This window comes from Amblyomma americanum, chromosome 11 (assembly GCF_052857255.1).
Source record: "Amblyomma americanum isolate KBUSLIRL-KWMA chromosome 11, ASM5285725v1, whole genome shotgun sequence".
Classification (NCBI taxonomy): Eukaryota; Metazoa; Arthropoda; class Arachnida; order Ixodida; family Ixodidae; genus Amblyomma; species Amblyomma americanum.
Genome location: NC_135507.1, coordinates 34,171,235 through 34,243,166, shown reverse-complemented (window position 1 = coordinate 34,243,166; position 71,932 = coordinate 34,171,235). Strand labels below are relative to the sequence as shown.

Genomic DNA, 71,932 nt, shown 5'->3' with positions numbered 1-71,932 from the left:
GGTGTTGTGTTGTGTTGGGTTTAATGGCGCATAAGCAGCTAAGGCTATCATGCACCAAGCTCAAGGTATAGGAAATGTTTTCGCCAGAATTTACGTATAAGAAAAAAAAGCGGTGTAGAAAGTTTCAAAAGTTATTTCCTTGTACCTAGTATAGAGAGCGAAGACAAGATTGATAAATGGCTGCTATTAAAAGCTTCAAAGGAGGTCGGGTAACCTCAGCAGCCGTCCTTAAGGGGCCAAGGATCTGGAGGCTACCAACCAATAAAATAGACACCTTGGCCTTCTTCTCAGGGGAGAGAAAGTGGGCGAGGTGCGTCAATTCACAGTTTATCAAGGAAACGCGCTTCTCTTAAAAAGTTAACAACAGAAGACATATCAACAATTCCATAATCACTTAAGAGCAGCGCAGGGTGAAATGGGATGCACTGGTTGTAAAACTGAGTAAAATACTTTTTTAGTTTTTCGAGTTTTGGGCACGATAATAAAATATGGTGTATTGTGAGCTCGTCTCCACATCTTTCACAAAGAGGCTTGTCCTGATTGGTTTGGCTTGTCCTGATTTTGCAGTTAGCATTCCATCACATACGCGGCATCTAACGTCTAAGCTCATCTTCAACTATAAAAAAGCTGATTGCAAAGCTCTTAACGTTGGTCTGCAAGAATTTTGCTCCTCGTACCTTTCCACTTTCTCTTCCCGTACCGTCAATGAAAACTGGACCTTATTTAAAGAAAAGTTGCTGTCATTAATGGTTGCTCACGTACCACAAACTTCATTTCGGGTCAACATTTCTAAGCCATGGTATCATAGGTCACTTCGCACAATTAAGAATAAAAAGAAGCGCTTATTTAAAGCAATGAAAAAATCTGGATCTCCCTCTCTGAAACTGCAACAGAAAGACTGCGAAAAACAATACTGCCGTGCCGTTCGTAAAGCGAGACATAAATTTTATTCTCATGATCTTCAATCCCTTATGCGCAACAACCCTAAAAAATTCTGGCGTACAATATCCCCAACTAACACTCATGCCCAAATCGCTCTACAGGACAATACCGGAAATTTCATTACTGACGAAGAAAGTGCGACTATCTTTAACAATTATTTTACTTCAGTGTTCACCCATGAAGATCTTTCTAACATTCCTGCCACCGCCGAAGTCGACTACAGATATATGACCCCCATCGAATTAACTATTGAAGGCATCGCGTCACTTATCAAAAACCTTAAAATGTCCACTAGCTCTGGTGTTGACGGAATCAACGCCAAAATTCTTAAACTCACTATAAACTCGAGCAGCTTAATCTTGTATCACATTTTTCAGCAGTCTTTATCTACAGGTGAACTTCCGTTTGATTGGAAAATAGGCAAAGTCATCCCCGTGTTCAAATCCGGAGACAGAAGTAACATCAGTAACTACCGACCTATATCTTTAACCAGTATTGCATGTAAGCTCCTAGAACATATCATTGCTTCAAATGTTGCGCAGCACCTTGAACAAAACCGCTTTTTTTACCCTCATCAGCACGGTTTTAGAAAAGGACTGTCATGCGATACTCAACTCATGGAATTTACGCACGAAGTTCTGACTAACATGAATGATAACCAACAGACTGATTGCATTTTCATCGACTTTTCTAAGGCTTTTGATCGGGTAGCACATTGTCGTTTAATTGCCAAATTCTCTGCTTTAAATATCGACTCATTAACGCTATCATGGATTAGAAATTTCCTCTCATTTCGCAAACAATTTACCAGTATAAATAATTGTTCATCCTCTCTCTCTGAAGTATCGTCCGGTGTTCCCCAGGGCAGTGTCCTGGGCCCGTTACTATTTTTAATATATATTAACGATCTGCCAACCGACATTACCTCTAACATCCGTTTGTTTGCTGACGACTGTATTATTTACCGCAGAATTTCTAATCAAACCGATCATATCGCTTTACAGAAAGATCTAGACCATATAACAAACTGGTGTTCCATGTGGCTAATGCCGGTCAACACTGATAAGTGTAAATTAATGACTTTCAGCCGTAAACTTTCAAACTCTTCTTTCACCTACTCGCTCAGCAGTAATCATGTGACAACAGCGTCCTCATATAAATATCTCGGCATTCACCTAAATCGAAACCTTTCCTGGTCGACACACATTAATAAAATTACAGCTAAGGCTTCACGAACCCTTGGATACTTAAAGCGTAATCTTCATGGTGCACCATCTGACACTCGAAAACTAGCCTACCAGACGTTTGTCCGCCCACAACTAGAATTTGCATCACCCATCTGGTCACCTCACCAAGCGTATCTAACACGTAATCTCGAATCTATACAGAACCGTGCTGCACGCTTCATCGCTCGTGATTATAACCGGCATTCCAGCGTCACTAAGATCAAGTTATCGCTATCACTTGAGTCTTTAGAATCACGTCGTACCGTAGCCCTTCTTTGCTTATTTCATAAAATGATTTTCAGTCTTCACAGTCACACATTACCTTTGTCACGGCCATGTCGCACATCTCATCGCCTCCATAATCATAGCAGCTTTACGCGTATTTTTGGTCATACAAAAGCATTCATCATGTCTGCTCTCCCACGTGCCATAAACTATTGGAACAGCCTTCCTGACGATGCTACTAATACCAGAAATCCTGCTACATTTCGTGATAAAATAACCGCAATCTTCGCCTAGTTGTCTCAGTTCTGTGTATTCTTGCGAAAAATGTTTTATTGCTGCTTAGTGTGAACTAACTTGTGCACTTTTTAGCCTCTCTGTCAAATCGTGTTCCATTTCCATGTTGCCACATTTTGAAACACGTAATTATTGTGTGTTGTATTACTTTATTTGTATTCTTCTGAGTGCCTCTTGCTAACTATTGTATAAAGTTTTTCTTCTGTCCTTTTGCGCTGTTCTCTAACTTCTATGTACTGCCCCACTCACACAATGCTCCAATGTAAAGGAGCCTGTGAGTAACTTGAATAAATAAATAGTAAGAAATTATGCGTCAGGTGTATGTGTCCGATGCGGAGACCACATAAAATTACTTCTGTAAAACGTTCCTGGTGTGTACATGTCTTCCATTCGCCGAGGACAGGCTTTACGAAATGCAGCTTGTTGGTTATTTCATTATCCCAAGCTGTCTGCCATTTAGCCTTCAGATTTCTGTGCATTAATTTCATGCAGTCTTTGTGGGGCACGCTGACTTTTCTAATTTCACGCCCGCGAGCTTGTGCAGCACTTTTGTCGGCTCATTCATTGCCGTCTATTCCAACATGGCTCGGTACCCAGAAATGTTATGATACGTCCCTGTGTTGTACCTTTTTCTATGTTATGTACTATGTTTCCTACTAAGGGTTCGACTGCATTTCTGGAATGTAATGCTGTTAGCAGACTAATCGAATCTGTGTAGATTATGCTCTTTTCCAAACTGTTATTTATTATCCTCCTTACAGCTACAGAGACGGCATAACACTCCGCAGTAAAAATGGATGCACAGTTTGGTAGCCTTAATATCTTTTGCCAGTTTCCTTGCACTAGCGCACTTCCGACGTAATCTGCTGTTTTTGAGCCGTCAGTGTAAAACTCTGTGTAGTTCGCATATTTTTCTTGTAGTGCCTGGTATTCATGTAATATGTGCTCGTGTGGCGTTTGTTTCTTTCGGTATTGTGTTAACGTGAGGTCACACACAGTGGGAAGGCTGTACCATGGGGGCAGTGGGTCATACCCTGAGGCGACATCAGGAAAGGTATCCAGTATTCCTAAAGTTTGGCAACAATCCTCGAAGCGGAGCAGCAGACGTTTGACTGGGGTTTGTTGTTGAATAGTGTTCTGGAGGTGCAGTTTGTAACTATGGAATAACAGAAGTGTTTCGGCAAGGAATGGATTTTCTGGACATATGTGCATGTGAGCATAGTTCTCTCTGTAAGGGAGGGTTCATTGATTTCGACATAGAGACTGTTTATGGGGGATGTTCTGTATGCACCAGTTGAAACTCGTAAACCAAGGTTATGCACTGGGTCCAGTCGTCTTAGATATGATGGTCTCGCGGACCCATACACAAAGCATCCATAGTCTACAGTAGAGCGTACTACTGACCTATAGATTTGTAAAAGACATGTTCTATCAGATCCCCAGCGTTTTCGTGACAGTACTTTTAATATATTCAGGGATTGGGAGGCTTTCTTTTTGATGGTGTTTATATGTGGCAGGAATGTGAGTTTCTTGTCAAATGTTATGCCCAAAAATTTATGTTCTTGCTTAACTGGAAGTGTAATTTCATTTAAGTACAAGGTGAGGTCAATCTGCAAACCTCTTCTGAGTGAAAAAAGAACAGCAACCGTTTTTTTTTTGTGTTGAGAACTTAAACATATTTCTTTCAGCCCAAATCGCAAGTTTGTTTAATGTCAGTTGAATCTGTCGCTCACAGGTTGATAGGGTGGAGGACGTGCATGCTATTTGGAGGTTATCGACATATAACGAAAACATAATTCACTTTGGAACTATTTTAGCTAAAGAATTTATTTTTACGACAAAAAGGGTAGTACTTAAAATACATCTCGTTCTCTAGAATGAATTTTTTGGAAAGGGTGGAGCCTAAGCGTACCTGGAATGAACGGTCAGAAAGAAAATCTTTTAGGCAGGTCAGCATCCTTCCACGGATCCCTAGGTCCGCGAGGTCGCGGAGGATCCCAAACCTCCAGGTGGTATCAAAAGCCTTCTCCATATCAAAGAATACTGCAAGGCAGTCTTGACTATGTATGAATGCTTCTCTGACTGTATTTTCAAGGCGGATCAGATGGTCAGTTGTTGAACAAGATTCTTTAAATCCACACTGGTGGATATCAAGACGTTCACGAGATCTAAGGACAAACATCAGCCTAATGTTGACAACACTTTCAAACGATTTAGCGAGACAGCTAGTAAGGGCTATGGGTCTGCAACTGCTAGGGGGGGGCTGGTGGTTTTCCCGCTTTCAAGAATGGTACAACAACGGCCTTTTTCCAGGCTTGGGGTATTTTTCCTGAAATCCATATTTTGTTAAAAAATCTCAAAAGTGCTTCTACAGATAGCTGAGAAAGATGCGCAAGCATTTCATAATGAATTTGATCAGGACTAGGCGCAGTCTGTTTGCCTGCAGACAGAACTTTTTTTATTTCATGAATTGTGATAGACTGTTGTATGCTTCGTTTCTGCACGCGCTACCTGCGTTCATAAAGCATGGTTCAGGAGTCCACCGATATGTGAGACAGCTACTGCGCCATTTCCTTTCCTCAAAAGCCAATTTCGCATCAAGATTGTGATGCAACCGCTCGTTGTACAGCGTTCCAGGAGGTGTCACACGTGCGCCTGTTTGCGTAGATAGTATCATACTTCGTCTCTATTTCACTGCGGCAGTTTGTGCGTGGGCTCGTGAAATGTACAGTGAAGCATCAACGTCTGCAACTTCGACATCAGCACCACCCGAAGTGAAACGTGCTCGTCTGGGAAATGGCAGCGTTTGTAATGCCAGAGCCCTTTAATGCTTTCTCGTCACGAAACTTCTCCGTAACGCTCTGCGAGAGATTCATATGGTGCTCGCGACTGCCGCGACACGGCGTCACCATCTGCAGAAGTGCATCGTCCTCAATTGACCTCCTTTTTTGTAAATATTTTTTTTCTGACTGGCTGTCCGAGAATCTTGGCGCTGTCGCGACCGAGAAAGAAGCCCCTCCGCTGTTATATTTATAGTGATAGCCAATATTTACAGCGCCTTTGTGTTTCATATACCAGCGGGCAGGCATGATAGTAGTCCTGGAGTGTGCGCCAGATTACTTCATGATTGATGGTGAGCGGCGTGTGCGATGGCGGCATGCTTAGCAACACGTGGCGGTCGCACTGTCACCTAAAAGTCAGACTCTCGTTCGCCACACCAGAGTGCGAAATACCCACTGCTCAGCCGACGAAACCACGAGCGTGATTGTGGGCAGCTTCGTTCCCAGGATTGTCCGAATGGGCCGGGTGCCAGTTCAGATCCACCTCCCTAGAATGGGTGTCCAATTGAATCCTACTAGAATGCTGGATGAGGTAGAGGCGACGCGGCCCATGGCAGAGTTACCTATGGCCAATTCGGATGGATGGGTGGATGAAAAAAACTTTATTTGCGACAAATTTAAAGTGCTCTTGACCATTACGGGTCACAGGGCACCATGGTCGATCCTTGGTTCAGGATGCCGCGATTGAATGCTGCCATCGTGGCTCGGCGTACGAGAAATCGTTGCGCTTCCTCGTCCTGGCTGGCCAGCAAGTGCTCCCACTGCGTCACACTCAGGTGGTATATTATAGGCTCTAATCTGCATTAGGGCAGGTCCATGTGACATGCTCTAGTGCAGGTTTACCCTGGCACCACGGACATTCATCTATATATTGTGTAGGGAGAGTCTTGTGTAGTTTGTGCAGGTGCGGGTAGGCACCGGATTGTAGTCTGCGCCAGTCTACCGCCTCTTCTTTAGTAAGCCCTTTGTGTGGGGCTGGGTAACGTTTCCGCTGACCCCTGTAATTATCGAGTATTGGAGTCGCTGTTGGTTACGTCAGCGTCTCTCTTGGCAATGGCTATGGCCGCTTCCTCTGCGGTTAAGGAGTTCTTGGTGGCTCGATCACCGCGCGAATTTCAAACACGTGATTCCTCGTTGCCCAGCAGGCTGCGCCTACGTACATCGCTCCTCGTTGGTGTTTGCATCTGGCGTGTAGGACAGAAAAAGGTGCCACATTGTATGGCTGCGGTGTAATTTCGACCACATGTATATTTAACTTGCACTGACATCCCACAGCACACGGCTGCCTGCAGTCGAATTACTGAACGTTAAACGTGTTGACAGCACGTGTATATAACAGCCACCACGTTCATCGCAGCGTAGACTATAGCTGCATTAAAGACAAGTATCCTTCCCTCTGGGCTGTCTTTTCCTGCGAAATTCACCCTTCCCACATTCCAGAAGCAAGCTCAGAGTTGTCAATCGCCCAGCTTATTCTCCACATGCTTCCTGAGGCATTCAGGGAAGCTATCAACCGCCCCCCTAACATTATGCCACCCCCAGCTACGCTTGCCTTATGGAAGTAACAGTGTCTCAAGCTATTCTTTGCAGCTGCGCAGGCCCCTACAGCTTCCAGTAGATTCTATGTACGGGATTTTTTTTTTACAAGAATGTCTGTTCTCCCACTAGTCTCCGCTTTCTTGTGATGTTGCCTGAAAGCCAGCGTTCCTCTGTTTCGCGCATCATGCACGCGACCCCATTTCGGGACACCTGGGATCGGTACGGACACTGTTCCGAACCGAAGAACATTTTTGCTGGCTGCAGATGCGTGATGAGACCGAGAGTATGAGGCTTGCTGTACACAGTGTGCGAGTCACAAACGCCTCAGTGGCACTGTTCCTGGTCTACTACATACTGTGACGCTTCCAAGACCTCGTTTTGAGAAAGTAGACGTCCTAGGTCCTTCTCGTAGTATCATACATGCGACCTCCGGAACATCTTCTGCACTGATTACCACCATCATTACTGTGAGAAATGTATTCTCCCCTCGGCTACTCCATATCAGGTCTCCACCTTTCTACTGTCATCCGTTATCCTATGTTACAGGCCCCGCGAGTTTCGATCAGTGACCGAGGCCGCCACTTCGCCATCGATGTCGTCGAAGAAATACTCTTGTTTGTGCACATCGCCATTGAGACGTTCTACCCCCAATCATTCACAAACTAATGGTTTAGCAAAGCAAACCAGCCGGACACTGATAGACATACTTTCTATGTACATCGCCACTGACGGCAAGGACTGGGACTCTGTTCTACCTTTTGTCACATACGCGTACAACAACGCTAGAAACCAAACAAAAGGCTACAGCCAGTTCTTCATCCTGTGTGTCCGCTCTTTTCGACGCACGCCCGATACGAACCTCCCGTTGTAGATCCTGTGGTTGCTGAGCATATTTGCCAAGACGAAGAAGTCCGCTGGATAGCCCACCCGAGAATTCTGTCCTCACAAGAGCGCCAAAAGCGCACTACGACGACCACTATCGCCAAGTGAACTACGCCCCTGGAGAGCTGGTCTGGCTTTGGCGTCCAGTCAGGAAGCCTGGCTGAAGCCATACAATGCTTGTGGACTATATTCGTCCCTATGTTATCTTGGAGGTAGTCAGCGACCTCACCTGTCAGATTGCACGCGTCATCAGAAGTGCATGGCTGACGTTCAGCCTGCACTGAACTCACTCATGTCGTGCGGCAGAAACTCAGTCATCGTTGCGCCGATGCCTGACTCGCCCAGGGGGCATCGCCTGCGAAAGGGAAAGAGTTATGGGCTTGCTGAAGTCTCCCGAAAGGAAATAAAAATTAAGCAAGGAAAAAGAAGTCGAAGCGTGTTCGCCCGTTTGGCCTTGTCTTGAGGCCCCTGTGCTGCTTCCCGCAGGCCGCGTTTTCTTGGCCTGTGGGACCTGCTAGAACGTCTCGGTCATGACGTCACGGACGTAACAGTACTACGTACAGCTCAAATTCCCCTAGAAAACGTGACCGAAATAATTTTTTTTCTAACAAGAACCTTCTACGAGACACATACCAATAAAAGAGGCACCAATCAGTTGACTATTAACTAAATGCCCCACTACGGGTGAATTCGACAAGGTTTCTGATTAAGAGCATAAGAAGAAGCCACAAGATTAGAAATAAAAACTCTTCGTTAGACAAAAAAAATCTTTAAATGTTGTTCCAATCAGTTCTGCTCCACTAAAGGAAAGCACTGACATTCACTAGAATTGACGATAATATGTTGTGCCTAATTACGCCACGACAAAGACAAATGTAATCATTCACTGTCATGCGAAGATAATTTCCTCTCCACCGAATGTCATAATTACTTCCTATGTTCCTTACAGGTCTGTACGCAATGACGCGAAGAGCTTTCGCACGCAAAAGCTGCAGCACAAATGCGTCGCAATATATCTTGCCCATATTTGTTTCTCTTAGAGCAGCTAGGACAAGGTATGTACTTGCTATTCATTTCATTTATTCATTTTTTAATAATGCGGCATGGAGATATAGCACGTGTAGCCGAACAGACCTATGAACGATAAAATTCTAAGCAACGCGTGAACCTAAGAGAGCAGTAGTGCTAATATTTCAATTCATTTGTCCCGCAGCACATCGCATCAATGCACCAGAGTGCTCATGCGCGTATGAATTTAAAATACATGTAAGACAAGTCAACAAAATTATGTTCTAAAGAAGAAAAAATATATTAGTGAGATGAAGTAAAACTATTCTTTGGGCTAGCTGGTTCATGGTGACAATAAGAAAACGGTGCAACCAACGGGGACAGAAAAGACAAACGACAGGATCAACTTCACTTGCAACTGAGTTTATATCGCATCTAGCCAAACCGCATCAAAGATGCATCAAAAAGTACAAACAACGACCTATCAATACCTCTTAGAATCACTACCAACCCAGTACATATTAGATTTTTTGTGTGTAGCTTGACGATCGCATTTGCGATAACCGTCCGGATCGCCCGTAGTAGGCATGGGACTGAATCACTTCCGATATCCAAGTCCGACGAGATATGGTAACCATCCGTTGCCCGCGCATACCACACTTCAACCATGTCAGAGCTATAGCTGTTGAGAGGGCATGCAATGATGATCAGGTTGATAACAGCAGGCGCGAATCCTGTAGATGCGCTCAAAGGGTCTCCACGTGCCAGTACGACGGATGGTAGCTTCTTTGTGTGGCTATAAAAACATGGGCTTGCATTATACCCTCCCCCTTCCTGCTCCCCTCTATCCGGCGAGTAACTTCCTGCTGAACTGCCACAAAAAGTCCGTTTTTCGTTCTCTGAAAATAAAGCTAAAAGCATTCATTGGGAATACGGGAACACAATTCTACTGGTAACTTCCGTTTCCGAAAGCTACTCCCGAATCCTCACCCGCATAACACCCCACAAGTTAATCACGTGCAGCTCGACCCATTTTGGAAGCAACTTTTCTGCTCTTTTTTTACGTCCTTTTTGTTTATCCGAGTATGCTACAAACGTTATCGCTCTACGGAATTCTGTATAACATAATTATCTGTAGCCACACACAGTGCGCTTACATTTCTATACGCAACTACATCTATTAACCGCTGCTTTCGGCAAAGGTGAGAATCCGTAACATGCGTCTTATGCTGATGGTATACCCCCTACCGCCACCAAGCCTTAATTTTTTTTTTCACTTATGCATGTTTACCCTCGCTCACCATAAGACGTTCGCCAGAGTGTACCGGTGTCCATTGAGCGGAAGCCTTGTAGGCACTGGTCTGGGTCCCCGTTGCGGCCTGGGCATCTTGGGCGAACTGCCAGACATCACTCCGGCAGGGTGTGTCGTCTAAGTACGAAAGATGGTCGGCAGCACGCATTTCACACAAGGGCACGCTTGACCAGGACACACACCCGCACAGAGGCACACAATAAACCACGCTCGTTCCAGCCATCCGAAGCAGCAGGTAGCACGCCTGAACGCAACACTGGAGCAGGAGGGCGCATCATCGAAGCGAAGCTGGCCGACTTCGCCTTGTCGTCCGACGACGATCGGCAAAGCCATAACCCACGGAGTGAAAACATAATGCGTAGCGCTGCTCTCTCAGTTGCAGCGACGCTGACACCCGACGACCAGCTACATACAAAGCGTGCGGCCAGAGCCGCAGCGAGCGTACTCCAGATAGCGAATTTTCCGCACATCGCTGGCCGGGTAAGCGCAGTCACGTGCGTTTTGCCGCAATAACGTGCAGCGCACAGCAGCGATAGTCGCGCTTGAAACGAAAAGAAGGCGCGACCGAGCTCGTCGTGCAGACGCGCCGCAATCACTGTAGAGGCGCCGCGATCGACAGCGATCCTAGCGGGCCAGGGAAGCTGATTGCATTGTATTTTTACTTTGCAAAAGCGCGCCCTAGATTTTTCTTCTAGACATATTACTGGCAGCAGCCAAATTATGATGAGGAGCAGCTGTAATTTAAGGCACGCACGCGTATGCTACGACGGTCAAAAATTACATCGGCTAAGCTACTCCTGGGGCGCGATTACGGATCAGTCTCAATCGAAATTGTCTCAAAAAGTATATCATTTGCCTCTCTCCTATTGGTCGGCGGCCATTTTGATTTTTTTCGTCACTGACTGACGTCGTAAATGGCGCAGAAGTGGTGACGTTGGCCATCTAATTATGCGGGCAGATTGAGACGATTTTTTGAGACTGGAAAAAGTAGTATCAACACGTTTGAGACAGAAAATGGCGGCTGTTTACATCGTCGTATACGCGGGTGACCGCGCGAGCAACGGTGTCGGAGGGTGCATGAAGACGACTTTGACGCGCGGGAGAGTTATTTCGAGGAGTCTGCGCAGTGTTTGTGCGACGAACTCGCCGTTGAACTGGGAAGTGCGCGGGTGAGTGCGCTGTCAGTGGAGCGGCAGGTGCTGTGCGCGCTGCGCTTCTTCGCCTCCGGTGGGTTTCAAGGCGCCGTTGGAAATGAAGAAAACGTCGGCCCAGCCCAACCGACTGTGAACAAGCCTTTGCGGCGGGCAGCGGAGACCAATGTCAACGTTGGGTAACAGAAGGGGGGTGTTTGCTTTCCGAGGAGACCCGAGGAGAAGGCGGCGGCGAAGGAGGGCGTCCTTTGATTAACGTTCGCCGCGGCAGCATCTCCGGCGTCGTCGGGTGTGTCGATTGGGCACTCATCACTATCAAGGAGTCTGGGGGGCAGTGCTGCGAACGAGCCGCAAGCGGTTCTACGCTGCGGACGTAATAGTGAGTATACCTCGGCCACTGTTTTTGACCGCATGAGTTCAAGTGCTACAAGTGCATGAGCTACAAGTGCGGGCCTCGGCAGCGAGAGTGAGTACGGGCTGTGCTTGTTTTTTCTCAGATCTGTGGCGCGAACATGTGCATCCTGGCCGTGGACTCGCGCTGACCCGGATCCTTCCGCGACGCGTTTGTCTGGCGGCATTCCGAGGCAGAGGAAGGCCTGCTGGACGACGGTGATTTTTTTTCTGGGTAAGCAGTAAAATAGCCGTGTCACCCGTCGGGCGAACTCAGTCACATCTATTGAGCTCCAGCACTATGCATTTGGCCGGATCTGCTAAAGCTACAAGAATCAGTCTGGACAGTTACACAAATGCAGACACTTTACAGTATGATACAATGTATTGCCACCCTTTCCTTTTGTTAAATATAATTGCAGCAGAAACACAGGACACATATTACATTGTTGAAATGCATAGCCTTTCCTGTTGAAGAAACCAAAGCAAAATGCACCTGACAGCGCTTGTGTTTTGTAGGCAATCATAGCGCATCATTTATATGAATATGGTGGTAAAAGACTGACCTTACAGTAGTGCTCACTTATACATCTAAATCCTGCATGTATGTATGCTCTTGAATGTCATATTCAGCAAAGCCTGGATGTGGGCTACTTGGCGTGAGTCTTCTACTGTATAGCAGAGTGTCCTGTAATGCTGTTGAGATCACTGAGAAAGGACATGCTTAGCCGCATCATTTTTTGTTATGCAGGAGACTATGTCTACCCACTGGAGCCATGGCTGCCTGCACCAGTTGCACGACATTACAGACCTGACTCAGCAGAAGGCCTGTACAACACGCCACATGCTTTCACACAATTTGTGGCTGAGCGCTGTGTTGGTGTGCCGAAGAGCTGCTTCCGTTGCTTTCAAGGGCACCGGATGCACCAGTGCCAGTGGAAGTGGACAGTGCGCATCATCACCGCACGTGCTGCACTTCACAGCCTCTGTTTGGATGTGCCCATATCAGCAGAGGGTGCAGGCGACACTGCCTCTGACCCAGATAACAACGGGCCACCTCTAAATGGTGGCTGCCTCGTACAGACGGGATCCCTCCTCACCTGCCTCCTGAGAAGAGCATGCGGTGCTGTACTTTTGGCCTCTCTAGGACGACCCGTCTCCAGAGGAAGGCGTACCGAGGGATGGTGCAGCGGCAGTTGCGATGGAAAATGTAGCGTCCAGAGACGACTCACCATGCTGGCATAGAGAGTCATATCAGGCACTCTTCCCCTGTTGCCACTGTCATTTCCTTGTGTCATTGCACAACACACATCTGCAAGTGTGTGAGCAATTGTGTGATGTGGTTGTGCCCTTGGCCAACCTGTGTGCAGCGAGAAGCCAGCAGTGACAAACAAGTGCCCCCCACCGGCTGCCACTTCATTTTCAGTGTGTTTGTTAGTATATCTTCCAGTCCCTCAGCAGCGTGTTGCACAGTCTCTTCCTGAAGACGGAAAAGGTGTTGAAGCAGCTCGCCCAATTTCTGAAAAGCATCATTTTGAACTCTCTTTTGTCAATGCCTATGTTAGCCCACCTGCCCCTTCTCTGCTGTCTCCTTCCAGCTTGGTGGAGTGCCTGTGGTCATTACCTGTGTGACGAACATGCATGAACCAAACGTGTAGTGCTGGAATAAGGCATGAAATATTTGTGATGCTTGTTGGAATCAAAAAGCTGTTTTTTATTGCATCATACATTCAGTAAGCGCGTTTTTTTTTTCTAGGCACAGCATTTGACACGAGTGTTTCTATTGCAGAAAAGGCAGTGTACATACAAGCATACTTTACCTTGATGTACAATTACCGTATGGCATTTCTGAGTGCAGTTAAGAAAAAAAATCTGAAAAATTGAGTTCAAAGTGCATGTTTTCTTTCATACAGAGGCTACCTGTACAATAAATATGGCATAGTACAGTGTACATGATGCATTTTCCGGACTACAAAACATTTTGGCACATATAAGGAGATGGTGTGTGATTAGAGGTTAGTTTACAATCACAAATCATGCAACACCGTTACTGGAAATGCTCTACAGCTCTAAGAATATACAGGCAGCTCCATTGTGGGAAATTTTGAGCACTCGGTTATTGCCCCATAACTGACACCTAGCTTGGTTTGCGTAACACAGGGCTATGAAGTCTTGTCCATGATGACACGAGACGGTGACAATGCCGAATGGCCGGACAAGCTCCTTGTGCTATCATATAATATGTGTGATAAGTGCAACTGCTTTCAAGCTACTTTTCGCCTAGGTATTTAATGTCCTAGTCATTTTCAACTGGCTGTTCCCTTTCAAACTGGAGTGGCCTGTATACAGGGTGTCTCAGATATGATGGACCATAATTAAAAAAAAAAAGTGGTCTTCCGACCTGAAGGGAAGTGCATGTTAGAAGCTATGCAAAGTATTTAAAGCCCTTCAAACACTGCCCTCACCAAACCCAATTATACCAACATCACTCCGCCTGCTGAGCAAAATACAATATTACACATCACTGCCCTGTCCTACCTACCTCACTGCCCTGGATCATATGCAATTCAAGCGCTGTGTACCAGCAAACATGAACAAACTTGCTCAACTTTCTGCCCAGTTGCAATTAGCCTCTATACAAGCAAACTACTTATTTCCTGGTTGACCCTGGATCTACTACATGATCAGTAAATAACGTTAATGGAACAAGCTCGTTCTCTCCTCGGTGACAATAGCAAAGTTATCAAGTCAAGTGCTTCATTTCTCTCTAAACAAAGTGGAGCATAAACATCACAATTTCTGCATCTTGCACAGGAAAAAAAAAGAAACTACGGCAACAACTGAACATAAACCGAACGGAGCTACAAAAATACAAACGGAACATCAAGTGCTTAGCCCGATGTGGGCGGCAACACTTGGTTACGAGGCAGAAGAGTGCTGCCACGAAGGCAGGCCGTGTCGGCTCTCATTTCCCGCACCGAGATTGCAAGCTATCAGCAGCTGCACCTGTCTGTCGGCAGTTGCTTCTATGTGATGATTCATGGTTTTCTGGTATTTTCTAAAGAAAATAAACAGAACCACACGTCGCTCGGTGATCGATAGGCGCCGACCGAGAACACAGACTAAAGTTGTCTTCGTCGATTTTCGAGCCGAGCGCTGCTTGTAAGTTGATCTCGGCAGGCCCGTTGCATTCACTGCCTTCAATCAGATTTTTCTGCGCACTTAACACATCCGCAAAGTACCTTGATTTTAGACGACACGCGAAAAAACAGGAACTAGCCATGGAATCAGCTGTTTTCTTGCAGGCCGCCATGTTCACGTTATGCCGCTGCCAGCGCGCCCTCATGGCAAAAGAAGTTAACCTGCAGCAAATTTAATTGCAAAACTGAGAATGCCTCTAATTTTCCCTCTTGTTGTTGAGATTGCAACTCAGTTTACTACCAAAATAAAACATTACTTGTTTTCTTCATTGCGTTTTTGTTCATTTTCAGACTAACATGTTCACGTTATACTGCTGACAGCACACCTTCGCGGCAAAAAAAGTGACTGAACAGCAAACTTAATTGCAAAAATTAAAACACTGGTTCTTTTGCTTGGTGCTGTTGGGTTTGAAATACAGTTACTTAGCAAAATAAAACATTACTCGTTTTTATTCACTGCGTTTTTACTGCAAAACATTAGTCTACGGTCCCTTGTCGTGCGATTACTGGTTTCGGGGCGGAGCCCACCGCCTCCTTGCTCCGCATTGGCCGATTCGGCGGTCGGCATTTCTCGGTGTCGTCATTTTGACGTCACTGTCTCAATATTGAGACAGTTTTTTGAGACTGATCCGTAATCGCGCCCCTGAACACGAACAACTCAGCGAAAACCAGTTCCGTACAAGCGCAGTCAGCCGCTGTTGGTGCTGCTGAGCCGGAGTGCCCGGGCTCGAACCCTACCGCGGCTGCAAGCCAAAATGCACGCGTTTGACTTTTAGCCGACGGAGCGGAGGTGTGGCAAGTAAATTCATACCACGTGATTCTCTGCTGAGGCACCGCAGCTGCGCTCGCCCGGAGCCTCGCCGCTGCTGCACGACGTTACTAGCGGCGGTATAACAGCTGCTTCGCTGAAGCTCCGTCTTTCTGTGGATGTGGCGCGCGCCGGACCGACTTCGGCGTCAAACCATGGCTTTCACTCGTATCGCTAAGTTTAACCAGCGCTAAACCTCTGCTATTTCTTTAGATCGAGGAGCTTTACTCCTCCCATACCAAGTCTGAAGGTCATCCGGCTATTAGATTTGACCTCCAACATGAGGCGCGCCGCATGTGCATGGTCGCGCGTGGCAGCTGCCTCTATCTTCATCTTTTCCTTCGTTGCCAAAGCTTCGCTGCTGCTGCTGGGCCGCTCCTCCTCGCCAGTTGTCATGTGATGTGTCACGTGATTGGCTCTTGAACTTGGCAGCCACGTCCGCAGCTGCGCCAACCGCCGCTCTGGACGCTCGCTCTTGCACTTGTGGCACGTCATGCACCACGTTATTTCCTCTCGCTGAAGCCTTCAAACAATAAAGGTGAACCAAAGCAAAACAGTGCCTCACCATGCTTACCAGAGCTCTCGCTCTGTATATCCTGGCTCGGCTGAGTTGAGCCACAGCCACTTTTTCTTACTTTTCTCCAGATTTACGCAAGTATGGTGCCTCTTGGGCAAAGCTTAAAATAAATTCTCTCATCTGGCGTTTGATGCGGATTTTTCAGTGTGCGGAGGTATCTAGTAGACTTCGCGATAACTCACAACACGTTAGGTATTTCCAATGTTGCAGTCTTTATTTACACACTGTAGACAAGTGAAAACAGCTTGATTCCTCGTAAAGGATTTTCCGGTTTTGTGAAAAAGATAGCCGTTTACAGTGGTTTATTATACATTAGAGAAAATTAGGCAAAACCCAGCAACAAACTCTCAGGTTGCACCTTTAGAGCTGTTATGTATTATTGGCGGCGCAAAGTTTACATAGCATATGACACCATTCATTTTGCAACTCGGTGCAGGCAAGGTGAGAGCCCTACTCCAAACCAAATTTATATATTACCCCTTTTCAGTCTCGCGAAACATATATTGCCAAAAACGTATTACTGCTTGCACGTACGAAATACCAGATAAATAAATCAAAGAACAAAACTCGAGAACAGAGAGCAACTAAAAATTTCCGAATCAAAAATTCTGGCTGGAAGTTTCCTGCCAGCAGTCAAGGTGCCACTACCAATCGTAACTGATGCGTTTCTATTCTCATAGCGCTCTCCTGACACAAGTCTTCCATAAAACTGTTAAACGTTGAGAAATCACACAGGAAATGCATGGTGGTTGTGACTAAAAAGTAAAAGGGGAAGAATGCCGCGCTTTTGCGCTCGCCGTTCCCGCTTCATATCGACGTCCAGCGCCAACTTAGAACAACTATGTGCCAAGCACAATTAAGGTCATTACCCACGAAGCATGTCGTTCGGGGGCATCTATATGTTAGCATAGTTCAGTGTCGGTAAGTTCGTGGCCCACACTTCATTGATGCATAAATTATGTCAGATAATGAGTTAGCTCTGCGCTCCATAAGCAGTTGAGCAGCTAAAACGAAACTATGGGAAGAAGCGGCACTGGTTCTTCTCGTCTTCGTCAGTGAGGCGCTTGCCGCAGCCGAAGGCCGTCCCGAAATAGGGGAGACTGCGCACTGCAGCGCCGCAGTTGATGCCTCTGTTGCAGAACCGGAGGCAGTAGGTGAGGAAGAAAATCTGGTCAGGCGTGTAGAGCTGAAGCCTGCCCGACCAGTCCAATATGCCCAGCTGTTCGCCCGACGTCAAGTCACTGCAGGAAAGCGTGAGTTGAAGTAAATAAGCAAACATTGGTGGTTCCGGTCGTTTTAAAGGAACGTGGTAACTGCATACAAATACAGTTCCTATCAAAAATGTTATGAACTTTTTTTGGAACGGTTGACTTTTCTTTGGAAACAAAATTCGAATTTATTGCTTTTACAGGTGGAGTTGAAACTGGAACGTTTCTGTCCTGAATTTCTATACAAATTCGTGACGTACAGCCCCAGTCACAAGTATACAGCCTTAGGGGTTTGCTTGCGAGGACTTCAGGGCGCATGATTATGCATACTGAACAACTGTAATCCATAGAATGATAAATGGCTTCGAGTCCTCAATCTTCCCAAGCTTTCTATGGCTAGATTTTCTAGGGAGCCCCGCTAAACAGCTTAGAAGCAAGCCTCTTGGGCTGTATACTTTTGACGGAGGCTGTACATAACGAAAAAGAACCAGTGATCGTTGAGTGTATGGCGATGCAGACTAGCCTCAGAGATCAGCACCAAAAAATCAATGCCATGCAGTTTTCAAAACCTGTAGGTAGCCGTGATACCTGTATTTCATATATTACATATTTTGTGTACTAACAAAATTTCTATTTTCAGTGAAATACACCTGTTCGCGATAGGACGATCGTCCTAACTAAACGTAGGCCAACGTATTTTTCCTTTTTTTAGTGTTGCTTCAAAAACTGCACGTGCCAAGGGAAGGACGCAAAGCTCACGACCCCGCCTGAAATGGCTGAACTATGCGTAGCAAATGGCGAACAGGTGAAGGCTACGCCTTAACGATGCCTAACAGATGCCTAACAGGTGAAGACTACGCCGTAACGATGCCAAACAGATGCCAGACAGATGAAGGCACCTTAACGATGTCTAACAGATGAAGACTACACATTTACGATGCCTAACAGGTGAATACTACGCAGTAAAAATGCATAAAAGGTGAAGACTACGCCTCAAAGATGCCTAACAGGTGAAGATTAGCATTTACGATGCCTAACAGGTGAAAACTAGTCCTTAAAGGGGCCATGACAGCCTATTTCACCGCATGCCCTGCTTATCACATTTAATTCTCAACTTGTTAAATTAAAATTCCCCCAAGTTTCAGTTGATTCTGTGCGCTAAATATTTTGAAGACGAATTTTTTCCGTCTCTTCTGCGAACTGCTTGCTGGTCTGGCAACATCTGATCGCTGACGTCTGAGGGGCATACCCACCTCGCGTCGTCAGCTTAGTACGCGACCTGACTGATCTTTAAAAAAGCGGACTTGCTCGTGGCACCCCTTTTCTGACTGTTGAGGAAACAGAAATCGATGGACCCCTGCTTAGCTTTTTGCTCTTACAACCATGTTATTGTTATGTTATGAGATGGTTTTTTTTAGCCGTCAAGTGCTCCCGTATGTGAAAAGCGGCACGTGCCGTGCATGCCTTCGCCGATGTGCGCCGTGAAAGCGGCGGCGTTTTATAGCTGGCTACCAATTTCTTGTCCGTTATTCATCGGCTCGATAATTAAACTCAAATTATCCCAAAGTGGCACTAGAGTAACCTTGAGGCATGAAAGGAGCAGAGAAAAGTGCCGAATGAGACGACATCCCCGCTGCATGTGTGCATTTGTAAGTCAAACATGCATTCCCTTTGGCTCGTAGAACCCTTTTGCAGGAACCAAGCTAGCCGCTTGCAAAACCCTACGCGACTCGAATACTTTCACTGCCCGCACCGATGAATAGTCGCCGCCACCTAAATGGGTGCTTGAAAATAATAGTACATCATTTAGCGTTTACTCTGCGTGCGCATTGTGGCCTAGGAATGCGACGATCACGACAACTGCAGCCCCGCGCTGGGGTTGTTTACATAGGTGTGCGCGAACAGTACTGCTCGCTTGCTTGGCATAAAACGCAAGGTGGGCTCTCCTTATCTTAAATATTACGTAGTATTGCTCGCAAATTGTAGTTTTACTCATTTCCACACTATGATAACACTGCAATAAGCGCCGCTGATGCTATATCGCCAGCTTGGGAAACGCTTCGCGTAGGACCGGCGCTTCCCGCTCATTGTATCTGCTTTCTCTTATGTCATCAGTGATTTTAACGAGCTCTAGCTAAAAATACGTTCGGACATTACTTGAATTAATGAAAACAACCAGATCTGTTGTCCACAGTCGACGCCGACGGCTGCTTGTGGCTGCATTCAGCACATGCTGTGCAGACCGGGTCACATATCGGCACTTCCCCCTTATTGTACTCGCGCACTGCGATGTAGGCAGTCTCCGCTTTGAGGGAACTATGGCCAAAACTACGCTCGACAGCTATTTTAACGCGCTAAAACTTGCGAATTCGCTCTCCGCAATCGCCGAAATCGCACACACGAATCCTGCGTACTCGCTAGGCCTCGTCACGAAAGGGGCCGGCGGTCCCCCGTCGGCCGAAATTCAAGCACCTGGCAGGAGTTACCCGCTGATTAATAAGACAGTGTGAAGATATGAAATGCAGCCACTTGTTTCGCTTTTTTCTATACGGATAAGGCACACAAAAGCAGTTTTGCGGTCCGTCTATCCACCCGCCCTGAAGCTTTCGCTCGGCCGCACAAGCCCAGGCGACGAGAGACGAGAGGCGCCGTCGTGCAGCGTTTTCTGCCCGTGTCGCTCAATTGCCTCGGCGATAGGTTCTATGCGCAGGTACCGAATGAAAGCACATCTTCGCTGGTGCACGCACATCGCGTACGTCGCCGTGCCTAGCATGATCAGGAGCAATAAGTTTTAAAGGTCTTATGTTTATAGAATGCCATAACAACTAGTCACCCACCACACTCTGCCAGTTCCCACTAAGTTCACTCTTTACACTACTGCGATACGGGGTCGTTGGTCGTGCTGGCGTCGTCGTCGGTCTAGCTTGACAGACCAGTGCGTCTGCGATGGCATTTGCACACCGACCAACCAACCCATCGCCGTCCTATCGGCGATCGTGTAACCGGACCCTATACCTATACAGAATGATAACTGCGTTACTATTATTAACGCTTTAGCGGCACCAGTCACTCATATATGGGAGACGACTGCGACTTCGATCGCCCGAGGAAGTATAGGGAACAAGAGACCTCGCTGCGCACATTGCAGCAAAGAGAAGAAGCAGACGACGTTGCTTCGTCTATGCCCACGTGACGTCACGAAAGCATTCAATATGGCAGTCACTGCCGGTGGGAGGAGTTTCCCGTTCTCAATTTCGATCGCATTGTTTCGGAATATAGAGCACGTGCAGGGCAGCCAAATTTTGGAAACTGAATCACAAGCTAATGTATTAGTTACTGAGGCACAAAAATGCAATATGAAGAACGACCATGTCATGACCCCTTTAACGATGCGTAACAGGTAAAGACAAGGCCTTAACGATGCCTAACAGGTGAAGAGTATGCCTTTGCGATAACTAACAGATGCTTAACATGTGAACACTACGCTTTCACGATGCCTAACAGGTGAAGATTATTCATGAAATATGTCTAATAGACTAGCCCGACACGTGAAGGCTCTGCCTAGGCAGTGCCTTACAGACTATGCGTATTAGGTTACGAACGCCTAAGCCAAGCCTACGGCGGCCTACCCTGAGTCATTTTTATAGGCGTCCCAGGCGACGCGCAGGCTCGCCACCTGGAGCAGGTTTTCGCCGTTGACACTGCTGCACCTGAGCCTCTTGTAAAGCTGCTGCTCGGCGAATGGACTCATCCAAGACCTGGGCTGGCCTCCTTCTATTCGGATTCCCTGCGTGTAAGTGCGTTATATTTATAGTGCGCTATAATTATTGCGGGAAACGCACCGTATTTTAATGCAGCAGGGACATGAAAGTTTGACGGGTAAGTTCAGGTTGCTGAATTCGGGACCACAATTTCCTGGCTGCGAATTCTGTAACCTGGAAGTAACCATCCTAGAATCGAACTTTATCTATAAATTCACGGCACCTCTTTCTTCCTTTCTTCTTTCACTCCCTCCTTTATCCCTTCCCTTACGGCGCGGTTCAGGTGTCCGCCGAGATGTGAGACGTACTTCCCATCTCTTACGGCGTGGTTCAGGTGTCCGCCGAGATGTGAGACCGATACTGCGCCATTTTCTTTCACCAAAAACCAGTTATGATTCCAGCTACCTATTCTTGAAGGCGATCTACAACTTCTGAATTCACACTTTAATACTTAGACCAGTGTTGCGGTTCATGGTTTATAGGGGCTCTAGCGTCCCAAAGCGACTCCGGCTATGAGGGATGCCATAGTGAAGGGCTCCGAAAATTTCTACCACCTGGGGTTCTTCAACGTGCACTGACATCGCACAGTACATGGACCTCTAGAATTTCGCCTCCATCGAAATTCGACCGCCACAATCAAACCCGCGTCTTTCGGGTCAGCAGCCGAGAAGCATAACCACTGAGCCATTGCGGCCTGTTGCAAAAGGGTTGCAAGCCCCAAGGGTAGCGTTGGCCTGGCGGCCTGGGGCAAAGCTGGAAACATCCGAAGGTGCCGGCAAAGGATGAGTCGACTGGCAACAGAACAACTTGTTTATTCTGGCATCTCAAAAGAGCAGCCGGTCAGGGCGACCACGTTACTCGAAGGGCGAAATCGAAGTCTCTCTTGGCGTCCGGCGCAGCTGTCTTTTTATACCCTCGGAGTCGAGGGCAAGAAGGAACGGCTTGGGATGAGTCGCACAAGACGGCGACGCACGGACATGTCCAGACGTGACGGGCGCGTCCGCCGGGCCGGCGCCGGTCAGACCTCCTCGCCTCCCAGTTGGGGAGCTCCTCTCCCCGGCTGCCGCGCTTTGACAAGCGTGGGCACCAACATGCACACACACACACACGCACGCACGACGACACGTGGCACTGAAACCTGCCTGGACGCGCTTGGCGGGAGGCGTTGCGGCCGCGATGAACGAAGCCACGGCGTCCGTTGCATCCGCGCCGGCTATACCGCGCGTCGTAGGCGAGACGTAACAGGCCGCCTAAACCAGAGTTTAGAAAGGTGCCTAATTATAATTTAGTAATCATTAACTTTTAAAACGGTAACATCCTGTTGACTAGGCCGTGCGACTTTGAACATTACCCAGTCTGTGGCTATTCGTTAGATTGTCAGACGTCAGGCAGCTACCATGGCCGCGGCCAATAAGCCCCGTAACTCCGGCGGGTCAGGAAGCTCTCCTTCGGAGGTGGGGCCGGCGGAGAAGCGCCGACCTTCCAGCGTGCAAAATGTGACCAGAGGAAAGGGAAAGGCGCGAGGACGCTGAAATTCAAATTTTGACCAAAAATCCCCCAGGTGATTGAAATTATTCCGGTGCCCTACACTACAGCACCTCTTTCTTCCTTCTTCTTTCACTCCCTCCTTTATCCCTTCCCTTACGGCGCGGTTCAGGTGTCCGCCTATATGTGTGACAGATACTGTGCCACTTCCTTCCCCAAAAACCAATTAATATTATTATTTTGACCACAGATAACTCTGTGTTTACAAAGCGCATTAAAAAATCCTTCCTGGACAATACTCGTGAAGAGGCGTGCTTTAATATCCCAGGCATACCGCAACTTTCTTAGAGCCCCTTTCAGAACCCATTTAACTTGTAGAACCTCTCCACTAAAGGCACGCTTCGAGCTTTACTCACGCGGAGGTCGAACATCCTGAGCGCTGCGTCGAGGAAGGCTGTGGCCAGGCCTCCGAAGCTTGCGGCACGAAGCACCCCCGCCTCCTTCTGGGCGTAGAACAGAGGCCCTGAGAGAGCAGCATGGGAGACCTCCACCAGGTTGGTCAGGTATGCGTACAGCACTCCCTGGTACGGCGAGGCAAGCCAGTACTTCTCTTCACGCAGGAGCACAGCCGCGCCCTTCTCCCGCAGTCGGTGCTCGGCTGCCGCGATCCAGTTCTCCAGGAATTCCTGCTTAATAGTTTCGTCGCGCGCAAGCCCTGTAATGCCTCACACATTGGAATACCCTGTTCTCGTCACGCCACTGTCATCAGGCCATGTTATAGGGGAAATTGGAGATTATCAGGATATTCTTCATTAACTTTTAGCAGCCGCCGTTCATAATCATAAACAACAATTCTATGAGAAACTAAATTTGAGTGGGAACCCGTTGTTGAACGCAATTTTTGTCATATAGTGTAATATTTCACTGTAACAGTCCGCAAACCACCCATTGTCAATCTTGCGTTTTTTTTCTATTAACGTTCTCGCAATCGTCAAAAGCTTTCCCCATTTGTTTTCTACGGACGTCTTAACTGTTCGATGCAATGGATGGAAACAGATCAAAAGAAAGATCTCGTACACGTCAGAAGAATGTACCATTACCTTCGGTATTTCCACAAGAGTATCTTACTATATTCCAAAGCTCAGGATTTTTTTGCGAGAATGTTGAACATGCAAGTTTTCCTGTAGACACGAGATTAGTAGTAATGGAGAGATTGTAAAGTACAACTGCACCTTACTGATAATCTGAGTACCCAAAGGGCAGAAACTTGGAGGCTAACGAAAAGGGCTGAGCTCAAGTTAAGGACAACGCAGAGCTATGGACAGAAAAGGGATAGGTGTAACGTTAAGGGACCGGAAGCGGGCAGATTGCGTGAGGAACCAAACGCGGGTTAATGACATCCTAGTCGATATCAAGAGGAAGAAATGGGCTTGTGCTGGACACATAATTCGAAGGCAACATAACCGCTGGCCCTTAAGGGGAACGGAGTGTACTCCAAGAGAAGGCAAGCGTAGCAGGTAGCGGCAGAAAGTTAGTTGGGCGGATGAATTAAGAAGTTTGCGGGAATTGGGGTGGGCGCTGATGGCAATAGACAGGGTTATTTGGAAAGACATGGTAAAGGCGTTTTCCCTGCAGTAGGCAGATGATGGCGATGATGATTTTGAAGAGCATATGTAGCACGGAACAGACAGCTAATGCCAAAGAGAAGTAACACAGCAGCTCGCTGTCTGTGTTATTAGTGAATCTTCAAAGAAAACGGCGCTACAGAGATGAACGAAGACAGTAAGGAATCAAATACGCCGCCCTCTTGTGATTCAGCGCCCCCGTAGATCCCCTGTTATCTTTATTCACAAATGTCATTCTTCTGGACTCATTGGTACGGTTCCATCTGCGGATCAGCGTGAACATTTCGCGCCCTTTTCTTTAAGAACACCAAACAATGAACATCGTTTTCCTTGTGTTCCGCGTTCTCATCACTTAGGTGAATCTCAACATTTGCAACAGATTTGGCCATACCTTTTTGGGATCGAACCAGTAGTTGGAGAACGATCCCCAACTCTGATCTTGTGGCGGGCCACCGCTGCTCTCCAGCTGCTCCATCCAGGCCACTACTCTGAGGTCGCGAAGCCTTTGCTCCATGACGCGCCTCGTATGCTCGTCTACCCACGTGGTCGCCGCCAGTGCCCTTTGCGTCTGCGCGGTAAGACCTCGGAGGAACCTGTCCACGCCTTCTCTTCGCTCTGCCGCGAAATCCTCCGCGTCGCTTATGTAGTACAGCGCCGGGCCGAACCAGGCTGCGGCCGTTTCGAGGCATCGAGACGTCTTCAGCATCCGCGAGCCGTCCTCGCTGCTCATGACCAGCACCCTCGCCTTGCGCGATGCCATCACCACGCATATCTGGGCGAACCACCAGGCGATGTGCTCCAGGAGCTGTCGCCTGCTGAACTTGCCCAGCAGCCAGTCCGTGGCGGCCAGGAAGTGGCGGTCGGTGATGTAGACGCCGCTTTGCGCGACGATTCCCGAGGATTTGAAGACGGACAGTATGGTTCTGGAAAGCGGGTAGCCGTTCAGGTTGCTGAAGAGGGACTCCAGACGCGCGACCGTGGTGTAGACGGCTTCGCGGCTGGTCTCGTTGACACTGGCCGCAAGAGTGGCCAAGACCACCCGTTCCAGGACGAGGTGTGCGGTCATGGTCACCTCGCTCGGCATCGGTAACCCGTAGAGCCTGCACGGTATTTGTATATTTATCATACCCTATAATCCTGTGGCGCCTTTGCACGTCTACTCGTTTTAACTACGTTAAAGCCCTATCAATTTTTTTTCACAGCACCTCCGCTATTAGTACCCTTTCTCACAGGAAGCCTTCGGCTATTCTGGTGTATTTAAGGGAGCCCCAGGAAGTGGAGTAGACTTGAGATACTAGATTAACTAGGGCGAGGGAACAAACCCGAGTTAATGATATCCTAGCCGAAATCAAGAGGACGAAATGAACTTGGGCAGGACATGTAATGCGAAGGCAAGAATACTGCTGGTCCTTAAGCATAACGGAGTGTATTCCAAGAGAAGGCAAGCGTAGCAGGGGGCGACAGTCAGTTAGGTGGGCAGATGAGATTAAGAAGTTTGCAGGCATGGTGTGGGCGCAGTTGGCAAAGGACGGGGTTAATTGGAGAGACATGGGAGATGCCTTTGTCCTGCAGTGGGCTTAGTAAGGCTGATGATGATGCTGATGACCAGCCAGATTAACTACAAGGGGTGCGTTCTAATGAGTGATTACTGCCTTATTCATGTCCAACATTCTCAAATAAAAATTTTGTATATTAAAAAACTGTAAGGTACTCGCATAAAAATATTGAAGATAATGGTTCATTATTCTGATATGTAGAAAAATATTTCTTTTATAGTGTTTCCATCGATCGCATCGTGCAGTCAAGACTGCCATAGAAAACCAACGGCGAACGCCTTTGACCAAAGCGAAAGCGTTAATAACGAAAAAATTCAAGCCTATCGAAGCGAGATGTGCAGATATATTGATTGTTAAAGTGAAATTTTATAATGTATGAAAACTGCACTCAAAAACATTGTTCAAAAACGTCTTTGTCTAGAATTTTGGGGTATGCCAGGCAACAATGGTGCAACGTACCTTTGAATCTCCTTGTAGTATGCTCGCCGACCTCCGTTCTTGTCGAGGAGGTCCACAAAGTCCAGCCAGGCGGCAGCCATTCCCGTCTTGCGAATCACCAGCATCGGTGGGTTAGCCTTCCCGCCATTGTTCTTCAACACGACCGTCTGCAGCATAGAGACCGAGACATAAACTCTCATCATCATCATCAGCCTGACTATACCCAGTACAGGGCATAGACCTCTCCCATATCTCTCCAATTACGGTGTCCTTTGCCAGCTGCGCCCACCCTATATGCCCGCAAACTTCCTAACCTCGACCGCCCACCTAACCTTCTGCCGCCCCCTGATGCACTGCCTTCTCTTGGAATCCACTCCGTTACCCTTAAGGACCAGCGGTTATCTTGCCTTCGCATTAGGTACCCTTCCCAAGCCCATTTATTCCTCCTGATTTCGACTATGATGTCATTAACCCGCGTTTGTTCTCTCACCCGCTGTGTACGCCTCCGGTCTCTTAACGTTACACCTATCATTTTTCTTTAAATAGCTCGCTGCGTTGTCCTCAACATGAGCTGAGCCCTTTTCGTTAGCCTCCACGTTTCTGCCCCGTAGTTGAGTACCGGCAAGATACAGCTGTTGTACACTTTTCTCTTGAGAGATACTGGTAAACTGCCATTCATGATCCATATCACCTCGTAATTATCCTTGTAGTTATTTCCGTCTCGTGATCCAGATCAGCGGTCACTACCTGCCCTAAGTACACGTATTCCCTTACTACTTCCGGCGCCTCGCTGCCGATTGTGAAGAGCAGTTTCCTTGCTATAGACTGTGGAACATTAATTTGGTTTTCTGCATGTTAATTCTTAGACGTAAAACTCTGCAGGGAGCAATTGCGCTGCATTTTTATTTTTGCGGCCTAAGCTTTTTGCGCTCGAATTGATTCGTTCTCAGGAAATTTTCTCGCAGAACCCGAATTTTCTTGCGCTCCTCAGAAAGGCTGCAAGGTGTTCAAAAAAATTGGCACTGGGATAACTTGGCTAACCCTGCAATTAAGCGAAAAGCTGCTGCACACATGGTTACTCCCCGCGTGGCATCACATCACCCCATCAAATGTTCTTAACGTCAAAGGTCAACCCAAAGGTCACCCAATGCCAAAGGTCAACTGAAGATCATGGTTCAAGGTCAGGGTCAGGGTTAGACACCATAAATGTACCTCATTGGTCATACACGGCTATCCTTGGTTAGGCTGAAGGACGTTCAAAATCGCTGTGCTGCCTACCAGAAGTCTGTTTTACTTAGCGTAATGAAGTTTTTGGCTTGAAAACGCGTCTATTGGCAGAGCCGCTTAGGAAGTTCGCTTGCCTGAGACCAGAGCTCGAGTCCCCAGAGCACGTCCAGCTTGACTAGCACAGCGAACGGGTGGGCACTGTGCCTCGTCGCCGACTCGTCGTAAGGCCACGGGATGCCGATGGACGCCGCGAAGCGGCGCACCATGCGCAGGCTGTCTGCGACGTCGTCCTTCTGCTCTATGCACTTTTGGACGAACTCAGCCGCGGCTCTGCGACCGGCGCTCACAGCCTCGTCCTGCCGACGAAGGGGAGAAACAAGACGCAAACTCGCGTTTCACTCAACACTACAGTGCGCTGGATATGCCCAACATTCTCGGACAAAAACTTCGAAAATTGGAAAATTGTAAGATAGTGGTGTAGAAATCTTGAAGGTAATGGTCCGTTCTTTCGATATGTAGCGAACTCTTTCTTTTATAATGTTTGGTTTGGTTTGTGCGGGTTTAACGTCCGAAAGCGAGTCAGGCCATGCGCTACGCCGGAGTGAAGGGCTCCGGAAATTTCGACACCCTGGGATTTTTTGATGTCCACTGACATCGCACAATACACGGGCCTCTAGAATTTCGCCTCCGTCGAAATTCGACCTACGCGGCCGGGATCGAATCCGCGTCTTTCGGGTCCATCGCTAGCATCTAGCAGTTAAGACTGCCATAGAAAACCAATGGGGAACGCTTTCGACGATAGGAAAAGCGTTAACAGCAAAAAAATGCCTGCCTGCCGACGGCAGATCTGCGAATGTGTTGTTATAGCGAAATCTTACAATAGATGAAAAAAAATGCGCTCATGAAGTCTTTCCCGTTCAAAAGTGCTTTTGTCCAAAATTAATCACAAAGTGAACAAGGAAGGGAAAACCTCGGGGTGCTTGCTAACATTTCAACAGGACTGGTCTTCGTCTGCGACTTTTCTTCGTCTTGTCTTCGGGTGTATACTTCCTGTAGACAAAATTCTACTAAAAGTGTATGGCCATAAATCTATAGACTGTCTATAGACTGCCTATGTAATTTGTATTGCATATAGAGTAGTCTGTAGGGTTGTGTCTATAGGAAGTCTACTAACTTATAGACAAGCCTCTGTGGACAGTCTATAGACTGTCTATGGAATTTGTATTGTCTATAAGGTAGTCTACGTGGTTTGTTTATAGAAAGTCTATAAGCTTTAGAGACAAACATCTGCAGACAGTCAAGGGACTGCCTAAAAAAGTTCATAACGGATAACTTACCTGGTCATGCGCAAACGAGCCATTGGCGTCATAACGGCCACCGCTGATCTCCTTCGTCAGGAACCACGCTGCCTTCAGCGTCCAGGACAGCGCCATCTCTTCGACGAGGTCCCGAGCCAATCCACTGGCGGGCGACCACAGCGAGCAGACATAGGCGTCGAAGTCTGCGCACGGGTCGATCCGGGTGTCGAGTCTTCTCCGGAAGAACGAAGCGTGCAGCTTGCAATCGGCCGAGGCGCAGACCCCGTGGTCGTCGGCTCCGAAGCGCTGGCCACCCGACAGTGGAGAGTAGCGGTAGTACACCGCCACAGCCACAGCGACGGCCAGGACCAGGAGCACCGTGGCGAGAACTATGCATTCCGCCTGCCTTGAACGTGGCAACTTCTTGGGTTTTCTTTTCTTCAACTTCCCGCTGATCCAGCTCGCCTGAGTCAGTTTTACACAAGAGAAGGGAGGTCATGATCAACGAAGCCCAGCTGTCTTGTAGGATGCAACGAGACTGGAAAGGATGGTTTGAGTAGATAGGTGGGCGGTGTGCATGGAGGGAAAAAAACTCAGGAGAGAGCGTGATGTCATGACGTCACCGCCTTAGCAAACCAAATGCTCATGAAGCCATTCTCTCCCCCGGTTTTTTGCTCTCCGTGTCAGTCCCTAATGTTTTGGTTTCGTATGTTCTGGTGCGCGCGCCTGATGGCGGCGGCGACGTCTGCGGATGCGCGTGCGCAGTGGTGATAGATATCACAGCACCGTGTCATATGGTGTGATCCCATGAGGAACCAACTCTTTGCCTTTCACTTTTTTTTTGTCCAGGCTTCAAGGTTAACGCAGGACGCACCCTCCTGAGATTTTTTTTTTCTTCTCTATGGGGCAGCGGTGCGGATTGGTTGAGATGGATGAATGAACGCCGAGACTTTAAAACAGGCTGGTAGCGGGTGCCGCCAGGCCAGAGGATATTTTTAAATATTCTTTTGCCGATAGGCTGGTAGCGGGTGCCGCCAGGCCAGAGGATATTTTTAAATATTCTTTTGCCGATCGGTTCAAACCTTCTGATCTGTTCCGATCTGTTCAAAAGCTACAATCTTGAAAATTTTTGTTTAGAGATTCCTGTTGCAATTACGTTGTGCCTGCTTTGAGCCCCGAAATTATGTTCTTAAATCACTACCCTACTTTTAAGGCACCAATCACCCATCCGTTTTAGTCGAACATCTAGAGCGTATGCACTCACATCACCCTCCTTACGCCAACTACTAAGGCCACTGCGCAATGGCTGTGCTTGCCTCGACAATTAGATGTATCGTACTATGTTTAAAAAAATGTATATTTTCTTTCTTGGGATTTACCGCATGTCTGAATACATGGACGGAGCTTCCACTTTGAAGCGCATGATGACACAGCATCAGCTAGCGTCATCAGTTCACCGCCAGTACAGAATAAGGCGTTACTTGGGAATATTTTCACCCGTAATTGCAAGAAAGCTACACAGGGCAGTATGCTGCGCGAACATGTTGACAGTGACGAACTACGCTTCCTACTTGCAGTAAAATGGCTTATAGAATGGTTGCCTAACTCAAGCCGACCAGTGCCGACGGCCTTAGGAAATCAGGAAAATTGAACAAATATTCAAAAATTTCATTGGTGTCTCTGAATGATCAACATCATGATAGCCTTTGTTCAGGTTGTCCAGACTTCAGGAAAAGTCAGCTTAGGTATTACAGAAGTAAGATTACTAATAGGATAATACCTAAACATGTTCATAGGGAAGAAAATACAATGGCCTTTAACTTGTTATGGTGTCTCCAATGAGTGCTAATGCTCTCGCATTTCTCCCGCCAAAACTCCTGTTGGAACCGGTCCTATTGCCCTTATATGGTATGCATGATTCATCGCCTTCTAGTATGTTCGAGCAGCTTATAGCCGATTATCACATGAGATTGCACTAATCCCACCTACTAATCGTCACTAAACCACCTTGATCCGTTTTCTGGGGTTGGCCTACTTTCAAAAACTTCGGGGCTCCTTTAAAGTTTTCGGGGTGGTCCAACATAAAATAATTACAGGGGTACACCTGCCACAGTGAGCAGGTTGTGATGACGTCACAATGTCACGTGCCTCTATCGACCAATCTGGACGATCCATCAGGGGGGCATGTTGTGATGAAGTCACAGTCATGTGACCTCTCTAGACCAATCAGAGGATTTTTTTACGGAGGAACCGGAAAGTGCATGACGACGACCTAAATGCTAATGCAGTATTAATCAATTTTTTATTTAATCATTTTGCCATATTCTTTATCGAGAACTACTTTCCTACTTGAAAGAAGTGAGCACAGTATACCCGAGATATTCCGGCTGCTAGCAGGTGTTTCCGAAATGCGCGGCGAAGTAGTGCACCGAGAGAGACCGGTTTTCTTACCAGAGGGGTGAGCCCCAAGTTTCTAGTGGTATTCTTTTCAGCGCTGGGAGACTTCCTGGACTCCGGAGAAGTGACGGATGCGGACACCGTCGAAGTGGGCGACGCTGCTGTTGCCGCTGGCTTGCTCGTGTCCGGTGGTGTTGCGGGTGTACCAGAAGAGGAACGCCGTTGATCCTTTCCGTCCATCTCGAAGTTAGCCAGGTGGTTCTCTTCCGGCCTGTTCCCCTCAACACCAGTCGCGGCGTGCTCACCACTACTGCGCATGTGCGCCCTTGAATACGCAGCAGTGGCCAATGAGCGGCGGCTTGGGTGACGCCTTGAGCGCCCGGGCAGCGCAGAGTGCGAGGAGGAGTTGCGGTGAGGAGGCGTCGTCGATTTTGCCAAGATGTGAGTCGACGTGTCTATTCCGGGTTCCGTTGCCTGACCTGAATGACAACGACTTTAATGTATTAGAGCGAAAGCTCTACTAGGCTAGTCCGAAACAATGCTTCGCTGTGTGTCGCTGGTGGTTAGCAACAGCGCCCCTAGCAACCGAATCTGCGTGTATAGTCTGATACAACTTTGCAGTGAAGGTCCGCCCACATTCAGGCCCGCCGCACAGAATTCTTTCACGAAAAAAAAAGTAGTTTGTCCTTAAAACTTCTCTCGTTGCCTAAACAAGAAGCCAAATACAAGAAAAAAATTATAAGCTCTAGAGTTTTGATAAATGACTCGTTTAATAAAGTCGAACATTACAAAGCTGATTTCGTGTACTGTTGTGATTAGCTAGCGGAGTAATACAAGACGCTGCGGACTGTGGCCCACTGTTCGCAAATGCTGTTTTTTTAGGTTGTATCCGACTTTAGCAACACGTGATCGGTTTGCCGAGCTCCACGCGTTCACGCGGCGTAGCTTCGCTGGATTGCTAGACAAAGATAGTATATAGGCCTGTTATAGTTATATGGTTAACCATGACGACGTCATAGTACAATAATGAGTATAATTAGTAGTTAACATACGAACACCCACATGTAATACGTCAATAGAAAGAAGAAGCTTAGCCTAATTGACACTACTTAGGCAGAAAAATTACGGTCATTAATCAGTCGATATGTGTGTTGCTATGTCAACGGATAACTACAAATGCTAAACATGTGACGTGATTCACAGCTTGACCATGAAAAAAAATTTTGCGAAATGCTAGAATAACAGCGGGTGAACGGATAACGTCATATACGGTATAACGCAATGCAAGTCACGTGACGTAGCATGACACCAATGGGCGCGTTCAAAAGGCTCCTACCGAGGCTGCTTTCGCCACAGACTTCGGTGCGACAAGGACGGAAATGAAGAAGTGGTCGCTACGAAGAGCTCTAGGGCTAACAGTTGTCCGCAACGCGCTCATAGTTACCGACGCCAAGCCGCGTCTAGTTTCCCGATACACCAGAGCTTTCGATCTTTAACGAGGTTCAATAGTTAAACCGAGGCTAATTTTTTTTTTCAACCTGCCTGTTGGGATTAGCCAACAGGCGGTGACTCGATACGTATTGCAGAGAGTTGCAGGTTAGTGCTGCATATGCTATACCTTCTTTCGCGCTGTGTTCCTTGCTGCCGCTGATGCGGGCCTTTGAAGACACACCGGAGATCACGGAACGGTGGGACGAATGCCGCGGTGAGTGCACAGGCATTGCAGAATGCGAAGACGAGCTACGTTGTGATGGCGTCGCCGACTTCGCCAACGTGGTAGGCGACGCGGCTTTTCCTGAATCCGTGGCGGCTCCTGGGTGGCAGTGACTTCGGTATCTATTAATGCATTAACATTTGAAGGGCCAGTGCCAAGCTGCCGTGTATCAATATCCAGTAGCAGGCGGAAACCTCCCCACCGGGCTACGAATAATCTTAGTATACTACCTATGCAAAGTTGACATACTACATCGAATATAAAAGAGCCTTAGCCACCTTGGATATAACAACCATTCATGTGTTAACTTCGCATATAACGAACCTTAGTATGCCACCTCGAATTTGCTGAACCTAATAACTCCTCATCACATATATAACGAACTGTCGCATGTTAACCAGGGATATAACGGACTTTATCGTGTTAACCTCAGATAGAATGAAAAACTGGGTGAGCTGATGAAAGTTTTGCATAATGCACACGCAAAAGGATCAGGACAAGTGTGTTTCTTTCCTCGCCCTGGTCCTTCTGCGTTGTTCATAATGCTTAACTTTGGATATACCGAACTTTCGTGAGTTATACCTCAGGTATAACGAACCTATTCGCGTCTTGACAACGGATATAATGAGCTTAGTATGCTGACCTCCAATAAAACCAACCGAAGCGTAATATGACGAACTGTAGTGTGTCAACCTCGGATATAAAGTATGCTTGTTTGGCTGCTAATGCACTCAAGCGATCCACTGAGAAAAGAAAAATAGACTTTTTTTTTCGAAATAAAATGTTGCTTCGTGTAGCTCAAGAGACAATACGCGTAAAATAACGAATCACAAGGGGTGTCGCCGCCGTATATGTTTACCTCCTTTCGGGCTGCGTTCCTTGCTACCGTCTTTGTGCGCCGTGGCTGACGCACCGGAGGCGAGTGATTGGTGCGAAGGATGCCCCGATGAGTGGACAGGCAACGCGGAATGGGAAGACGAGCTCTGGTGAGAAGGCACTTCCGATTTCGGCAAACTGGTCGCCGACGCACCATGTATGGGATCCATGGCGCCACCTGGACGACAATGACTTCGTTTTGTTTCCTTTTGTCAGCCGTTTGTTTGAATGATGATGCAACTGCGCTTGGAACTATGCTGAGGAAAGTGCTGATAATGGCTGCCAAGGGCAAAACAAGGAGAACCTTGTAACGTGCAATGTGTGCATTGCTATTTCACCGTAACAACAAGCAAAGCGCGAGCAGCAACGGATAATCCAGTTGATTGATTGATTGATTGATTGATTGATTGATTGATTGATTGATTGATTGATTGATTGAATCGATCGATCGATTGAATGATTGATTGATTGATTGATTGATTGATTGATTGATTGATTGATTGATTGATTGATTGATTGATTGATTGATTGATTGATTGATTGATTGATTGCAAGTAGTCTGGAGACAACACCAAGCTACGACCTTTCCCCAACCCCTGCATTAACTCCATTGCTTTCCCAGGAGAATTATCCCCCAAAAGCAAGCTGTGTGGCCAGTATGTCCACGGGACAAACCTCAGGAGGAATTGCAGCTCTTGAACACCGAAAACTGGGAGGCCGCGTTGCTCAGCTCCGTCTGTCGATGAGATAATTCCGGGCAGTGACACAAGCCATAGAGGCCGCAGAGCGCCAAGGGCTCATGGCCAGCTGACGGTGTCTGACCCCGCCCCTTCTCCCTTCTACAGCCTAATGAAAAAAAGCCTTTGGGCCGACGTAATCAAGTTTCGCCACCGCCAGGAACCAACTTGTGCTCCATGTCTAACGTTGGTTCACCATTTGCGCAAATGCAATAGATATAATGTACCGTAAACTCAAGCCTCATATGGCAATAAGGTTTTTCGTGTCTCATACTGTCTGCCGCAAATCGAATCTTCGAGTTGGATAAGCGCCATGCGTCATGGCGCTCCCACGGCTGGCAGCAGCAGCACTACCCCCCCCCCCATGTGTACAAACAAGGACGAGACCAGGCTTAGTAATCGCATCGAACTAGTCCCTGTCCCTAAAACAATAAATCAGAATCGACGCCTATCATACCTGTGACCCAGCGATGCCCAACGCCTCAATAATGGGGACTGTTTACACGGCCGATTCCGCCGTAACTGATCATCTGTGTGCTGAGCCACACTTGACATGAAACGACCTCACATGCACGCAATCAGCGCCATTCTATACCCCATTCCTCCACCTCCCCTCGAACACACACACAACCGCAAGTTGCATGTTGCATGCAGTGAGGACTGCAAACACCGACAATGCCTACAAGACCAAGAGCAGGGTTACTCCTGCTTCTTCTGCCTTTATATTTAGCTCCCTCACCGTTCTCGCACATTTTCGGACAAGAAGGGCTGTGCTGTGCGACCGTGTCTGCCTTGACGCTTTCGTAACCATATGTAGCCGCTTACCTCTCGAGAGACGAGCCGAATGCCAGCCGTCAGCGTCTTTACTTCTTCGTCTTCCTGGAGATTCTGCACGAGAACAGAGACGGGGGGGGGGGGGGGGGCCGGGCGCTGGAGTTTCCATGCATAGCACTACACTCCTTTAAACCATAGATGAAATAATAAGGGTGGAAATTATAAGACAGCCGGTTCGCGGAGGAAAGCTGGGCTGTTAAGTCCTGAATTGATCGACTTAATAAAATGAGCGCTAGCTAATGAAGAGTCTGTAGCGCCCCTAGCGCCGCGCGCCGGACAAGGAAGAAGTTGGCGCTAGGCCGCCGCAACACGAGCAGCTCAATAAAAAAAAAAAGAGTTTGAACCTCAACGATGTCGGAGCTGGTTCTTGCAGCTAGTCTGCAAGTCAGCTGCCGCCAGCGGAGATCTGAACTAGGGGCCCCGGCCAGCCGGCTCCTGCGAATTAATCACCTAAATAAAAGCTTTCTCTATCTCTCCTGGCTTTAGCTACGACAAGTCATTCGCGTGAAGAGTCCAGCCACATTACCACTGCAGCCACGCCACCACCAGAAACACGCATAGCGCGCAGTACGCGACCGGCGAGTGAGACCCAACATGTCGCCGAGAGGGAAAATAGCGCAGCGGGGTGGTACAAACACTGGTTTGGTTTGGTTATGCGGGTTAACGTCCCAAAGCGACTCAGGCTGTGAGAGGCGCCAAAGTGAAGGGCTCCGGAAATTTCGACCAGCTGGGGTTCTTTGATGTGCACTGATATCGCACAGTACACGGGCCTCTAGAATTTCGCCTCCATCGAAATTCGACCGCCGTGGGTACAACGTTCGTACAAAGTGTGTCCGTACCCTATACAAAAGAGAAGGCGCGGGTATCGAGGCCTCAGCGCCGGCGAGTCGGAGCTGTGTCCAGGCTGGATGTGGACAACCGTGAACGGGAACTGACAAAACGTATTCGGAACACAAAAACCACAAAAAACCTTAGAGGGGCTTGCTGTCTAAGCATGTAACCAAGAAATGAAAATCGAAACGTGGCCGCCGCGGTCGGGATCGAACCCGGGTAATCCGGATCAGTAGCCTAGTGCCCTAACCACTAAGCCACCGCGGCGGGTACGCTCGTCCTCTCCGCTTACCTTCTATGTCCTGTCCCCTGTGTATTTTTATGTCTCTCATCGCTCACTCCTAAATTCACAACCTATATACGCTACCCTATCATCTCTGACACATCAGCGTCTTTTTTTTTTCTTCTGAAGAACACTTTACATCCTTCCTGCAATATTGTGATGACAGTGCACGTTAAAGATACCCAAGTCGTCGAAATTATTCCGGACCCCCCTCTACGGCACCTCTTTCTTCCTTTCTTCTTTCACTCCCTCCTTTATCCCTTCTCTTACTACGCGCTTCAGGTGTCCGCCGGAATGTGAGACAGATACTGCGCTATTTTCTTTCCTCAAAACCAATTGTCATTTTCATTTCACACACGCGCACGCGCGAGAGAGAGACCAATTTTGATATATCACATAGAATTATATGTAATTTTGAATTTGAAACACGTATTTACACTCCCTAAACTCTATTTACACTACGCGTAAAAAACTTCGCGCAATAAGTGTAGTTTGACCTCTTAGTACCTTATAACGGATGATCACGGGTATGTTAATGTAGTATCGCCACTACCCTCGGAAAGCAACCAATGATATGTGTAGCGTCCTGTATCAGAACATGGATGCCTATCTATCATAAGCGTCTATCTACATTTGCATTATCTTCTGTTCCACTGCCACTCGCAGTGAACCTGCAGCCAAAAGTTAGTAACGTGTGCAACTGCTTCGTCATCCCCAATACTCTTTTCATATGCGTGAACACCTGTCTTCGGGTCCTTGGTACACCATCAGATATGTTGAAAAAGTGAGGAAGGCCATGTGGTGAAGCGACCCCAGCTGGTCTCAATATAACAGAAATTTAGGCTAGTTCGTTTCGCACGAGCTCTAACTTCCGACAGAAGGCGTATTCACAGCTCTAACTTGCAACAGAAGGTTTATTCACGCAGAATGGAACTAAACACACGTTGACAAGATCCATAATCTGGTAACGTTCACAATACACTTTGATATGTCGGAGTCTCGCAGTCCGATAGTTCGATAGAAGGTGTACTAACGAACGTGGCGTCAGATTTGCCAAAGATAGATGCTCCTATCTCCGTGACAGTTTGATTCTTGTGCGGTAAGACGCTTCACTGTGGCCTAAAGATGCTCTAGTTAGAACACGGACACGCTTCCGCCAACGTTTGTGCTCAAAGAAGCGCCCATTTAAACAACGGCCTGGTTGTCCGAAACAACTGCTGCCTCAGGATAGGGGAAGTCTTGTCGGATGCGTTTCCTCCTCATACGTGAACACCCAAATTTGGTAGACCACCGCATATGTTGAAATAGAGGGTTGGAATTTGCCGCAGTCAACGCAGGACCCCAATGATTCGTGATCCCAGAATTTTGAAGCGCAAAGCTTCACTACGCCAGCGTCTTGAACCGTCAGCGGTCCTCAAATCGTTACCAGGAATGTAGCTAGAGGTCCGCGGGGCCGCAAGTTTGACCTTTAATGTAGCTGGAGGTCAAACCATGTATATAACTGGTGCCAGTCAGATGCAGCAGCGACACAGGCGGCTCTTACACCAACTATCACGACTCTGACCCTTGACCTTGACCTTCGGTCAAGAGGGAAAGCGTCTGCCGGCATCGTATGCGCCGGTCATGAAAGTTGGTTCTGCACGGCTACTGATCCGGAGTTCCCGGGTTCGAACCCCATCGCGGCGGCTTCGTTCTTATGGAGGCAAAACGCTAAGGCGCCCGTGTGCTGTGCGATGTCTGTGCACGTTGAAGATCCCCCAGGTGGTCGAAATTATTCCCGAACCCTCCACTACGGCACGTCTTTCTTCCTTTCTTTTTTCACTCCCTCCTCTATCCCTTCCCTTACGGCGCGGTCCAGGTGTCCAACAATATATGAGAGAGATACTGCGCCATTTCCTTTCCCCAAAAGCGAATTATTATTATTATTATTATTAGTAGTAGTAGTAGTAGTAGTACTGGTAGTAGTAGTAATAGTATTAATATTATTATTATTATAATTATTCAGCCGCCGCGGTGGCTCAGTGGTTAACGCGCTCGGCTACTGATCCGGAGCTCCCGGGTTAGAACCCGACCGCGGCGGCTGCGTTTTATGGAGGCCAGCTAAGGCGCCCGTGTGCTGCGCTATGTCAGTGCAGGTTAAAGATCCCCAGGTGGTCGACATTATTCCGGAGCCCTCCACTACTGCACATCTTCCTTTCATCTTTCAATCCCTCCTTTATCCCTCCCCTTACGGCGCGGTTCAGGTGTCCAACGATATCTGAGACAGATACTGCGCCATTTGCTTTAATAATAATAATTGGTTTTGGGGGAAAGGAAATGGCGCAGTATCTGTCTCATATATCGCTGGACACCTGAACCGGGATACAGCACACGGGCGCCTTAGCGTTTTTCCTCCATAAAAACGTTGCAGCCGCGGTCGGGTTCGAACCCGGGAACTCCGGTGGTGGTAGTGGTTTTATTAAAAATAATAGTAAAAAGGAAGGAAAAGATTTTTGCTAGCCCCGGCATCTGCCATCGATACTGAAGCACCTGAGCTGGGGCAGCGGAAATAAAGGACAGCAGGCAGAATGGAGAAATGAAATGAAAGAGGTGAGGGGACAGGAATAGAGGACAGGGGGAGAAGTAATATGTACAAACTATTTACACAATAAGAAATGTGTCCAGGTTGTGCGCGTGATTAGTTCATTTTAGAGGAATTAAATCACAAACGCGCACAGCACTGTGTAGGTTACAACTGGAGTGGGGCGTCCAGTTATTAATCGTTCAAGGTAGAACTCGCGGAGCGTTCGGTCACTGCGTGTAGCTCTACCTGACGGAGAACAGACGGGACGTCAAGCCCGTGTGTTCGAGGAATGCACAAAGGCTCACCAAAGTTCGCTCACGAGTGCGCGCACTGCCCTGCGGCCACAATAGCGTCTTGATGAAGTCTGGTAGTATGCCCTGCGCCCTATAGGCCGCGAGCATATCGCGACGAGCATCGGCGAACGCGGAGCAGCGAAGGAGCAGATGTTCTAGTGTTTCCACTGCACCGCATCCGTCACACACATCACTCGTCGCGATTCCGTGACGCACCCGTCGTTCCCCGGGCCACACGCAGCCAATGCGCGCGCGGAGGATCATTGCACGTTGTGACCGTGTAAGTCCGCGACAGCCGGTGACACTGTCGATGCGCTCACCTCCCGCGATGCGTGGGTCGGGGTGCTGCTTTCGGAGATGGTCGTGAATGGCCGCACGCACGTCCTCCAGCGCAAGGGGCAGATCGCTGGCAGGTAGTTGGTGTGCAGCGGTCTCGAGGTCGTCAGCTTCTTCGTTGCCGGCGATGCCGCAGTGACCGGGCACCCACTGTGCACGCACGGCACAACCTCTCTGCGCGAGGCGCTCGATGCGCGAGCGAACTTCCCGCACTAGTGGGGTACCGCGGCCATTAGATTGCAGGCGGCTGAGGGCGGCGCGGGAGTCGCACAGCAGAGCACTCCTGGGCGGCGGAGGGCCGAGGGTGAGCAGCAGGTCCAGCCCGAGCCGGATCCCCATCAACTCCGCCGTGGTGGAGGAGCCCAGGAAGGCTGCGTGTTGCTGGCTGTGCAGTCGCAGTGCGGGGATGGTGGCCGCCGCAGCAAGGGAGCAGCTGTCGCGGGCCACTGAGCCGTCGGTGTACACGAGTATCTGATATAGCGTTGCACACCTGAACCGCGCCGTAATGGAACGGATAAAGTATCGAGTTAAAGAAGACAGGAAGAAGGAGGTGCCGCAGTAGTGGGCTCCGGAATAATTTCGACCACCTGGGGACCTTAAACGTGCACTGACATCGCACAGCACACAGGCGCCTTAGCGTTTTGCCTCCATAGAAACTTAGAAGGCGCAGTTGGGTTTGAACCCGGGAACTCCGGATCAGTAGTCGAGCGCCGTAACCACTGAGCCACCGCGGCGGGGTACCATTTCCTTTCCCCAAAATCCAATTATTATTATTGTCCGAACCGGATCGCGGTGGCCGCGTTTCGATGAAGGCGAAACGCTAAGCCGCCCGTGTGCTGTGCAATGCCAGTGCACCTTAAAGACTGCATAGTGGTCGAAATTATTCCGGAGCCGTGCATTACGGCACCTCTCTCTTACTTTCTTCTTTCAATCCCTCCTTTATCCCTTCCCTTACGGCGCGGTTCATGTGTCCAACGATATATGAGAGATACTGCGCCATTTGCCTTCTCCAAAACAATTTATTAATATTATTATTATTCCTTATTTCCGCATACAACGAGATATAATACAGCTGTAAATATCACCGAATCTTTAATTATATAAACTGTCTTAACTGAGCGCATTTAATGTCATTTCGAAGAAAGCAAGATATTTCACAAATAAAAAAATCCATACTGCTGTGTGTCAGTATGCCTATCTATGGAAACCACCAGTCGGTCAACCACAAACGTAGTCAGGGAGATGCAGCTTTTTGCTTTCGACCAGGGTTAGCCAGAGCTAAACCAGCAATTTTTACGTTGGCGTCTTCGCGTTTCTTGCGTACGTAGCGCAGACATGGCGGCGCCCTGTCTACCCGCTTCACAGCAATAACGGCTTCTTCGCCAATCCCTCGACGCGATATCGTGCCAATAACTGCTGTATTCACCTTCAATTTGCCCATTCTTACCATCGCATAAGGTATCACGTGACAAACCGCTTTTTTCTTTCTGAAAGAAGGGCCAATTAGCAGCTCTTATGTCAGGCGATGTTCCGTTCATCGTCGTCTTATCGGAGGCCTCGTGAGATCTCGAACTAGCGAGAGTGCGCCAAAATTGAGACGGCCGCCACCCCGTAGTCGTAATAGTTCGTAGTTTATTAAAATAATGATAAAAATGACGGATGACATTTTTGCTAGACCCGGCATAATAAATAATAGTAATAATTGGTTTTTGGGGGAAAGGAAATGGCGCAGTATCTGTCTCATATATCGTTGGACACCTGAACCACGCCGTTAGGAAAGGGATAAGGGAGGGAGTGAATAATAATAATAATAATTGTTTTTTTGGGGAAAGGAAATGGCGCAGTATCTGTCTCATATATCGTTGGACACCTGAACCGCGCCGTAAAGGGAGGGATAAGAGAGGGAGTGAAAGAAGAAAGGAAGAATTAGGTGCCGTAGTGGAGGGCTCCGGGATAATTTCGACCACCCGGGGATCTTTAACGTGCACTGACATCGCACAGCACACGGGCGCCTTAGCGTTTTTCCTCCATAAAAACGCAGCCGCCGCGGTCGGGTTCGAACCCGGGAACTCCGGATCAGTAGTGGTGGTGGTAGTGGTTTTATTAAAAATAATAGTAAAAAGGAAGGAAAAGATTTTTGCTAGCCCCGGCATCTGCCATCGATACTGAAGCACCTGAGCTGGGGCAGCGGAAATAAAGGACAGCAGGCAGAATGGAGAAATGAAATGAAAGAGGTGAGGGGACAGGAATAGAGGACAGGGGGAGAAGTAATATGTACAAACTATCGAGCGCCCTAACCAGGGAGTGAAAGAAGAAAGGAAGAAGCAGGTGCCGTAGTGGAGGGCTCCGGAATAATTTCGACAACCTGGTGATCTTTAACGTGCACTGACATCGCACATTAAAGATCCCCAGGTGGTCGAAATTATTCCGGAGCCCTCCACTCTGCCATGAATACTGAAGCGCCTGAACTGGGGCAGCGAAAATAAAGGATAGCAGGCAGAATGTATAAATGAAATGAAAGAGGCGAGGGCACAGCAAGAGAGGATAGGGGGAGCCGCCACCCCGTGCAAAACGCGAGTTTTGCTGTTTCGCGCCTTCTAGTTTCCAAAAGCGCCCATTTAGGCTTGCTTCGCGCTGGGAGGAAATGCCACCCATTTCAAGACTACATGTAAAAGCTGCGTCCTTATATGGCGATAGATGGCGCGAAAAAGCGTACCAGGACAATTCCAGGTTAGTTCCTTATATCCATTCACTCTGCGTCGCGTACGTCAAACTAGAAGCGTCTCAGATAAAATGCGCGTAGTACACGTATAGTCCTCACATTTAGGTACGTACCAGAAACTAAAACTCTTTTATTCCGGAGCCCTTCACAACGGCACCTCTCCTTTTCTTTTTCACTCCCTCCTTTACCCCCTTCCCTTAGGACGCCGCTTGGGCGTCCGTCAAAATATGCTAGAGTTACTGCGTCATTTTCTGTTCACCTGCAATTTCGAGATTTTAACAGGCACATTAATGACAAACTCTTTCATTGCAAGCTTCGTGAAAGAATCTGGTAGAATCAGCGGAGTGCAAGACTTCTTACTGCTTTGGAAAAAAAAACTCGCCTCCAGCAATAGCAGCACTCGATGCAAACTAGTTTGTGCCCTAGAAAGTGTTCTTAATAACAACATGAAACTGATTTAAAATATAAACACTGGTTTTCTAGAGAGTAAGTTTCCCTTTTTTTCTGGTAGAGATCACTGCTTGCAGCCTGTAAACGCATGGAGAAGCTGTACTGTGGATAAGTTTTTCGCATATCGCAAGTTAAATAAAAATTTAAAAAAAATGGCCTGGCTTAGCTAAGGTTAAGCCTCGGATGCGAAGCATAATAGATTTGTGAAAGGGTATAGCCTGGTGACACTTGGTTATACTTGGTAATGCTTGGATACACTTGGTTTATGCTTGGTAATGCTTGGATATACTTGGCGTGAGGAGCGGGGCTCTTTTATACAATGCCGCGACGACAATCGCCCCCTAGCGGGAGGAGCGGGAGTTAGCCTTGGTGGTCGCGGCCGCGCGGCGACCGCGCGAGTTGAGCCCCGTCTCTCCTCAGCTGGCGTGGCGTCAGACCACGTGCTCGGCTGCAGCGCCCCTAGCGGGAGGAGCGGGAGTTAGCCTTGGTGGTCGCGGCCGCGCCAGGCTGGGCTATGGTTGAGCTAAGTAGTGTCCCTATTATGCTTCGCATAACAAAAATGTGGCTCCAATCCTCTCTGTGGATGTGGTTGGACAGCGAAGCTGTAACACCACACCAAATTACCCATTGCGACGTCGCTTGGAAATTCACACACGAGGCTCTACAAAGAGTGAAACCTGGAGACAAGTGAAATGTATTTGTGCTATATGCTGTATGCCTGATTCCAAAAGTAGATATGCTGTTTGCATTCAATTTTTAACCTGGCGTTTTATTGCGAAAGCAATACTGCTCGCACTTTCGGCCCATCGGTGGTCGTGGCGCCTCCTTACACAGCTGCGCGTCACGTGACCGTGTGACGTCACGCCAGACCGAGAGACGGGGCCCCAGCTCGCGGCATCGATGGTGGAGGCGAAGCCTTGCGCCCCGCTGCAGTGGCGCTACCGAGAGAGGGCGCTCGCTGGTGTGACGTCACGCTAGGAGGATAAATGGGCTACAGCTCGGCTCCTCGCAGTCCGGACCCCGGAGAGTATCTGTTACGGGTCCAATTGGACTTATTTTTGGAAATGTGGCGGAGAGTTTGAAGGATGTTTACTCCCGCCACCGGTTGGCCAGGTATTGCACTACCTCCGGGATCGGCCTTGTCTTTAGCGCGTCTTTACTGTACTGTCTTTCTATCCCATCTTTCAACCCTCCTACTATCTGCACGTGGTAGCGATTGTGGCTCGTCTTGAGCCAGTGAGCAGGCCTGTGCAGTTTCCTGTGCAGTGGGGTCCTCAGTCAAATACTCCAATGGGTTTCGCCGACGCTTTAGCGATGGCAACTAGCGCCTTTTCGTATTCCAGGGTGCCGCTGGCCAGCGATACCTGCCGCTGCTCCAGCTCCGCGTTGTGCGGCTTTAAATGGTTCGGATATCTGAGCATGTCCATGTAATGTGCTTGAATGTCCGAATTTTGCCACACCAAGGACATGTATCTGCGCATAATGTTCGCTGGATGCGGTGTAGGTGGTGGAGATTGGGGAAATCGTAAGTGTTGGAAAAAGTGCTTTTGGGGAGAAGGAATGAAGTCAATGAATGAAGCCAACCCCTTTCGAAGCAGCTGCAAACCTAATGTTTACCGGAACGCGTCCGATGGTGCTCCCATTGTTCACATGCGCCTTATCAACCATCATTTGGTTTTGATGCTTGTTTTGTGTTTTTTTGTAATGAAAACGAGTGCTGAGCTGTATAATAAAAATTAATAATAATAATTGGTTTTGGGGGAAAGGAAATGGCGCAGTATCTGTCTCATATATCTTTGGACACCTGAACCGCGCCGTAAGGGAAGGGATAAAGGAGGGAGTGAAAGAAGAAAGGAAGAATAGGTGCCGTAGTGGAGGGCTCCGGAATAATTTCGACCACCTAGGGATCTTTAACGTGCACTGACACCGCACAGCACACGGGCGCCTTAGCGTATTTCCTCCATAAAAACGCAGCCGCCACGGTCGGGTTCAAACCCGGGAATTCCGGATCAGTCGTCGAGCGCCCTAACCACTGAGCCACCGCGGCGGGGCAACTGAGCTGTATGCAGTATTTACTTTCAAAGGAGATCTAGCCGTTATATATTTTTATTTTCTTTGTTGTTTTTCTGTATCAGTTTTAGTTGTCAAATTCCCTTTTATATTTCCCCTTACCTTTTTCATTGCCTTTTTATTTTTGTATAGTTTATATATATATATATATATATATATATATATATATATATATATATATATATATATATATATATATATATATATATATATATATATATATATATATATATATATGTGTGTGTGTGTGTGTGTGTGTGTGTGTGTGTGTGTGTGTGTGTGCGTGCGTGCGTGCGTGCGTGCGTGCGTGCGTGCGTGCGTGCGTGCGTGCGTGCGTGCGTGCGTGCGTGCGTGCGTGCGTGCGTGCGTGCGTGCGTGCGTGCGTGCGTGCGTGCGTGCGGTGTGTGTGTGTGTGTGTGTGTGTGTGTGTGTGTGTGTGTGTGTGTGTGTGTGTGTGTGTGTGTGTGTGTGTGTGTGTGTGTGTGTGTGTGTGTGTGTGTGTGTGTGTGTGTGTGTGTGTGTGTGTGTGTGTGTGTGTGTGTGTGTGTGTGTGTGTGTGTGTGTGTGTGTGTGTGTGTGTGTGTGTGTGTGTGTGTGTGTGTGTGTGTGTGTGTGTGTGTGTGTGTGTGTGTGTGTGTGTGTGTGTGTGTGTGTGTGTGTGTGTGTGTGTGTGTGTGTGTGTGTGTGTGTGTGTGTGTGTGTGTGTGTGTGTGTGTGTGTGTGTGTGTGTGTGTGTGTGTGTGTGTGTGTGTGTGTGTGTGTGTGTGTGTGTGTGTGTGTGTGTGAAGCCGACAGTCACCGAAACCGAAGTGGATAGGAAAATTTTAGTATTTTTCTTATTTGTAGTGCTAATCAATTGGTGTATATTTCTTCGATTAATCTCTCGCTTAATACAGCACGACAAAGTTATGATCAGTACTATATACGATTTCTATGCTGCTATGTGCTTTTTTATGTTTGTATATTTTTATTTCTTATATAACAACTGCTTTATGATCAGTGTCATATACGATTCGTGTGCTGTTGGGTACTTTTCCACTCGGAATAACAATCAGTTTTTAGCCTGGCGTTTTCTTGCTGACGGCGGCAGGAAAATTTCCTTTGATGTAGTGGTATACAGCTTCGCCGGAACTACCGGTGGCTTTCTCAGCAGCCTCTGGAGAGGTGCCTGTAAGGAGAGGCAGTGTGAGGAGGTCGGATAAAGAAGAGTCTACCTAGGCTGCGGCCTCGACCTCTTCACCAAGAGCTGGTCATCAAGCCACGGCAGAGAAATATGCACCCCTCCCACCATGAGCAGAGCCGCAGAGCCCGTGCGAAGGCACTCCACCGAGTGCACGGCTCCGAGTCGGGCGCCGTATGGTTGGGCGCTGCCTGCACGAGTTACGAAGCAACCGCAGCCGCGGTGGACTCCCCTTCATCCGCCCTCCTCACACTACCTCTCCCCCCTGACACCACCCCAGAGGCTGCAGAGGAAGCCGCCATCGCAATTGCCATCACCCGTACGGAAGCGCGGTCCATTTTAACAGACTAAAACTGCAATTCTAAACTTTGCGCGAGGCCGAGTCTCCACGTTCCTGCTTTTGGCATACTGGCCGGACTCGCCCGATGTACACCCACGCCGCCATGAAGACCTTATATGGGTGCCTCAGCACTCCGGGAATGCCAGAAACGAGGCCGCCAACATTTTAGCCCGAGGTTATTTAAACCGGGCTCAGGTGGCCTCGAATCGGGGATTCGCGAGAGAGCGAATACACTCGTTCAGCGAGATGGCGCAGGCCCACAGAGCCTCGCACCAGCTCTACCGCCGGCCCCACCCCTCCCTAGATGACAAACATGCAACACTACGCCGCAAACTAGACACACACACTCCCCTCACTCCTGACCCTAGCCTACTATCATCCCTCCTTCCCCACTCCTGCCTGCACCTTGTGCCCAGAACCCTTCGCCTCTTCGCTCCACACTCTCTTCCTCTGCCCGGCGGACCCTCCCCCGCGCGGCCTAGAGAACCTAAGACGTGAGAGGACTTGGAGACCCTGCTGCGCCCGGAGGACCCGGCCGTGCAGACCATCGCCACCGGTCGGGCTGCCAGTGTTATGGACCTTAGGTATATACGCTTAAGTGGAGTGGGGCCGTGCTGGGACCCATCAATACCTCTCCACGAATAAAGCTTTTCTCTCTCTCTGGCTCCATCAGCCATGCCGGCAGGGCCCACCGATATGATACCGCGTCCGACCAAGAGCCCTACTCTCGGTGGGGTGCCTTTGCAGCGGCGCTGCAGCGCTGCTCATGGTGTCCACGGAACGTCATCGCCCGTTCGACGCGAGGCCTTGCACGTTGGACAATTTAAGGAAATGGAATGACGCCAGTAACACATATATTGGTGGACACCCGAACCGTGCCGTAAGGCAAGAAAAATGTATAATAATAATAATAATAATAATTGGTTTTGGAGAAAGGAAATGGCGCAGTATCTGTCTCAGATGTCGTTGCGTACGTGACCCGCGCCATAAGAGAAGGGATGAAGGAGGGAGTGAAAAAAGAAAGGAGAAAAATTACATGAAAGTTGGTTTTAAGGAAAGGAAATGACGCCTCTCTCACATATCTCGGTGTACACCCAAACCAGGCCATAAGGGAAGCGAGTGACTGCGGGAAGGATTTTATTGTCCAAAACAAGATGACGACCTCATCCTACCTTCCGGCAATCCCTCTCAGTCGAGATATGAGGGCCAGGAGAGAGGGATTGGGGTGGACAGGGTCGCCGCGGCAGATGCTGGCCTAGAATTCTTGAATTCCAGCGGCCTCTTCAGAAAGTCGGACAGCGAGGAGCTGGTGCTCGGGGTCAGGGCGGCGCAGCAAGGTCTCCTAGGCGTTTCTACTATCTATTTTATTCGCCCTGCCTGCGGCTGTGTGCACTCTCATATAATATAATGGAGGGTCCCACTCATCGCTCCACATTTCTTACATTTGTCCTCCTCACTTCCCAGGATAGTATGTTCAATTAATATTGGGTGCGGGTAGACGCCTGTTTGAAGAAGTGTCCACGCCACCGGTTGCTGATTATAAAGCTCCACACCGGGTGAGGGAGGTTACCTGCAGTGCCAAGTAACTTCTTGATATGATATTAGTCTGCCCTTTTCTTCCGTCGTTCTCGAGGTGGGGCCCTTTTGAGCTGCTCGCTGGTAGAGATCATGAGCCAGCTCATGGGCAGCCTCGTTGCCACGGGTAGATTCGTGAGGGAGGGGTCCAGATTATGTCAACTGGCCTGTCCAATTTTCTTTGCCTTAAAAGTTTTGGCCGCGAGAGAAGAGTCCTCCCTCTACCGAAATTTTGGTTTGCAGTTTTACTGTCACCCGCCGCGGTGGCTCAGTGGTTAGGACCCTCGGCTACTGATCCTGAGTTCCCGGTTTCGAACCTGACCGCGGCGGCTGCGTTTTATAGAGGCAAAACGCTAAGGCGCCCGTGTGCTGCCGCGGCGCCCAAGTGGTAGAAATAACTCCGGAGCCCTGCACTACGACACCACTTCCTTCCTTTCTTCTTTCACTCCCTCTTTTTTCCCTTCCCTTACGACGCGGTTCTGGTGTCCAACGATATATGAGACAGATACTGCGCCATTTACTTTCCCCAAAAACCAGTTATTATTATTAGTTTTATTCTCACTCATAATGTACTCGGCATTTGATCCGACGCAAGCCAGCGCGATCGCGACTTCCTCTGCTCTTTAGATATTTGTCCCTCTTAGGGTGACGGCTGAGACTGAGTTGCCGGAGCCGTCCACCACCACGGCTGTCATGTTTCACTTTTGTCCCCGCTAGTCTACGTAGGCGACCTTCTCTGTTGGTTCTTCGCCGTATATGCGCTCCAGCGCTTCGCCTTTCTTTTGTCTCCTTTCTTTGTCTAGTGCTCGGTGCATGTCTTTTCGGTAAGAGGGATTCTAATGCGGCTCTTGTTCTTGTTAATTTTCTTCCTTTCTTCTATTTTCCTGTCTGCTTTGAGTCTGATTTTGGCTAGACTGGCTCTGCACGCATGTGTTAACTGAGCCTCTCTAGTTGTGATATCTTTACTGCCTCTCCTAGTTCTGTCAAAGTGTTGTGCATACCGAGGGCTAGGAGATTCTCTGAAGATGCGGATAGGTGTAGCCCTAATGCTTTCTTGATGCATTTCCTTATGTGAGTGTCAATCTCCATTTCTCTCTGCTGCTTTCAAATTTAAGTACGGCATGGCGTAGCTGAATATTAAGGCCTGTATTAGCCTGAATAATTTTCTCTTTTAGGCCCCCTCTCTGATTTGTTGCTGTTTTAATTGGATTGAGGGTCTGCATCGTATGTTCTTCCAGCTTCAGGATGGCGATGGTGTTCTGCCATTCGAGTGCATGTGTAGGCCTACGATTCTGATCGTTTCTACTTCGGGTTCGTGTCTGTCTCCGAAAAGGATTTGGAATTTCGAAGGTGGCTTGTCATTAAGTTTCTTGACGTGTTATGTGAACATCTATTTCTCCGGCGAGCATTGGAGTCCTCTTTGTGCCGTGTAGTTTGCTACAATATCCGCTGCTTCCCGATGAGTTTTTCTATCTTCACGTCGCTGTCGTGATTGATCCAGAGATCAATGTCATCTGGATACGTACTGAATTTCAAATTGAGGTTTCCTATGCTTTTTAGCTCATCGGGAAGTTTTTCCCATGGCCATGTTGAAGAGAAGGGGCCACAGCACCCTCCCTTGTGGGGTACCCTTGCTTCCCAGTTCTATTTCATCAGATTGGGTTTCCTGAAATTTTATACTTGCTTTCCGATTTGTAAGGAAGTATTTTATGTAGCCGTAGGTCTTCGGTCCTACCCCAGCCTGGCTGAGCCAATCTAGTACCGATCCGTGTTTCACATTATCGAAGGCCCTTTTTAGCTCAAACCCTAGCATGACTTTGGCGCCGTTGCTTTTAGAGTGAGTGATGTTTTTAGTAGCATCATGACATCCTGCGTGCTGAGGCGAAGGCGGAAACCATGCATCTCACCTGGCCACAGCCTGTTTTCTTCCATATAGATCGACATTCCAGTTTGGGCGACGTGTTCCACGAGTCTGTCTACGCAATGATGTTAGAGATATGGACCGGAGACATTTTATTTGCGGCTTCTTTTCTGGCTTCGGAATGATGAGCAATTTGCCGTTTTCAACTAAGGGGGAATTTCTCCTTTCTCCCAGCATTCCTGCATGTAACCCGTTAGGGCTGTTCTGGAGTTATCGTCTTGGTTTCTTAGCATGCTATTGGTCATCCCATCTGGGCAGGGGCCGATCTTGGTTCGAGTAACTATTTCCTGCCCCTCTTAAGCCTCTGTGATGGGTGCGTCTAGTGTTTCATTTCAAGCCCCTTAGTTGTCGGGGACTTGGCTCTTACTTGTATCCACTACGTAGGTATTCACCAATTTGCTCATTAAGCTTTCATCGCGGTACTTTTCGCACGACGACTAACCTGATAAAGGTTAGGCACGCTGTAAGGGAAGGAATGTTTCCGACGCGCAGTGATGACAATCAAAACCGCGTGTTCCGTTAAACATTAGGCTTAAAGCTGCTTCGAAAGAGGTTGCCCCAATTCGAAGCCCTCGTGTGAAGTGCAAACCGCATAATGTGTGATAACAGCGCCTTCAAACAATGCGAAGCACGCTCTTTCTCCCCGCGTGTTTCCCGGTAACGATTGCAGTTGCGCTTTCATGTCGTTGTCGTAAGCAAGAAAAAAAAGCTGCCGCCACCATCTGGAAGGAGTTAAATTTGCGAGTGTTAGCTCTTTGGCAGCGCCATATATCGTGGATGCGATGTATTACCACGCGATTAGACTACTTTTCCATACATCACGGCGAGCGGGCCCCTACCGCCTTGAGGTCGAAAATTTTTGACCAATTTGGGTAAAATGGTAATTGGTTTTCGAGGAAAGGAAATGACGCAGTATCTGTCTCACATATCGGCCGACACCTGAACAGCGCGATAACAGGCAAGGGAGAAAGGGGGGACTGAGAGAAGAAAGGAAGAAAGAAGAGCCGTAGTGGCGAGCTCCAGAATAATTTAGGCCCCCTCGAGATCTTTAACGTGCACTGACATCGCAGAGCACACCGGCGCCTTTGCGTTTTGCCTCCAGAAAAACGCAACTGTTGCGATCGGGTTCGAACCCGGGTACTCCGGATCTGTAGCCTAGAGGCCTAACCACTGAGCCACGGCGGCGGGTACGCTCGTCCTGTCCGCTTCTCTTCTGTGTCCTGTCCCCTGTGTATTTTTATGTCCCTCATCGCTCACTCCTAAATTCATAACCTATATACGCTAGCCTATCACCTCTGACACATCAGCGTCTTTTTTTTCTTCTGAAGGACACGTTACATCCTTCCTGCAATATTGTGATGACGGTGCACGTTAAAGATCCCCAAGGCGTCGAAATTATCCCGGAGCCCCCCACTACGGCACCTCTCTCTTCCTTTCTTCTTTCACTCCATCCTTTATCCCTTCTCTTACTGCGCGCTTCATATGTCAGCCGGAATGTGAGACATATACTGCGCTATTTCCTTTCCTCAAAAACCAATTCTCATTTTCATTTCACACGCACACACACACACGCGCGCACGTGCGCCAGAGAGAGAGCAATTTTGATACATCACATGGAAATATATGTAATTTTGAATTTGAAACACGTATTTATACACATTAAACTCTATTTACACTTATTGAACGTAAACAACTTCGCGCAATAAGTGTAGTTTTACCTCTTAGTACCTTGCAACGGATGGTCACAGATATGTTAATGTAGTATCGTCACTACCCTCAGAAAGCAACCAGTGATATATACTGCGTCCTGTTTCAGAACATGGAAGTCTATCAATTAGGAGTGCCTATATACATTAACACTTCGCTTCCTCGGCGCCATTAGCAGGGAACCTGCAGTCAAAAGTTTCGCAACGTGTGCAAATACTTCGTCGTCCCCAATACTCTTTTCATATACGTGAATGCCCGTTTTCGGTACACCGTCAGATATGTTGATATGTTGAAAACCTGAGGAAGGCCATGTTTGCGAAGAGGCCTCACCTGGTCTCAATATAACAGAAATTTAGGCTAGTTCGTTTCGCACGAGCTCTAACTTCCAACAGAAGGTTTATTCACAGCTCTAACTTGAGACAGAAGGTTTATTCCCGCGGAATGGAACTAAACACACGTTGACAAGATCCAGAATTTGGTAATGTTCACAATACGCATTGTAATATCGGAGTCTCGCGGTCCAATAGTTCGATGGAAGGTGTACTAACGCACGTAGCGTCAAATTTGCCAACGATAAATGCTCCTATCTTCGTGACAGTTTGATTCTTGTGCGGTGAGACGCTTCACTGTGGCCTAAAGATGCTCAAGTTATAATACTGACACGCTTCCGTCAACGTTTGTGCTCAATGAAGCGCCCATTTAAACAACGGCCTGGTTGTCCGAAACAACTGCTGGATGCGTTTCCTCCTTATATGTGGACACCGATATTTTGTAGACCACCGCATATCTCAAATAGAGGGTTGGAATTTGGCGCAGTCAACCGTAGGACCCCAATGATTCGAGATCCCAGAATTTCGAAGCGCAAATATTCACTACGCCAGCGTTCGAACCGTCAGCGGGCCTCAAATTATTACCTTGAACTTAGCTAGAGGTCCCCGGGGCCGCAAATTTGACCTTTAATGTAGCTGGAGGTCAAACCATGTGCATAACTGGTGCTAGTCAGCTGCAGCAGCGACACAGGCAGCTCTTACACCAATAACTTTTGACCTCTCACTTCTGACCTTTGACCTTGACCTTCGGTCAAGCGTCTGCCGACATCGTATGCGCCGGTCATGCAAGTTGGTTCTGCACGGCTACTGATCCGGAGTTCCCGGTTTCGAACCCCATCGCGGCGGCTGCGTTTTTATGGAGGCAAAACGCTAACGCGCCTGTGTGCTGTGCGATGTCAGTGCACGTCAAAGATCCCCAGGTGGTCGAAATTATACTGGAGTCCTCCACTCCATCCTTTATCCCTTCCCTTGCGGCGCGGTTCAGGTGTTCAACGATCTGACAGTTTTGTTCAACGATCTGACACTTATAAAATCATACTTATAGCATCGGAAACAGAGCGTTGCCATTAGTGAAGAGCTTTCATCTCTGCAAGGTTTAAAGCGGGGGTCCCGCAAGGTAGTATTTTAAACGATATAATTAACATCAGTGACAGCGCAAATTTCATAGTTTACGCAGATGACACAAGTATATTTCTACAGTCAGATAATGTCGTGCAACTTGTCCATTTAGCTAGTAATGCGCTCGCTTTGTTGTCTGATTGGAGTGCGACTATCTCGATAAAAATTAACACATCAAAAACAAAGGCCGTTTTATTTGCACCATCACAAAAGCCTGTAAACTTTGACATTAACTTTTACCTTGGAAGTAATAGGATAGACCTTGTCAAAGAGATAAAAACCTTGGGAGTAATCTTTAATGAACACTTAACCTGGGATGCTCATGTGGACCGGATAAGTACAAGCCTCGCGAAGACTTGTGGTATTCTATCTCGGCTTCGCTACGCTATTCCTCCAAGGATTAAGATTTTATTGTATAACGTCCTATTCTCTCCTCATCTAAAGTATTGCAGCCTTGTATGGGGCACAACATCCCAAAAAAACTTTTACAAACTATTTCTTATGCAAAAAAGAGCTATCCGTCACATCGCAAGCGTATCGTACGACGCCCACACAAGCAAATTATTTCCACTTCTTGATATTCTTCCTGTCAAGCGTATATACATATTCAACTTTTTGCTAAAATACAAACACGGCTTGAAAATTCTCTCTACTTTCTCACACTGTGCGACCTGACAAAAACATCGCACATCAGAAACAGAAAACGTTGGACGCTGCCATTTTCTAGAACTAACCAAGGGTGCAAGAGAATAGCAAATCATCTTCCAAAACTTTTAAATAATTTAAAGGATCTAGATATAAAGAATATCTCCAGAAAAGACTGGAAAAAATAGCATTTCTAGAACAGACCCTGCAACTTAGCCTAGCAATGTGATTAACTTCCGGTCCTCAATGACAATTTGTTGCGATTGTATCGATAAGTTCTGTGTCCTTCGTCTAGTGGTGGTTTTATTTGGTTTCCCATACATTTCATTGTATCAAGACTTATGTAATTTTGTTTCTTTTTTTTCTGCTGTGAGGTTACAGCAAAATAAACAAGATGCGTTTTTTATAATGTGTATTATGGTAACATGACATGCCAAGCGCTTGAGTAGCATTGCAGTGTGTAAAATATGCACCCAGGTATGTCCAGTAGTGGTATTTCTTGTCTTATTGCTTGTAATATGTGAGTTTGATTGCGTCCAATGAGAATGTCTACAACAAATATATAAGTAATCTCTGCTTTTAATCCAGACACCTTTAATTGATAAATGAGAACCTGTATGTTAGCGCCCTTCAATCTATCAAATATAAGGGCAGCAACCTTCGTCAAGATGCTAATCAGCACCTTTCTGTTGGATGAATGGAGGGAAACAACTTTTATTAGAAACAAAAGAAAAAATCTTCCAGGGTAGTCTCCAACAGGTCCAGGAGTCCACAGGGTCAATTGGAGAGACATACGGGAGATGCCTTTGCCCTGCAATGGGTGTAATCAGGCTGATGATGGTACACTTCGTCCGTCAGTATGCGCTCCCCACTGGCCAATCTGATTGTGGCGCCAGTTCTCCCGACTACATTTGTACGAAATATGTGGCACAAACCTTTGTCGTACAGCGTTCCGGGTGGTGGTTTTTGGTTTTTTTGGGGGGAAAGGAAATGGCGCAGTATCTGTGCCATAACGTTGGACACGTGAACCGCGCCGTAAAGGAAGGGATAAGGGAGGGAGTGAAAAGAAAAAGGAAGAAAGAGGTGCCGTAGTGGAGCGCTCCGGAATGATTTCGACCACCTGGGGATCTTTCCGGGTGGTGTCACATGATTTCTCGTCGCATATATATTACAAGTTGGAGGTTGTAGCCTCCAACATGCATAATCGCCAGTTAGAATCCCTGTCGCGAGCTATAGCTTCCGGCAGGAACTCGAAATGACTACATTGCACCTTAATTTGAATGCCTTTCCAGGCTCTACCTCCGTTCATAAAGCATGGTTCAGGTGTCCGCCCATATTTGAGACAGCTACTGCGCCATTTCCTTTTCTCAAAAACCAATTTCGCATCAAGATTGTGGTGCAACGGCTCGTTGTATAGCGTTCCAGGTGGTGTCAGACGTGCGCGTGTTTGCATGGGTAGGGCCATACTTAGTCGCTGGAGCGTTCTAGGTGGTGTCACACGTGCGCGTGTTTGCGTAGATATCATCATACTTCGTCTCTGGATTTCACTGCGGCAGTTTGTGCGTGAGCTCGTAAAATGTACAGTGAAGCATCAACGTCTGCAACATCGACATCAGCACCACCCGAACTGAAACGTGGTCGTCTCGCAAATGACAGCGTTTGTAATGCCACAGCCCTTTAATGCTTTCTCATCACGGAACTTCTCCGTAACGCTCTGCGAGAGATTCATATGGTGCTCGCGGCTGCCGCGACACGGCGCCACCATCTGCAAAAGTGCATCGTCCTCAATTGACCTTTTTTGTAAATAATTTTTTTTTGACTGGCTGTCCGAAAAGCTGGGCGCTGTCGCGACCGACAAGGAAGCCCCTCCGCTGTTATTTTTATACTGATAGCCAATATTTACAGCGCCTTTGTGTTTCATATACCTTCGGGCAGGCATGATCGTAGTCCTGGAGTGTGCGCCAGATTATTTCATGATTGTTGGTGAGCGGCGTGTGAGACGGCGGCATGCTTAGCAACACGTCGTACTGTCACGTAAAAGTCAGACTCTCGTTCGCCACACCAGAGTGCGAAATACCCACTGCTCAGCCGACGAAACCACGAGCATGATTGTGGGCAGCTTCGTTCCCGGGATTGTCCGAATGGGCCGGGTGCCAGTTCAGGTCCATCTCCCTAGTATGGGTGTCCAATTGAGTCCTGCTAGAATGCTGGATGAGGTAGAGGCGACGCGGCACATGGCAGAGTTACCTATGGCCAATTCGGATAGATGGGTGGATGGAAAAAACTTTATTTGCGACTAATTTAAAGTGCTCTTTACCATTACGGGTCACAGGGCACCGTGGTCGATCCTTGGTTCAGGATGCCGCGATTGAATGCAGCCATCGTGGCTCGGCATACGAGAAATCGTCGCGCTTACTAGTCCTGGCTGGCCATCAAGTGCTTCCACTGCGTCACACTCGAGTTTTCTATTCTAGGCTCTAAGTCTGCCTTAGGGCAGGTCCATGTGACATGCTCTAGTGCAGGTTTACCCAGGCACCACGGACATTCATCTACATATTGTGTAGGGAGAGTCTTGCGTAGTTTGTGCAGGTGCGGGTAGGTACCGGATTGTAGTCTGCGCCAGTCTACCGCCTCTTCTTTGGTAAGCCCTTTGTGTGGGGCTGGGTAGTGTTTCCGCTGGCCCCTGTAATGATCGAGTATTGGAGTCGCTGTTGGTTACGTCAGCGTCTGTGTTGTCAATGGCTATGGCCGCTTCCTCCGCGGTTTCGGAGTTTTTGGTGGCTCAATCACCGCGCGAATTTCAAACGCGTGATTCCTCGTTGCACAGTCGGCTGCGTCTACGTACATCACTCCTCGTTGGTGTTTGCATCTGGCGTGTAGGACAGCAAGAGGTGCCGCAGTGTATGGCTGCGGTGTAATTTCGACCACAGGTATATTTAACTTGCACTGACATGCCAGAGCACACGGCTGCCTGCAGTCGAATTAATGAACGTTAAACGTGTTGACAGCACGTATATATAACAGCCACCACGTTCATCACAGCGTAGACTATAGCTGCAGTAAAGACAAGTATCCTTCCCTCTGGGCTGTCTTTTCCTGCGAAATTCTCTCTTCCCACATTCGAAGAGAAGCAAGCTCAGAGTTGTGAATCACCCAGATTATTCTCCACATGCTTCCTGAGGCATTAAGGCAAACTATCATCCGCCCACCTAACTTTATGCCACCCCCAGCTACACTTGCCGTCGGGAAATAACAGTGTGTCAAGCTATTCTTTACGGCTGCGCAAGCCCCTACAGCTTCCAGTACATTCTATGTAAGAGAGGTTTTTTTGTACAAGAAGGTCTATTCTCCCACTAGTCTCCGCTTTCTTACGATGTTGCCTGAAAGCCAGCGTTCCTCTGTTTCACGCGTCGTGCACACCACCCCACTTCGGGACGCCTGGGATCTGTGCGGACACTCTACCGAACACAAGAACGTTTTTGCTGGCCGCGGATGCGTTATGAGAGAGTATTAGGCTTGCTGTGCACAGTGTGCCAGTCACAAGCGCCTCATCGGCACTGTTCCTGATCTACTTCTTACTGTGACGCTTCCATGATCTCGTTTTGAGAAGGTAGACGTCCTGGGTACGTCTCTCATGTATCATGCATGCGACCTCCGGATCATCTTCTGTACTGATTAGAGCCCTCGTTACTGTGAGACATGTGCTCTCCCCTCGGCTACTCCATTTCGTATCTCCGTCTTTCTACTGTCATCCGTTATCCTATGTTTTGGGCGCCGCGAGTTTTTATCAGCGACCGAGGCCGCCACTTCGCCATCGATGCTGCCACACTACTAACTCCTCTAGTGGCGCCATACCGCGGCTAAACTGCATTTCCTGCCAGTTGGCAAGCCTTGAGCCATCTCGGGGCTAGATGCTTTGTCGTCTTCATCTCTCGTGCTGCCTGCTGCCTTGCGCGTCCCAACTCCGTCTTCTGCGTATAAGTAACGCAAGTAAACCAGCCCTGCTTACGTCAACCGTTTCTCGGCGACAATATCGTCGAAGAACTCTTTCGTTTGTGCACATCACAATTCAGACGTTCTACCCCCAATGATCCACAAACTAATGGTTTAACAAAGCCAACCAGCCGGACACTGATAGGCATACTTTCTACGTACATCGCCTCTGGCGGCAAGGACTGGGACTCTGTTCCACCTTTTATCACATACGCGTACAACAACGCTAGACACGAAACCAAGGACTACAGCCAGTTCTTCGTCCTGTGTGTCCGCTCTTTTCTATGCACGCCCGATACCAACCTCCCGTTGTAGATACTGCCGTTGCTGAGCATGTTTGCCAAGACCAAGAAGTCCTCCGGATAGCCCACCCGAGAATTCTCTCCTCACAAGAGCGCCCAAAGCCCACTACGGCGACCACTATCGCCAAGTGAACTACGCCCCTGGAGAGTTGGTCTGGCTTTGGCGTCCACTCAGTCAGCTTGACTGAAGCCATAAAATGCTTGTGAACTATATTCGTCCCTATGTTATCTTCGAGGTAGTCAACGACCTCACCTATCGGATGGCATGCGTCATCAGAAGTGCATGGCCGATGTTCAGCCCGCACTGAACTCACTCATGTCGTGCGGCAGAAACTCAGTCACCCTTGCGCCGATGCTTGACTCACCCAGGGGGCATCGCCTGCGAAGGGGAAAGAGTTATGGGCTTGCTGAAGTCCCCCGAAAGGAAATAAAAATTAAGCAGGGAAAAGGAAGTCGAAGCGTGTTCGCCCGTTTGGCCTTGTCTTGAGGCCCCTGTATTGCTTTCCGCTGGCCTCGTTTTCTCGGCCTGTGGGACCTGCTAGAACGTCTCGGTCGTGACGTCACGGACGTAACAGTACTACGTACAGCTCACCTTCCTCTGGAAAACATGACCGAAATAATTTATTTCTGATACGAAGCTTCTACGAAACACATACCAATAAAAGAGGCACCAATCAGTTAACTATTAACTAAATGCCCCACTACGGGTGAGTTCGACAAGGTTTCTGAATAAGAGCATAAGAAGAAGCCGCAAGATTAGAAAATAAAAACTCTTCCTTGGACAAGAAAAATCTATAAATGCTGTTCCAATCAATTCTGCCCCACTAATAGAAAACAATGACATTCACTACAATTGACGTTAATATGCTATGCCTAAGTAGGCCACGACAAAGACATATGTAGTCATTCATTGCCATGCGAAGATAATCTCCCCTCTACCGAATGTCATATTTATTTTCTGTGTTCCTTACAGGTCTGTACGCAATGACACGAACAGCTTTCGCACTCAAAAGCAGTAGCACAAATGCGTTGAAATATATCTTGCCCATATTTGTTTCACTTAGAGCAGCGAGGAAGGTATGTACTTGCTATTCGTTTCATTTATTCATTTCTTAATAATGCGGCATGGAGATATAGCTGGTGTGGCAGGTGCAATGTAAAAAGAAAGAGTACAGAGGTCATCAGGCTTGTCTAGCGAATTGGAGTGACCCTCTTAAAAGCGAACGAATAAAAAAATTTAAGCACACACTGCCTCAGAGACGATGCTTGTGGTAGAGCAAAGCCGAACAGACCTATGAACGATAAAAGTCCAAGCAACGCGTGAACCTAAGACAGCAGCAGCGCTAATATTTCAATTCATTTGTCCCGCAGCACATCGCATCAGTGCACCGGCGTGCTCATGCGTGTATAAATTGAAAATGCAAGTAAAACAAGTCAACAAAAATATGTTCTGAAGAAGAAAAATCTGTATTAGTGAGATAAAGTAAAACTATTGTTTGGGCTAGCTGGTTCATGGTGACAATAAGAAAACGGTGCAACCAACGGGGACAGAAAAGACAAACGACAGGATCAACTTCACTTGCAACTGAGTTTATATCGCATCTAGCCAAACCGCATCAAAGATGCATCAAAAAGTACAAACAACGACCTATCAATACCTCTTAGAATCACTATCAACCCAGTACATATTAGATTTTTTGTGTGTAGCTTGACGATCGCATTTGCGATAACCGTCCGGATCGCCCGTAGTAGGCATGGGACTGAACCACTTCCGATATCCAAGTCCGACGAGATATGGTAACCATCCGTTACCCGCGCATACTACACTTCAACCATGTTCAGAGCTATAGCTGTTGAGAGGGCATGCAATGATGATCAGGTTGATAACAGCAGGCGCGAATCCTGTAGATGCGCTCAAAGGGTCTCCGCGTGCCACTACGACGGATGGTAGCTTGCTTGTGTGGCTATAAAAGCATGGGCTTGCATTATACCCTCCCCCTTCCTGCTCCCCTCTATCCGGCGAGTAACTTCCTGCTGAACTTCCACAAAAAGTCCGTTTTTCGTTCTCTGAAAATAAAGCGAAAAGCATTCATTGGGAATACGGGAACACAATTCTACTGGTAACTTCCCTTCCCGAAAGCTACTCCCGAATCCTCCCTCGGACACAACTCCACAAGTTCATCACGTGCAGCTCGACCCATTTTGGAATGAATGAATGAATGAATGAATAAAAATTTATTTTTGTTTCTTTGGGTTTAGCGGATTCCGGACGTCTTCATCTTCCGAGTTCCAATGGTCGGTGCCCTCATTCCAGGGCCCCGCTGAGCTTTGCCACCTCGCTTGCGTGCCGCACGACTCCTCTCTGGACCGCCAGCTCGCTGCTGGTGAGCAGGCCCTCCCACTGTTCCGCACTGGGCTTTTCTAGTTTATGGAATGCATAAGTTGTGTCTACATTCCCATGTAATATGATATAGCGTGGGGGTTGCCCCGCACCACGTGCATTTGTCATTGTATTTTCCTGGATACATCTTATGTGGTGTGTGTAGGTTTGTAAAGGTTTGTAATCCTCGCCATCCCACTGCCTCGTGCTGTGTCAGCAACGGGTGTGGTGGAGGATACGTCAGTCTCCTTCCTCTGTGGTAATTTAGTATTTCTGCATATGTGGGTTCTACCGTTGTGGTATGTTCCTGTGACTCCGTTGTGTCTGCTCGGTGGGTCATCTCGCGAGCTAGACTGTCTGCCCTCAGGTTCCCTTCCACTCCGGCGTGTCCCGGTATCCAGAAAATTCTGTGTTGTAATGATGTATTGGGAGGCCCTGCCTGGAGGATGATTTGCATTGCTCCCTTGTATATTCTTCCCGCCGTGTAGCTTCTACACGCGGCTTTCGAGTCCGTCAGAATCGTGAGTGATTTATTTAGTCGGTTCCCTTCAGCTACTGCCAGAGCTACGGCAACTTCTTCCTCCTCGGTTACCGAACACTTTTTGGTTGTTACACACGTGACCGCCTCTAGGCTCTGGTTGACGACCACTGATGTAACTCTATGTTCTTTGGTGTCCCTGTTCCACGGATATAGGCGTGCATCCGTGTACACCGTGTTTTCTTTGGTAGCTAGGTGTTTTTCTACGTACTCTGCCCTTGCGGCTTGTCTAGCCGCTTGCAGGTTTGGGTCCATGTTTCTTGGTAAGAGGCAGACTCTGATGGTTTGTCTGACTTCGTCTGGTATGTTTGCTACTCTGCCTTCTGCTTCTTCACTGCTATACCCTAACCTGCGGAGGAGCGCACGGCCGGTGGTCGACTGCTGGAGTCTGGTTAGTTGCGATCCAGCTTGCGCCTCTCGTAGCTCTTCGAAGGTATGGTGGATGCCCAGCATCAAGAGTTTTTCATTTGATGTATTTCTTGGTAGGTTTAGCGCTGTTTTGAAGGCTTTCCTTATAAGCGTGTCCGCTTGTTCCTTCTCATTCCTTGTCATGTGGTGATACGGCAGTGAATAGGTGATCTGGCTGATTACGAGGCTTTTAATCAGCTTTACTGTATCTCCCTCCTTCAACCCGTCCCTTTTCTGTGAGACTCGGGTGATCATTCTGCTGACTTGCTGTGTTGATTGTTTTAGGAGACTGAGTGTGTGGCTGCATCTATTGCATCCTTGGATCCACATACCCAGTATTCTTACCATGTTTCGTTCTGGAATGGTCTGTCCTTCCAAACGCACTCTCAATTCTTCCGGCGTTGGCTTCTTTCCGACCCGCAGAGTTTCCAATTTCTCGGTTGAGCACGCGAGTCCTCTAGCCCTGACGTATTCCTCCACACATGTCGCTGCTTTCTGCAATAGTTCTTCTTTTCGGCCAAGTGACCCTTGGTTGACCCAGACAGTGATGTCATCGGCATACATGGCATGCTGGATACCTTCGATCTTGCTCAGCTTGCGTGCGAGGCCATCATTGCCATGTTGAACAGGACCGGTGAGATCACCGATCCTTGTGGAGTTCCTTTGTTTGGTGTGTTAAATGTTTCGCTTCTTAGGTCTCCCAGTCCCACCGTGGCCGAGCGGTTTGACAGGAAGGCCCTTACATAGTTGTGGATTCTTCTCCCACACCTGGTATTGTTGATTCCTTCCATGTTTGCTTCATGACTGACGTTGTCAAAAGCACCCTTGATGTCCAGGGCCATTACGATGTTTTCTCCTGTTTTGGGAATTGTGTCTATTATTTCCTCTTTGATTTGTAGGAGGATGTCTTGGGTTGACAAGTTTGCTCTGAAGCCGAACATACTTTGGGGGTTATTGTTCCTCGTCTTCAAGGTGTTGCTGTATTCTTTTCGTGATGACTCTTTCGTAGAGTTTGCCTAGACATGATGTTAACGAGATGGGTCTTAGGTTCTCTATCTGAAGCTTTTTGCCTGGTTTTGGTATCATGACCACCTCCGCGTGCTTCCAGTCTTTATGAACGGTGCCTGTGGCCCATAGTTCATTTAGGTATTCCGTAAGCTGGGCTATTGCTTCATCGCTTACATTGCGGATGAGCGAATTCTTGACCTTGTCTGCTCCCGCTGCCGTATTCTTGGTTATCGCTCTAACTGCTGCGTAGACTACTTCATTTGTTATCGGCCTGTCTAAGTGTGGATTATCCTCTCCTTGATATTCTCCTTTGTATTCTTGGGGCCTGTTGCCGTAGCATTTCGTCTTGATCGCTTCGATCAAGTCATCGTTGCTGTCCTTGAATTGGTGTACGAGTCTTTGTATGGCTTTGCCGCTTTCTGCTTTTGTTTTGTTGGGATCCATTAGCGCTTTAAAAATCCGCCACGTTCTACCTGTGCTGAGTGTGCCATTCAGTGAGCTGCTCAACTGTTCCCAGCCCTGCCTAGCCAGTTGCGTTGCGTACTCTTCTGCTTTCTGCGTGATCTCCGCTATTTTCTTCTTCAGATTTCTGTTTAGTTTCTGTCTTTTCCATCTCTTCGTGAGCCCACGTCTCGCCTCCCATAGCCATTTTCGAAATAACTTTTTCTGCTCCTTTTTTCGTCCTTTTTGATTAACCGAGTAAGCTACAAACGTTATCGCCCTACGGAATTTTGTATAACAATTATCTGTAGCCCCACATAGTGGGCTTACATTTCTATACGCAACGACATCTATTAACCGCTGCTTTCGGCAAAGGTGAGAATCCGTGACATGCGTCTTATGCTGCCGGTATACCCCCTCCCGCCATTAAGCCTTAATATGTCTTATTACTTACGCTTGTTTACCCTCACTCACCATAAGACGTTCGCCAGGGTGTACCGGTGTCCCTTGAGCGGAAGCCTTGTAAGCACTGGTCTGTGTCCCCGTTGTGGCCTGGGCTTCTTGGGTGAACTGCCAGACATTACTCAGGGAGGGTGTGTCGTCTAAATGCAAAAGATGGTCGGCAGCACGCATTTCACACAAGGGCACGCTTGGCCCGGACACACACCCGCACACAGGCACACGCTAAACCACGCTCGTGCCAGCCATCCGAAGCAGCAGGTAGCACGCCTCAACGCAACACTGGAGCACGAGAGCTCATCATCGAAGTGAAGCTAACTGATTTCGCCTTGTCGTCCGACGACGATCGGCAAAGCCGTAACCCACGGAGTGACAACGTAATGCGTAGCGCTGCTCCGTCGCCTGTAGCTACGCTGGCACACGACGAGCAGGTAGGAAGCGTGCGGCCAGAGCCGCAGCGAGCGTGATCCAGCACGCGAATTCCCGCACTACGCTGTCGGGTATGCGCTGTCAGTGCGTTTTGCCGCAATAACGAGCAACGAACAGCAGCGATAGTCGCTTGAAACGAAAAGAAGGCGCGAACAAGCTCGTCGTGCAGACGCGCCGCAATCACTGTAGAGGCGCTACGATCGACAGCGATCCTAGCGGCCAGGGAAGCTGATTGCGTTTTATTTGTCTTGACAAAAGCGCGCCTTGGATTTTTCTTAGTCTAGACATTACTGGCAGCAGCCAAATTATGATAGCAACAGCTGTAATTTAAGGTATACACGCGTATGCTACGACGGTCAAAAATTACATCGGCTAAGCTACTCCTGAACACGAACAACTGAGCGAAAACTAGCTCCGAACAAGCGCAGTCAGCCGCTGTTGGTGCTGCTGAGCCGGAGTACCCGGGCTCGAACCCTACCGTGGCTGCAAGCCAAAAGGCACGCGTTTGACTTTTAACCGACGAAGCGGAGGTATGGCAAGTAAATTCATACCACGTGACTCTGTTGAGAGGCGGCGCAGCTGCGCTCGCTCGGAGCCTCGCCGCTGCTGTACCATGTGACTAGCGGGGGTACAACAACTGCTTCGTTGGCGCTCTGTCTTTCTGTGGATGAGGCGCGCGCCGGACAGACTCCGGCTTCAAACCATGGCTTTCACTCTTATCGCTAAGTTTAACCAGCGCTAAACCTCTGATATTTTTTAGATCGAAGAGCTTTACTCCTCTCAAACCAAGTCTGAAGGTCATCCGGCTCTTAGATTTGACCTCTAACAGGAGGCGCGCCGCATGTGCACGGTCGCGCGTGGCAGCTGCCTCTATCTTCATCCTTCCCTTCGTTGCCAAAGCTTCGCGGCTGCTGCTCGGCCGATGCTCCTCGCCAGCTGTGGCACGTGATGTGTCACGTGATTCGCTCTTGCGCTTGGCAGCCACGTCCGCAGCTGCGCCAACCGCCGCTCTGGACGCTCGCTCTTGCACTTGTAGCACGTCATGCACCACGTTATTTGCTCTCGCTGAAGTCTTCAAACAATAAAGGTGAACCAAAGCTAAACAGTGCCTCACTATGCTTACCAGAGCTTTTCAGAGTTGAGGCACAGCCACTTTTTTGTTACTTTTCTCTAGATTTACGCAAGTATGGTGCCTCTTGGGCAAAACTGGAAACCAATTCTCTCATCTGGCATTTGATGCGGATTTTTCAGTGTGCGCAGGTATCTAGTAGACTTCGCGATAACTCACAACACGTTAGGTATTTACAATGTTGCAGTCTTTATTTACACACTGTAGACAAGTGAAAACAAAAAGCTTGCCTCCTCGTAAAGTATTTTCTGGTTTTGTGAAACAGATAGCCTTTTAACCGTGGTTTATTATACATTTGAGAAAATTAGGCAAAACCCAGATATAAACTCTCAGGTTGCACCTTTAGTGCTGTTATATATTATTGGCGCCGCAAAGTTTACACAGCATATGACACCATTCATCTTGCAACTCGGTGCAGGCAAGGTGATAGGACTACCCAAAACCAAATTTATATATTACCCATTTTCAGTCCCGCGAAACATATATTGCCGAGAACGTTTTACTGCTTGCACGTACGAAATACCAGGTAAATAAATCAGAGAACCAAACTCCAGAACAGAGAGCAACTAAAATTTTCCTAAACAAAAATTTGGCTGCAAATTTCCTGCAAGCAGTCAAGCCGCCACTAGCGTTCGTAATTGATGCGTTTCTATTTTCATAGCGCTCTGCTGACACCAGTCTTCCTTAAAACTGTCAAACGTTCAAAAATGGCACAGGAAATGCATGGTGGTTGTGACTAAAAAGTAAAAGGGCAAGAATCCCGGGCTTTTGCGCTAGCCGTTCCCGCTTCATATCGACGTCCAGCGCCAACTTAGAACAACTATGTGCCAAGCACAAATATAAAGGTCATTACCCACGAAGCATGTCGTTCGGAGGCATCTATATGTCAGCATAGTTCAGTGTCGGTAAGTTCGTGGCCCACACTTCATTGATGCATGAATTATGTCAGATAATGAATTAGCTCTGAGCTCCATAAGCAGTTAAACAGCTAAAACGAAACTATGGGAAGAAGCGGCACTGGTTCTTCTCGTCTTCGTCAGTGAGGCGCTTGCCGCAGCCGAAGGCCGTCCCGAAGTAGGGGAGACTGCGCACTGCAGCGCCGCAGTTGATGCCTGTGTTGCAGAACCGGAGGCAGTAGGTGAGGAAGAAAATCTGGTCAGGCGTGTAGAGCTGAAGCCTGCCCGACCAGTCCAATATGCCCAGCTGTTCGCCCGACGTCAAGTCACTGCAGGAACGCGTGAGTCGAAGTAAATAACCAACATTGGTGGTTCCGGTCGTTTTAAAGAAACGTGGTAACTGCACACAAATACAGTTCCTATGAAAAAGGTAATAACTTTTTTTGAAACGGTTGACTTTCCTTTGGCAACAAAATTCGAATTTATTGCTTTTATAGGTGGAGTTGAAACTGGAACGTTTCTATCCTGCATTTCTATATAAATTAGTGACTTACAGCCCCCGTCACAAGTATACAGCCCAAGGGGTTTGCTTGCAAGGACTTCAGAGTGCATGATTATGCATACTCAATGACTGTAATCCCTAGAATGATAAATGGCTTCGAGACCTCAATCCTCCCAAGCTTTGTATTGCTAAATTATCTAGGGAGCCCCGCTAAACACCTTAAAAGCAAACATCTTGGTCTGTATACTTTTGACGGAGGCTGTTCATAACGAAAAATCTTGTGATCGTTGAGTGAATGGCGATGTAGACTAGCCTCAGAGATCAGCACAAAAAATCAATGCCATGCAGTTTTCAAAACCTGTAGGTAGCCGTGATACCTGTATTTCATAGATTACATACTTTGTGAACTAACAAAATTTCTATTTTCAGTGAAATCCACCTGTTCGCGATAGGACGTTCGTACTAAATAAACGTGGGCGAACGTATTTTTCCTTTTTTTTTTTAGTGTTCCTTCGAAAACTGCACGTGCCAAGGGAAGGACGCAAATTTCATGACCCCGCCTGAAATGGCTGAACTGTGCGTAGCAAATGGCGAACAGGTGAAGGCTACGCCTTAACTATGCCTAACAGATGCCTAACAGGTGAAGACTACGCCTTAACGATGTCAAACAGATCCCGGACAGATGAAGACACCTTAACGATGCCTAACAGATGAAGACTACGCCTTAACGATGCCTAACAGGTGAAGACTAGGCTTTTACGATGCCTAACCGGTGAAAACTAGGCCTTAAATGCGCAATGAGAGCCTATATTCACGCATACCCTGCTTATCACATTTAATTCTCAACTTGTTAAATTAAAATTCCCCCAAGTTTCAGTTGATTCTATGCGGTAAATATTTTAAAACGAATTTTTTTCCGTTTCTTCTGCGAACTACTTGCTGCTCTGGTAACATCTGACCGCTGACGTCTGAGGGGCATACTCACCCCGCGTCGTCAGCTTAGTACACGACCTGAGTGATCCTTAAAAAAGCGGACTTGCTCGTGGCACCCCTTTTCTGATTGTTGAGGAAACAGAAATCGATGGACCCCTGCTTAATTTTTTGCTCTCATAAACATGCTATTTTTATGTTACCAGTGTGGTTTGTTTTGAGCAGTCAAGTGTTCCCGTATGTAAAAAGCGGCACGTGCCGTGTATGCCTTCGCCGATGTGCGCCTTGAAAGCGGCGGCGTTTTATAGCTGGCAACCAATTTCTTGTCCGCTATTCATCGGCTAGATAATTAAACTTAAATTATCACAAGGTGGCACTAGAGTAACCTTGAGGCACGAAAGGAGCAGAGAAAAGTGCCGAATGAGGCGACTTCCCCGCTACATGTGTGCATTTGTAAGTCAAACATACATTCCCTTCGGCTCGTATAGAACCCTTTTGCAGGAACCAAGCTAGCCGCTTGCAAAACCCTGCGCGACTCGAATGCTTTCACTGCCCGCACCGAAGAATAGTCGCCGCCGTCTAAATGAGTGCTTGAAATTAATACTACATCATTTATCGTTTACTCTGCGTGCCCATTGTGGCCTAGGAATGCGACGATCATACAACTGTAGCCCCGCGCTGGGGTTGTTTACATAGCTGTGCGCAAAGAGTACTGCTCGTTTGCTTGGCATAAAACGCAAGGTGGGCTCTCATTATCTTCAATATTACGTAGTATTGCTCACAAATTGTAGTTTTACTCATTTACAAACTATAATAACACTGCAATAAGCGCCGCTGATGCTATATCGCCTGATTGAGAAACGCTTCGCGTAGGACCGCCGCTTCCCGCTCATTGTATCTGCTTTTTCTTATGTCATCAGTGATTTTAATGAGCTCTAGCTAAAAATATGTTCGGACATTACTTGAATTAGTGAAAACAACCAGATTTGTTGTCCACAGTCGACGCCGACGGCTGCTGGTGGCTGCCTTCAGCACATGCTGTGCAGACCGGGTCACATATCGGCACTTCCCCCTTACTGTACTCACGCCCTGCTATGTAGGCAGTCTTCGCTTTGAGGGCACTGTGGCCAAAAGTACGCTCTGCAGCTATTTTAACGCGATAAAACTTGCGAATTCGCTCTCCGCAATCGCCGAACTCGCACACACGAATCCTGCGTACTCGTTCGGCCTCGTCACGAAAAGGGCCGGCGGTACCATGTCGGCCGAAATTCAAGCATCTGGCAGGAGTTCCTCACTGATTAGTAAGAAAGTGTGAAGAAATGCAGCCGCTCGTTTCGCTTTTTTCTATACGGATAAGGAACACAAGCGCAGTTTTTCGGGCCGTCTATCCACCCGGCGTGAAGCTGTCGCTCGGCCGCACAAGCCCAGGCGACGAGTGACGAGCGGCACCGTCGTGCGGCGTTTTCCGCCAGTGTCGCTCAATTGCCTCGGCGATAGGCTCTATGCGCAGGCACTGAATGAAAGCACATCTTCGCTGGTGCACGCACATCACGTATGTCGCCGTGGCTAGCATGATCAGAACTAATAAGTTTTAAAAGCCTTAAGTTTATAGAGTGTCATACCAACTAGTCCACCACCACACTCTGCCAGGTCCCACTAAGTTCACTCTTTACACTACTGCGATACGGGGTCGTTGGTCGTGCTGGCGTCGTCGTCGGTCTAGCTTGACAGACCAGTGCGTCTGCGATGGCGTTTGCACACCGACCAGCCAACCGATCGCCGTCCTATCGGCCTAGTGTAACCGGACCCTATACCTATACCGAAGAATAACTGCGTTACTATTATCAACGCTTTAGCGGCACTAGTCACTCATATATGGGAGACGACTGCTACTTCGATCGCCCGCGGAAGTATAGGGAACAAGAGACCTCGCTGCGCACATTGCAGCAACGAGAGCAATTAAGCAGACGACGTTGCTTCGTGTATGCCCTGGTGACGTCACGACAGCATTCAATATGGCGGTCACTGCCGGTGGGAGGAGTTTCCCGTTCTCAATTTCGATCGCATTTTTTTGAATATAGAGCACGTTCAGGGCAGCCAAATTTCAGAAACTGAATCATAAGCTCTTGTATTAGTTACTGAAGCACAAAAATGCAATATGAACAACGACCATGTCATGACCCCTTTAACGATGCCTAACAGGCAAAGACAAGGCCTCAACGATGCCTAACAAGTGAAGGGTAGATCATTGCGATTACTAACAGATGCCTAACATGTGAAGCCTACGCTTTCACGATGCCTAACAGGTGAAGATTATTCATGAAAAATGTCTAATAGGCTAGCCCGACACGTGAAAGCTATGCCTAGGCAATGCCTTACAGACTATGCATATTAGGTTATGAACGCCTCAGCCAAGTCTACGGCGGCCTACCCAGAGTCGTTCTTATAGGCGTCCCAGGCGACGCGCAGGCTCGCCACCTGGAGCAGGTTTTCGCCGTTGACACTGCTACACCTGAGCCTCTTGTAAAGCTGCTGCTCGGCGAATGGACTCATCCAAGACCTGGGCTGGCCTCCTTCTATTCCGATTCCCTGCATGTACCAAGTGCGCTATAGTTATTGCGGGAAACGCACCGTATTTTAATGCAGCAGGGACATAAAAGTTTGGATGGGTAAGTTCAGGTTGCTGAATTCGGGACCACAATTTCCTGGGCGCGAATTCTGTAACCTGGAAGTAACCATCCTAGAATCGGACTTTATCTGTAAATTCACAGCACCTCTTTCTTCCTTTCTTCTTTCACTTCCTCCTTTATCACTTCCCTTACGGCGCGGTTCAGGTGTCCGTCGAGATGTGAGACAGATACTTCCCATCTCTTTCGGCGTGATTCAAGTGTCCGCCGAGATGTGAGACAGATACTGCGCCATTTCCTTTCACCACAAACCAGTCATGAATATCTATAAGTTCAAGGCAGCTTCCTTGAGACTTAATGAGAAGTCTGGAAAACTCGTTTACCCAAAAATTAAATTCATGAAGGAATTCATAATTTAGTTCAGAAAACATGCGTTTGGTGTGAAAGCACTACTTCACGGGGTCATAGTCATCCAAGAATCCTGCGTCGTCCCAGACCTTGAGGGTGAAAAAATAAAATAAATACTGCCACGTAAGCCGCGCCATGGTTGCGAACCCGCGGAGGAGCGATCAGATCAGCTTCGCCTCGTAGCTTGGTCAACAGCCGCTTGATCTCGTTTACAGCATATATTTTTATTCTTTAATTAATTGTCAAAGAATAAATATCTACCCTTGAACATACTACCTGCACAAACAGTGTCAGTCAAGGATTTGAAGATTGTCCTGCAAAACAACTTGATGGAATGTTTTCCCCAGAGTACCATTCCCACAGCTTTATTTAGCGGCCTTTAAATAAGCCCGCGAAATGCGAAACCTACCACTGACAGCTGCTGGTGCATATCTCAAACGTAAGTACAAAGCACAGGCGAAGCCCCACCCAGGACAGCTTCCCAGTGAAAATCTAATTTTGTTCCTGGAGATGCGGCTTGTGAAGTTGAAATAGCACCACTGTTACGCGGTAGTTTTTTTTTGCAGGCTTTATTGCACACTGGTAAAAAAATCTACGTAAATGGTACCCTGGCAAAAACATTCCAGCTGGCTGTTCTTGAAGGCAATCTACGACTTCCGAATTCACACTTTTTAATACTTAGACCACTGTTTCATAGTTCATGGTTTACGGGGGCTTTAGCGTCCCAAACCGACTCGGGCAATGAGGGACGCCGTAGTGAAGGGCTCCGGAAATTTCGACTACCTGGGGTTCTTTAACGTGCACTGATATCGCACAGTACATGGACCTCTAGAATTTTGCCTCCATTGAAATTCGACCGCCACAATCGAACCCGTGTCTTTCGGGTCAGCAGCCGAGCAGCGTAACCACTGAGACAATGCGGCGGCCTAAACCAGGGTTTAGATACGTGCCTAATTATAATTTAGTAATCATTAACCTTTAAAACGATAACATCCTGTTGACTAGGCCGTGCGACTTTCAACATTACTCAGTCTGTTTTAAATCTTGCTTATATTTATCTGGAGTGCCCGTTATTTTTAGATTATTTAGTGCGTCGGACCTAATACCCCCCAATCCCAAATTTCGCTTATGTTTCTTTGTCCGAAGCCTACGGCAGATTGCAACCATGTTGTGGTCCACCATGATGTTGAAAACCTGCCAGCAGGCCTTGTGGCCACCTATGCAAAACACCATATAGCAAAACACTGTATGAAGTATCGGCTGGCTTTAGAAATACATTCAGGACTTTCAGTGCATTAAGTACAGGAAATACTTACAGTACTCAAGTGGTTGCGCTCGACTATGTTACTCAGTGATCTTCAACATCTTGGTTAAATTCAGCAAGGGTTCCCGGTATATGCTAATGCCCGTTCCAAGAGTTATGGCCATAGCCTCGCGGCTTAAAGGGGCTCGGAAACACTTTCCGAGGAGAGGGCATCAACTCGCTCAATCACTACATTGTGCTGTCATGAACACTTGACCAAATAATACACTTATACACGCAGCAAACGACCTACAATCACGCGTCA

General features: G+C 47.9%; 2 protein-coding genes across 2 annotated transcripts in view; both read right to left on the bottom strand.

The window, feature by feature from the left end:
- Positions 1-16,599: 16,599 nt before the first annotated feature.
- On the bottom strand, positions 16,600-63,933 carry LOC144110508 (neprilysin-2-like). The gene is made up of 11 exons (XM_077643482.1): positions 63,459-63,933; positions 35,542-35,604; positions 33,963-34,157; positions 31,444-31,868; positions 29,032-29,457; positions 27,829-28,050; positions 26,489-26,634; positions 24,865-25,573; positions 23,265-23,534; positions 21,232-21,389; positions 16,600-17,635 (listed from the first exon to the last, which is right to left on the bottom strand). The coding sequence occupies exons 3-11, from the start codon at positions 34,147-34,149 to the stop codon at positions 17,410-17,412; spliced, it is 2,769 nt and encodes a 922-aa protein (XP_077499608.1). The 5' UTR covers positions 34,150-34,157; positions 35,542-35,604; positions 63,459-63,933; the 3' UTR covers positions 16,600-17,409.
- Positions 63,934-66,000: 2,067 nt separating this feature from the next.
- Positions 66,001-71,932, bottom strand: part of LOC144109550 (uncharacterized) — a 15,937-nt gene continuing 10,005 nt past the window's right edge. Inside the window, exons 7-8 of the mRNA XM_077642374.1 lie at positions 69,761-69,918; positions 66,001-66,226 (exon numbers count right to left, since the gene is read on the bottom strand). Of these exons, the coding sequence (XP_077498500.1) occupies positions 66,001-66,226; positions 69,761-69,918 (384 nt within the window). The remainder of the gene's footprint in view (positions 66,227-69,760; positions 69,919-71,932) is intronic.

Excerpts from the sequence above, each read along its gene's own strand:
- LOC144110508 (XM_077643482.1), bottom strand. The coding sequence starts at position 34,149 with ATGGATCCCATACATGGTGCGTCGGCGACCAGTTTGCCGAAATCGGAA. Across the intron at positions 29,458-31,443 it reads ACTTGGGGCTCACCCCTCTG|GCGAGCTGGATCAGCGGGAA; the intron begins GTAAGAAAACCG and ends AAACTGACTCAG. Across the intron at positions 17,636-21,231 it reads GCCTATAAAAATGACTCAGG|TGACTTGACGTCGGGCGAAC; the intron begins GTAGGCCGCCGT and ends GCTTTCCTGCAG.